Source organism: Ranitomeya imitator, chromosome 9 (genome assembly GCF_032444005.1).
Source record: "Ranitomeya imitator isolate aRanImi1 chromosome 9, aRanImi1.pri, whole genome shotgun sequence".
In the NCBI taxonomy this organism is placed as follows: domain Eukaryota; kingdom Metazoa; phylum Chordata; class Amphibia; order Anura; family Dendrobatidae; genus Ranitomeya; species Ranitomeya imitator.
In genome coordinates, this window is record NC_091290.1 from 99744496 (window position 1) to 99816584 (window position 72089).

Sequence of the window (72089 nt, forward strand, 5' to 3'; positions counted from 1 at the left end):
AGCCTTCTGATCGTGCACTCCCGCCTCCTAGCCACAGGTGTTTTAATTATAGTAGGTCTAATACCCCTCCACAGAGAGTGAGAATTTGAGTCCAAGAAGAGGTTTCACATGTACCCATTCAGATGGAGACGTTTATTCTCAGCGAGGTAGGTCAAGCGTAGGACCTCGTATAAGAGAGATGCCGTAAAGTGGCTACGAGGTACACATAAATATGGCCATTTTTATGCGCTAAAAGCTCTCATTTTTCATATTTCTAGTGCAGTAATGCAGTTCAAATTTCGTGTTTTCAAGTTTGCATGTTTTGGCGCTGCAGTGTGCTGCCCTTTTTACTTAACTATATACGAGTTGGCGACTCTGGGTTCAGCACCTGTTCACACTCAGTCTATGTTTGGATGTGCAGGTCAGGTTTTTGAAATGTATTCTCTAGCCTTCTGATCGTGCACTCCCGCCTCCTAGCCACAGGTGTTTTAATTATAGTAGGTCTAATACCCCTCCACAGAGAGTGAGAATTTGAGTCCAAGAAGAGGTTTCACATGTACCCATTCAGATGGAGACGTTTATTCTCAGCGAGGTAGGTCAAGCGTAGGACCTCGTATAAGAGAGATGCCGTAAAGTGGCTACGAGGTACACATAAATATGGCCATTTTTATGCGCTAAAAGCTCTAATTTTTCATATTTCTAGTGCAGTAATGCAGTTCAAATTTCGTGTTTTCAAGTTTGCATGTTTTGGCGCTGCAGTGTGCTGCCCTTTTTACTTAACTATATACGAGTTGGCGACTCTGTGTTCAGCACCTGTTCACACTCAGTCTATGTTTGGATGTGCAGGTCAGGTTTTTGAAATGTATTCTCTAGCCTTCTGATCGTGCACTCCCGCCTCCTAGCCACAGGTGTTTTAATTATAGTAGGTCTAATACCCCTCCACAGAGAGTGAGAATTTGAGTCCAAGAAGAGGTTTCACATGTACCCATTCAGATGGAGACGTTTATTCTCAGCGAGGTAGGTCAAGCGTAGGACCTCGTATAAGAGAGATGCCGTAAAGTGGCTACGAGGTACACATAAATATGGCCATTTTTATGCGCTAAAAGCTCTCATTTTTCATATTTCTAGTGCAGTAATGCAGTTCAAATTTCGTGTTTTCAAGTTTGCATGTTTTGGCGCTGCAGTGTGCTGCCCTTTTTACTTAACTATATACGAGTTGGCGACTCTGGGTTCAGCACCTGTTCACACTCAGTCTATGTTTGGATGTGCAGGTCAGGTTTTTGAAATGTATTCTCTAGCCTTCTGATCGTGCACTCCCGCCTCCTAGCCACAGGTGTTTTAATTATAGTAGGTCTAATACCCCTCCACAGAGAGTGAGAATTTGAGTCCAAGAAGAGGTTTCACATGTACCCATTCAGATGGAGACGTTTATTCTCAGCGAGGTAGGTCAAGCGTAGGACCTCGTATAAGAGAGATGCCGTAAAGTGGCTACGAGGTACACATAAATATGGCCATTTTTATGCGCTAAAAGCTCTCATTTTTCATATTTCTAGTGCAGTAATGCAGTTCAAATTTCGTGTTTTCAAGTTTGCATGTTTTGGCGCTGCAGTGTGCTGCCCTTTTTACTTAACTATATACGAGTTGGCGACTCTGGGTTCAGCACCTGTTCACACTCAGTCTATGTTTGGATGTGCAGGTCAGGTTTTTGAAATGTATTCTCTAGCCTTCTGATCGTGCACTCCCGCCTCCTAGCCACAGGTGTTTTAATTATAGTAGGTCTAATACCCCTCCACAGAGAGTGAGAATTTGAGTCCAAGAAGAGGTTTCACATGTACCCATTCAGATGGAGACGTTTATTCTCAGCGAGGTAGGTCAAGCGTAGGACCTCGTATAAGAGAGATGCCGTAAAGTGGCTACGAGGTACACATAAATATGGCCATTTTTATGCGCTAAAAGCTCTAATTTTTCATATTTCTAGTGCAGTAATGCAGTTCAAATTTCGTGTTTTCAAGTTTGCATGTTTTGGCGCTGCAGTGTGCTGCCCTTTTTACTTAACTATATACGAGTTGGCGACTCTGTGTTCAGCACCTGTTCACACTCAGTCTATGTTTGGATGTGCAGGTCAGGTTTTTGAAATGTATTCTCTAGCCTTCTGATCGTGCACTCCCGCCTCCTAGCCACAGGTGTTTTAATTATAGTAGGTCTAATACCCCTCCACAGAGAGTGAGAATTTGAGTCCAAGAAGAGGTTTCACATGTACCCATTCAGATGGAGACGTTTATTCTCAGCGAGGTAGGTCAAGCGTAGGACCTCGTATAAGAGAGATGCCGTAAAGTGGCTACGAGGTACACATAAATATGGCCATTTTTATGCGCTAAAAGCTCTCATTTTTCATATTTCTAGTGCAGTAATGCAGTTCAAATTTCGTGTTTTCAAGTTTGCATGTTTTGGCGCTGCAGTGTGCTGCCCTTTTTACTTAACTATATACGAGTTGGCGACTCTGGGTTCAGCACCTGTTCACACTCAGTCTATGTTTGGATGTGCAGGTCAGGTTTTTGAAATGTATTCTCTAGCCTTCTGATCGTGCACTCCCGCCTCCTAGCCACAGGTGTTTTAATTATAGTAGGTCTAATACCCCTCCACAGAGAGTGAGAATTTGAGTCCAAGAAGAGGTTTCACATGTACCCATTCAGATGGAGACGTTTATTCTCAGCGAGGTAGGTCAAGCGTAGGACCTCGTATAAGAGAGATGCCGTAAAGTGGCTACGAGGTACACATAAATATGGCCATTTTTATGCGCTAAAAGCTCTCATTTTTCATATTTCTAGTGCAGTAATGCAGTTCAAATTTCGTGTTTTCAAGTTTGCATGTTTTGGCGCTGCAGTGTGCTGCCCTTTTTACTTAACTATATACGAGTTGGCGACTCTGGGTTCAGCACCTGTTCACACTCAGTCTATGTTTGGATGTGCAGGTCAGGTTTTTGAAATGTATTCTCTAGCCTTCTGATCGTGCACTCCCGCCTCCTAGCCACAGGTGTTTTAATTATAGTAGGTCTAATACCCCTCCACAGAGAGTGAGAATTTGAGTCCAAGAAGAGGTTTCACATGTACCCATTCAGATGGAGACGTTTATTCTCAGCGAGGTAGGTCAAGCGTAGGACCTCGTATAAGAGAGATGCCGTAAAGTGGCTACGAGGTACACATAAATATGGCCATTTTTATGCGCTAAAAGCTCTCATTTTTCATATTTCTAGTGCAGTAATGCAGTTCAAATTTCGTGTTTTCAAGTTTGCATGTTTTGGCGCTGCAGTGTGCTGCCCTTTTTACTTAACTATATACGAGTTGGCGACTCTGGGTTCAGCACCTGTTCACACTCAGTCTATGTTTGGATGTGCAGGTCAGGTTTTTGAAATGTATTCTCTAGCCTTCTGATCGTGCACTCCCGCCTCCTAGCCACAGGTGTTTTAATTATAGTAGGTCTAATACCCCTCCACAGAGAGTGAGAATTTGAGTCCAAGAAGAGGTTTCACATGTACCCATTCAGATGGAGACGTTTATTCTCAGCGAGGTAGGTCAAGCGTAGGACCTCGTATAAGAGAGATGCCGTAAAGTGGCTACGAGGTACACATAAATATGGCCATTTTTATGCGCTAAAAGCTCTCATTTTTCATATTTCTAGTGCAGTAATGCAGTTCAAATTTCGTGTTTTCAAGTTTGCATGTTTTGGCGCTGCAGTGTGCTGCCCTTTTTACTTAACTATATACGAGTTGGCGACTCTGGGTTCAGCACCTGTTCACACTCAGTCTATGTTTGGATGTGCAGGTCAGGTTTTTGAAATGTATTCTCTAGCCTTCTGATCGTGCACTCCCGCCTCCTAGCCACAGGTGTTTTAATTATAGTAGGTCTAATACCCCTCCACAGAGAGTGAGAATTTGAGTCCAAGAAGAGGTTTCACATGTACCCATTCAGATGGAGACGTTTATTCTCAGCGAGGTAGGTCAAGCGTAGGACCTCGTATAAGAGAGATGCCGTAAAGTGGCTACGAGGTACACATAAATATGGCCATTTTTATGCGCTAAAAGCTCTCATTTTTCATATTTCTAGTGCAGTAATGCAGTTCAAATTTCGTGTTTTCAAGTTTGCATGTTTTGGCGCTGCAGTGTGCTGCCCTTTTTACTTAACTTGTGTTTATTGATGACATAAGAGCAGACAAGAGTAGCCGGATGAATTCTGAAGTGTACCAGGATATACTTTCAGCCCAGATTCAGCCAAATGCTGCAAAGTTGATTGGACGGCGCTTCATAGTACAGATGGACAATGACCCCAAGCATACAGCCAAAGCTACCCAGGAGTTCATGAGTGCCAAAAAGTGGAACATTCTGCAATGGCCAAGACAATCTCCAGATCTAAACCCAATTGAGCATGCATTTCACTTGCTCAAATCCAGACTTAAGATGGAAAGACCCACAAACAAGCAAGACCTGAAGGCTGCGGCTGTAAAGGCCTGGCAAAGCATTAAGAAGGAGGAAACCCAGCGTTTGGTGATGTCCATGGGTTCCAGACTTAAGGCAGTGATTGCCTCCAAAGGATTTGCAACAAAATATTGAAAATAAAAATATTTTGTTTGAGTTATGTTTATTTGTCCAATTACTTTTGACCTCCTAAAATGTGGAGTGTTTGTAAAGAAATGTGTACAATTCCTACATTTTCTATCAGATATTTTTGTTCAACCCTTCAAATTAAACGTTACAATCTGCACTTGAATTCTGTTGTAGAGGTTTCATTTCAAATCCAATGTGGTGGCATGCAGAGCCCAACTCGCGAAAATTGTGTCACTGTCCAAATATTTCTGGCCCTAACTGTATACAGCTTTCTACCTCTGCCCTATCTCTGCCCTATGTATTGTATATATACAGCTTTCTGCCTCTGCCCTATGTATTATATATATACAGCTTTCTACCTCTGCCCTATGTATTATATATACAGCTTTCTACCTCTGCCCTATCTCTGCCCTATGTATTGTATATACAGTTAGGTCCATATATATTTGGACAGAGACACCATTTTTCTAATTTTGGTTAGAGACATTACCAGACATTACTCCAGGCCTTTTATCTGCTTAATTGAGAATGAGATAATGAAGGGATTGTCCACACCTGCCCATGAAATAGCCTTGGAGTCAATTGTCCAATTACTTTTGGTCCCTTTAAAAACAGGACGGCACATGTTAAGGAGCTGAAACTCCTAAACCCTTCATCCAATTTTAATGTGGATACCATCAAATGAAAGCTGAAAGTCTGAACTTCAACTGCATCTGAATTGTTTCGTTTAAAATTCATTGTGGTAATGTCTATAACCAAAATTAGAAAAATGGTGTCTCTATCCAAATATATATGGACCTAACTGTATACAGCTTTCTGCCTCTGCCCTATGTATTATATATATACAGCTTTCTACCTCTGCCCTATGTATTATATATACAGCTTTCTACCTCTGCCCTATGTATTGTATATATACAGCTTTCTGCCTCTGCCCTATGTATTATATATATACAGCTTCTACCTCTGCCCTATGTATTATATATACAGCTTTCTACCTCTGCCCTATGTATTATATATATACAGCTTTCTGCCTCTGCCCTATGTATTATATATATACAGCTTTCTACCTCTGCCCTATGTATTATATATACAGCTTTCTACCTCTGCCCTATGTATTATATATACAGCTTTCTACCTCTGCCCTATATATTATATATACAGCTTTCTACCTCTGCCCTATGTATTATATATATACAGCTTTCTACCTCTGCCCTATGTATTATATATACAGCTTTCTACCTCTGCCCTATGTATTATATATACAGCTTTCTACCTCTGCCCTATGTATTATATATACAGCTTTCTACCTCTGCCCTATCTCTGCCCTATGTATTATATATACAGCTTTCTACCTCTGCCCTATGTATTATATATATACAGCTTTCTACCTCTGGCCTATGTATTATATATATACAGCTTTCTACCTCTGCCCTATGTATTGTATATACAGCTTCTACCTCTGCCCTATGTATTATATATATACAGCTTTCTACCTCTGGCCTATGTATTATATATACAGCTTTCTACCTCTGCCCTATGTATTATATATATACAGCTTTCTACCTCTGGCCTATGTATTATATATATACAGCTTTCTACCTCTGCCCTATGTATTGTATATACAGCTTTCTACCTCTGCCCTATGTATTATATATATACAGCTTTCTGCCTCTGCCCTATGTATTATATATACAGCTTTCTATCTCTGCCCTATGTATTGTATATATACAGCTTTCTACCTCTGCCCTATGTATTATATATACAGCTTTCTACCTCTGCCCTATCTCTGCCCTATGTATTGTATATATACAGCTTTCTACCTCTGCCCTATGTATTATATATATACAGCTTTCTGCCTCTGCCCTATGTATTATATATACAGCTTTCTATCTCTGCCCTATGTATTATATATACAGCTTTCTACCTCTGCCCTATGTATTATATATACAGCTTTCTACCTCTGCCCTATCTCTGCCCTATGTATTGTATATATACAGCTTTCTACCTCTGCCCTATGTATTATATATACAGCTTTCTACCTCTGCCCTATGTATTATATATACAGCTTTCTACCTCTGCCCTATGTATTATATATACAGCTTTCTATCTCTGGCCTATGTATTATATATATACAGCTTTCTACCTCTGGCCTATGTATTATATATATACAGCTTTCTACCTCTGCCCTATGTATTATATATATATATACAGCTTTCTATCTCTGGCCTATGTATTATATATATACAGCTTTCTACCTCTGGCCTATGTATTATATATATACAGCTTTCTACCTCTGCCCTATGTATTATATATACAGCTTCTACCTCTGCCCTATGTATTATATATATACAGCTTTCTACCTCTGCCCTATGTATTATATATATATATATATATACAGCTTTCTACCTCTGCCCTATGTATTATGTATATATACAGCTTTCTACCTCTGCCCTATGTATTATATATACAGCTTTCTACCTCTGCCCTATGTATTATATATATACAGCTTTCTACCTCTGCCCTATGTATTATATATATATATATATATACAGCTTTCTACCTCTGCCCTATGTATTATGTATATATACAGCTTTCTACCTCTGCCCTATGTATTATATATACAGCTTTCTACCTCTGCCCTATGTATTATATATATACAGCTTTCTACCTCTGCCCTATGTATTATATATACAGCTTTCTACCTCTGCCCTATGTATTATATATACAGCTTTCTACCTCTGCCCTATGTATTATATATACAGCTTTCTACCTCTGCCCTATCTCTGCCCTATGTATTATATATACAGCTTTCTACCTCTGCCCTATGTATTATATATATACAGCTTTCTACCTCTGGCCTATGTATTATATATATACAGCTTTCTACCTCTGCCCTATGTATTGTATATACAGCTTCTACCTCTGCCCTATGTATTATATATATACAGCTTTCTACCTCTGGCCTATGTATTATATATACAGCTTTCTACCTCTGCCCTATGTATTATATATATACAGCTTTCTACCTCTGGCCTATGTATTATATATATACAGCTTTCTACCTCTGCCCTATGTATTGTATATACAGCTTTCTACCTCTGCCCTATGTATTATATATATACAGCTTTCTGCCTCTGCCCTATGTATTATATATACAGCTTTCTATCTCTGCCCTATGTATTGTATATATACAGCTTTCTACCTCTGCCCTATGTATTATATATACAGCTTTCTACCTCTGCCCTATCTCTGCCCTATGTATTGTATATATACAGCTTTCTACCTCTGCCCTATGTATTATATATATACAGCTTTCTGCCTCTGCCCTATGTATTATATATACAGCTTTCTATCTCTGCCCTATGTATTATATATACAGCTTTCTACCTCTGCCCTATGTATTATATATACAGCTTTCTACCTCTGCCCTATCTCTGCCCTATGTATTGTATATATACAGCTTTCTACCTCTGCCCTATGTATTATATATACAGCTTTCTACCTCTGCCCTATGTATTATATATACAGCTTTCTACCTCTGCCCTATGTATTATATATACAGCTTTCTATCTCTGGCCTATGTATTATATATATACAGCTTTCTACCTCTGGCCTATGTATTATATATATACAGCTTTCTACCTCTGCCCTATGTATTATATATATATATACAGCTTTCTATCTCTGGCCTATGTATTATATATATACAGCTTTCTACCTCTGGCCTATGTATTATATATATACAGCTTTCTACCTCTGCCCTATGTATTATATATACAGCTTTCTATCTCTGGCCTATGTATTATATATATACAGCTTTCTACCTCTGGCCTATGTATTATATATATACAGCTTTCTACCTCTGCCCTATGTATTATATATACAGCTTTCTATCTCTGGCCTATGTATTATATATATACAGCTTTCTACCTCTGCCCTATGTATTATATATATACAGTTTTCTACCTCCGCCCTATGTATTATATATATATATATATATATATACAGCTTTCTACCTCTGCCCTATGTATTATATATATATATATATACAGCTTTCTACCTCTGCCCTATGTATTATGTATATATACAGCTTTCTACCTCTGCCCTATGTATTATATATACAGCTTCTACCTCTGCCCTATGTATTATATATATACAGCTTTCTACCTCTGCCCTATGTATTATATATATATATATATACAGCTTTCTACCTCTGCCCTATGTATTATATATATACAGCTTTCTACCTCTGCCCTATGTATTATATATATATATATATATACAGCTTTCTACCTCTGCCCTATGTATTATGTATATATACAGCTTTCTACCTCTGCCCTATGTATTATATATACAGCTTTCTACCTCTGCCCTATGTATTATATATACAGCTTTCTACCTCTGCCCTATATATTATATATACAGCTTTCTACCTCTGCCCTATGTATTATATATATACAGCTTTCTACCTCTGCCCTATGTATTATATATACAGCTTTCTACCTCTGCCCTATGTATTATATATACAGCTTTCTACCTCTGCCCTATGTATTATATATACAGCTTTCTACCTCTGCCCTATCTCTGCCCTATGTATTATATATACAGCTTTCTACCTCTGCCCTATGTATTATATATATACAGCTTTCTACCTCTGGCCTATGTATTATATATATACAGCTTTCTACCTCTGCCCTATGTATTGTATATACAGCTTCTACCTCTGCCCTATGTATTATATATATACAGCTTTCTACCTCTGGCCTATGTATTATATATACAGCTTTCTACCTCTGCCCTATGTATTATATATATACAGCTTTCTACCTCTGGCCTATGTATTATATATATACAGCTTTCTACCTCTGCCCTATGTATTGTATATACAGCTTTCTACCTCTGCCCTATGTATTATATATATACAGCTTTCTGCCTCTGCCCTATGTATTATATATACAGCTTTCTATCTCTGCCCTATGTATTGTATATATACAGCTTTCTACCTCTGCCCTATGTATTATATATACAGCTTTCTACCTCTGCCCTATCTCTGCCCTATGTATTGTATATATACAGCTTTCTACCTCTGCCCTATGTATTATATATATACAGCTTTCTGCCTCTGCCCTATGTATTATATATACAGCTTTCTATCTCTGCCCTATGTATTATATATACAGCTTTCTACCTCTGCCCTATGTATTATATATACAGCTTTCTACCTCTGCCCTATCTCTGCCCTATGTATTGTATATATACAGCTTTCTACCTCTGCCCTATGTATTATATATACAGCTTTCTACCTCTGCCCTATGTATTATATATACAGCTTTCTACCTCTGCCCTATGTATTATATATACAGCTTTCTATCTCTGGCCTATGTATTATATATATACAGCTTTCTACCTCTGGCCTATGTATTATATATATACAGCTTTCTACCTCTGCCCTATGTATTATATATATATATACAGCTTTCTATCTCTGGCCTATGTATTATATATATACAGCTTTCTACCTCTGCCCTATGTATTATATATACAGCTTTCTATCTCTGGCCTATGTATTATATATATACAGCTTTCTACCTCTGGCCTATGTATTATATATATACAGCTTTCTACCTCTGCCCTATGTATTATATATACAGCTTTCTATCTCTGGCCTATGTATTATATATATACAGCTTTCTACCTCTGCCCTATGTATTATATATATACAGTTTTCTACCTCCGCCCTATGTATTATATATATATATATATATATACAGCTTTCTACCTCTGCCCTATGTATTATATATATATATATATACAGCTTTCTACCTCTGCCCTATGTATTATGTATATATACAGCTTTCTACCTCTGCCCTATGTATTATATATACAGCTTCTACCTCTGCCCTATGTATTATATATATACAGCTTTCTACCTCTGCCCTATGTATTATATATATATATATATATACAGCTTTCTACCTCTGCCCTATGTATTATGTATATATACAGCTTTCTACCTCTGCCTTATGTATTATGTATATATACAGCTTTCTACCTCTGCCCTATGTATTATGTATATATACAGCTTTCTACCTCTGCCCTATGTATTATATATACAGCTTCTACCTCTGCCCTATGTATTATATATATATATATATATATATATATATATATATATATATATATATATATATATACAGCTTTCTACCTCTGCCCTATGTATTATGTATATATACAGCTTTCTACCTCTGCCCTATGTATTATATATACAGCTTTCTATCTCTGCCCTATCTATATATATAATTGTCTAAGGGTTTTTCCGTCTGTCTGTCTGTCTTTCTGTCTGTCCTGGAAATCCCACGTCTCTGATTGGTCGAGGCCGCCAGGCCTCGACTAATCAGCGACGGGCACAGTATCGACGTAGAAATCCCGCGTCTCTGGTGATGACCGGAGGGTGGGCACACAGGAGCGTGTGCGGACGAGAGCGGTATAGAGCGCCGCTACCAAGTGCAGAGCCAGGGAACGTCCCGGCCGGAGGCGTCCCTGGTTGCACTGGAAAACAAAGATGGCCGACGCTGACACGCAGCGTGTGACGTCACAAGCCTACGGAGGCACCCAAGGACCAAAAAGATTAACCGACGCGTTTCGAAGGGTAAGCGCCCTTCTTCATCAGGGTTAGCCATGATGACGTTCCCTGGCTCTGCACTTGGTAGCGGCGCTCTATACCGCTCTCGTCCGCACACGCTCCTGTGTGCCCACCCTCCGGTCATCGCCATTTGTACGACCCGTACCACAGCCGCACTTACATCTATCAGCAGCGGAGGGTGCCCATTTACGTTACCCACGGTAAGGAATCGACTTTCTCTATTCAGGCTTGTAATATTGTTCTTTAGGGGGTACACATTTTAAGTACGTAGCAGTGCAGCGCCTGATTAGTAGCGCGACTTCTAGTACTTTGTTTGTAGTGTGACACACGTGTTTACCAGCCTACTCGGGGAAATTGTGCCCCTGCAGCCAGGGTAGGTCATTTTAATAACCTAAGCGCGGTGCCGATAGTTTATACATAGCTTTCTACCTCTGCCCTATGTATTATATATATACAGCTTTCCACCTCTGCCCTATGTATTATATATATGTACAGCTTTCTACCTCTGCCCTATGTATTATATAGATATACAGCTTCTACCTCTGCCCTATGTATTATATATATATACAGCTTTGTATCTCTGCCCAGTGTAGTATATCTCCCTTTCTACCTCTGCCCTATGTATTATATATATATACAGCTTTCTACCTCTGCCCTATGTATTATATAGATATACAGCTTCTACCTCTGCCCTATGTATTATATATACAGCTTTGTATCTCTGCCCAGTGTAGTATATCTTCCTTTCTACCTCTGCCCTATGTATTATATATATATATATACAGCTTTCTACCTCTGCCCTATGTATTATATATATACAGCTTTCTACCTCTGCCGTATGTATTATATATACAGCTTGGTATCTCTGCCCAGTGTAGTATATCTTCCTTTCTACCTCTGCCCTATGTATTATATATATATATATACAGCTTTCTACCTCTGCCGTATGTATTATATATACAGCTTTGTATCTCTGCCCAGTGTAGTATATCTTCCTTTCTACCTCTGCCCTATGTATTATATATATATATATACAGCTTTCTACCTCTGCCCTATGTATTATATATATACAGCTTTCTACCTCTGCCCTATGTATTGTATATACAGCTTTGTATCTCTGCCCACTGTAGTATATCTTCCTTTCTACCTCTGCCCTATGTATTGTATATACAGCTTTGTATCTCTGCCCAGTGTAGTATATCTTCCTTTCTACCTCTGCCCTATATATTGTATATACAGCTTTGTATCTCTGCCCAGTGTAGTATATCTTCCTTTCTACCTCTGCCCTATGTATTGTATAATATATACAGCTTGGTATCTCTGCCCTGTGTATTGTATATATACAGCTTGGTATCTCTGCCCAGTGTAGTATATCTTCCTTTCTACCTCTGCCCTATATATTGTATATACAGCTTTGTATCTCTGCCCAGTGTAGTAGATCTTCCTTTCTACCTCTGCCCTATATATTGTATATACAGCTTTGTATCTCTGCCCAGTGTAGTATATCTTCCTTTCTACCTCTGCCCTATATATTGTATATATACAGCTTTGTATCTCTGCCCAGTGTAGTATATCTTCTTTTCTAGCTCTGCCTTGTGCACGTTCCCCGGCTGCCCCATTACCCACATCCCCAGCACACAGATCCCTCCGCCACCGCAGCTCAGCAGCGCCCTCTCTGGTCACACACAGCTGACACCGCCCCCTGTAGAAGAGACGCTGCATTCCCGTGACGTCACTGGGCCTTCTTTCGCCCTCCAAAAACTTTATGGTGTTGTTGCCATGACTCCGCTCAGCTCCGTGGGAGAATACCTGACGTCAGGGAACTTCCGCTTTGTGAAAGTTCACGGCGACTTGCAGCAATGTTTGTGATCTGCTCTCTGGGCTGTTACCTGGGACAGCGCCGGTGAGAGAGGGGCGGAGGGGGAAGCTAAGGCCGGTGACACTGTGGCGGCCGGGACCGGTATGTGACGGGACCGTGGACACGTCTGTGAGGGCTGAGGAGGTAGGTGCCTCCGGTGTGAGCCTGTCTCCCTGCTGTCACCTGTCAGCACAGCAGCTCTCTCTGTCTGTCCCGCGCTCTTTTTCCCTGTCTCTCTTTGTGTCTCTTTCTGTCCTTCTACCTGTGTGTCTGTCTCTCTACCTGTACCGGCTTATAATAATAATAATTTTTATTTATATAGCGCCAACATATTCCGCAGCACTTTACAATTATCTGTCTGTCGCCAGGGCCGGACTGGCCATCAGGTAGTTCTGGCAAATGCCAGAAGGGCCGGTGGCAGTAGTGGGCCGCTGTCGGCACACTCATTCCCCCCCCCCCCGCTGTCGGCACACTCATCCCCCCCCCCGCTGTCGGCACACTCCCCCCCCCCCCCCCCCCCGCTGTCGGCACACTCCCCCCCGCTGTCAGCACACTTCCCCCCCCCCCCCCCCGCTGTCGGCACACTCCCCCCCGCTGTCGGCACACTCCCTTCCCCCCCCCCCCTGCTGTCGGCACACTCCAAACCCCCCCCCCCCCGCTGTCGGCACACAACTCCCCCCCCCCCCCCCCCCGCTGTCGGCACACTCCCGGCCCCCCCCCGCTGTCGGCACACTCCCCCGCTGTCGGCACACTACCCCTTTCCCCCCCCCGCTGTCGGCACACTTCCCCCCCTCCCCCCCCGCTGTCGGCACACTTCGCCCCCCCCGCTGTCGGCACACTCCCCGGCGCCCCGTATTCAACTATACCGGCGCCAGTTGAATGCCATCATTCCCCGCTCTGCCTCTGACACTGCGGGTGTGCGATGATGTCATATCATCGCGCACCTGCTGTGTGTCGGGCGGGCGGACTGCAACTGCTGAGACTGGATCTTGGAGCAGCGCGGGCAAGAGGAGAGGTGGGGAGAGTGTTTTTTTTTTCTTATATATACATCAATGAGTGATAACTGAATTGTGGGGCTTTGGGGGGGCTGCATTACATTCTATGGGGGCTGTGCTGCATTACATTCTGTGGGGGCTGTGCTGCATTACATTCCGTGGGGGCTGTGCTGCATTACATTCCGTGGGGGCTGTGCTGCATTACATTCCGTGGGGGCTGTGCTGCATTACATTCCGTGGGGGCTGTGCTGCATTACATTCCGTGGGGGCTGTGCTGCATTACATTCCGTGGGGGCTGTGCTGCATTACATTCCGTGGGGGCTGTGCTGCATTACATTCCGTGGGGGCTGTGCTGCATTACATTCCGTGGGGGCTGTGCTGCATTACATTCCGTGGGGGCTGTGCTGCATTACATTCCGTGGGGGCTGTGCTGCATTACATTCCGTGGGGGCTGTGCTGCATTACATTCCGTGGGGGCTGTGCTGCATTACATTCCGTGGGGGCTGTGCTGCATTACATTCCGTGGGGGCTTTTCTTTTCTTCTCTCTCTTCTCTTCTCTCTCTTCTTCCTCTCTTCTTCCTCACACTCTTCCTCCTCCTTGGAGGTGAAGTCTGGGAGGAGATCAGGCAGTCTCTTGAAGTGAGTGTCTCTCTCTCTCTCTTCTCTTTTCTCTCTCTCTCTCTTCTCTCTCTTCTCTCTCTTCTCTCTCTTCTCTCTCTCTTCTCTCTCTTCTCTCTCTTCTCTCTCTTCTCTCTCTCTCTCTTCTCTCCTCTCTCCTCTCTCTTCTCTCTCTCTCCTCTCTCTCTCTCCTCTCTCTCTCTTCTCTCTCTCTCTCCTCTCTCTTCTTTCCAATCTCTCTCTCTCTCCTCTCTTCTCTCATTTTCTCCTCTCTCTTCTTTCTCTTCTCTCATTTTCTCCTCTCTCTTCTTTCTCTTCTCTCATTTTCTCTCATTTTCTCTCTCTCTTTTCTCTCAAATTCAATTCAAATTCAAATGAGCTTTATTGGCAGGACTAAAGGTACCGTCACACTAGACGATATCGCTAGCGATCCGTGACGTTGCAGCGTCCTCGCTAGCGATATCGTCCAGTGTGACAGGCAGCAGCGATCAGGCCCCTGCTGTGCTGTCGCTGGTCGGGGAAGAAAGTCCAGAACTTTATTTGGTCGCTGGACTCCCCGTAGACATCGCTGAATCGGCGTGTGTGACACCGATTCAGCGATGTCTTCACTGGTAACCAGGGTAAACATCGGGTAACTAAGCGCAGGGCCGCGCTTAGTAACCCGATGTTTACCCTGGTTACCATCCTAAAAGTAAATAAAACAAACACCACATACTTACCTACAGCCGTCTGTCCTCCAGCGCTGTGCTCTGCACTCCTCCTGCACTGGCTGTGAGCATCGGTCAGCCGGAAAGCAGAGCGGTGACGTCACCGCTCTGCTTTCCGGCCGCTGTGCTCACACAGACAGTACAGGAGGAGCGCAGAGCACAGCGCTGGAGGACAGACGGCTGTAGGTAAGTATGTGGTGTTTGTTTTATTTACTTTTAGGATGGTAACCAGGGTAAACATCGGGTTACTAAGCGCGGCCCTGCGCTTAGTTACCCGATGTTTACCCTGGTTACCGGCATCGTTGGTCGTTGGAGAGCGGTCTGTGTGACAGCTCTCCAGCGACCAAACAGCGACGCTGCAGCGATCCGGATCGTTGTCGGTATCGCTGCAGCGTCGCTAAGTGTGACGGTACCTTTAGTACATGTTAGCATTGCCAAAGCATATGGTAAAATAGGGGGATGGGGGTAGGGAGACATATAGAGGTCCAGGATATATCAGGCTCTTTTTAGAGGATAGGGGACCAGTCTAGGGTGGGGTATAGGAGTCCATGGCATATCAGGCTCTTTATTCGAGGGATTCTCTTCTCTGCCTCTTCTCTCTCTCTCTTTCTCTCGGTCTGTCTCTTCTCTCTCCTCTCTTCTCACTCTCTATTGTCTCCTCTCTTTGTCTCTCTCTTCTCTCTTTGTCTCTCTCTTCTCTCTGTCTCTCTCGGTCTGTCTCTTCCCTCTCTTCTCTCGGTCTGTCTCTTCTCTCTCTCCTCTCTCTGTTTCTCTCTCTTCTCTTTCCCCTACAGGGGTCTCAAACTCGGCTAGGTATATGGGCCGCATATAAAAAAATTGCCGCATACAAAAAAAATTGAATTTAGGGGGCTGCATTCTTTGAAGGACTAAGTGACATTTTTACTGCGGCAGCACTTTATTTCAGTATATCATGTGCCCTTGACATTCAGTTGAAATGTATCGCTGCACAGAGACTCTCTGCCCAGTACTACCAATGTAAGCCGCCAGCCACTCAGAGGCAGCAGCTGACATCTGCATGCTGGCACATGACAGCGGAGGTGTATCTAGGCTTTCTGACACCCGGAGCAAGAACTCTGTTGGCCCCCCCGCCCCAAGCACATATGCAATTTGTACACTTAGTCACATGCTGGCGAGCTGCTTTTCCTAATTCAATGTTCCATGAAAAACTGAGAAGGAAGAGAAGCTCGTTGTCATGTGAACTTAAGTATGAAAATTGCATGAGTGACGCGGACATGTGATACTGTGGGAACCTGCCGAGCTGCATCCTGACAGCGAGGATATTACACGCTGGTATTATTGCCTACTGAGCTTCATGTTTTAATTAAAGGGCTCATCTAGGTTGAAGATGAAAGTCTTCACTCACTATAGGCGACTGCAGCTTCTGAATTCTCAGGGCGCATGCACTGCTCACTTCTAGACTTCTCCCTTGCTCAAATATGTGATTTGTATACTTCTGGCCACATTCCAACTAGACATGTCCGTCCTGGCACAATTCATTTTCATTGGGCCACACATTTCTTGTCATCACGTGACCACATGTATACAAATCACCGACACAAAGAATCCTGACAGCGTGCAGTGAGAATTCAGAAGTCTGCAGACACATAGAATGACTGCGGACTCATCACAAACTTGGACAACCCCTTTACCCCCAAGGGTGGTTTGCATGTTAATGATTTGGCCAAATTTTACAATTCTGACCACCGTCCCTTTATGAGGTTATAACTCTGGAACGCTTCCATGGATCCCAGTGTTTCTGACATTGTTTTCTCGTGACATATTGTACTTCATGTTAGTGGTAAAATTTCTTTGATATTACTTGCGTTTATTTGTGAAAAAAGCGGAAATTTGGCAAAAATTTTGAATATTTCGCAATTTTCCAACTTTGAATTTTCATGCCCTTAAATCACAGAGATATGTCACACAAAATACTTAATAAGTAACATTTCCCACATGTTTACTTTACATCAGCACAATTTTGGAGCCAAATTTTTTTTTGTTAGGAAGCTATAAGGGTTAAAATTTGACCAGCGATTTCTCATTTTTACAACACCATTTTTTTTTTAGGGACCACATCACATTTGAAGTCACTTTGAGGGGTCTGTATGATAGAAGATACCCAAAAGTGACACTGCACCCCGCAAGGTGCTAGAAACCACATTCAAGAAGTTTATTTACCGTTCAAGTGTTTCACAGGAATTTTTGTAATGTTTAATAAAAAATGAACATTTAACTTATTTTCACACAAAATTTACTTCAGATCCAATTTGTTTTATTTTACTAAGGGTAACAGGGGAAATTGGACCCCAAAAGTTGTTGTGCAATTTCTCCTGAGGGTGGTGATACCCCATATGTGGGGGTAAATCTCTGTTTGGGCGCATGGTAGAGCTCGAAAGGGAAAGAGTGCCGTTTGACTTTTTCAAAGCAAAATTGGCTGGAATTAAGATTGTACGCCATGTCGCATTCGGGGAGCCCCTGATGTGCCTAAGCAGTGGAAACCCCCCACAAGTTACACTATTTTGGAAACTAGATCCCCCAAGGAACTTATCTAGATGTGTGGTGAGCACTTTGAATCCCCAAGTACTTCTCAGACATTTATAATGTAGAGTCGTAAAAATAAAAAATCATATTTTTTCCACAAAAATAGTCTTTTTGACCCCAGTTTTTTATTTTCCCAAGGGTAACAGAAGAAATTGGACCCCAAAAGTTATTTTGCAGTTTGTCCCGAGTACGCCGATACCCCCATATTGGGGGTAAACCACTGTTTGGGCACATGACAGCGCTCAGAAGGGAAGGAGCACCAGATTTTACTGTTCTGGTTTGCAGGTGCCGTGACCCACTGGGAGAGCCCATGAGGTGCCAAAACAGCAGAACCTTTCCATAAGTGACCCTATTTTACGAATTACACCTCTCCATGAATTCATGCAGTGATCATATTGACACCATGGGTATGTCACAGAATTTTAAACCATTGGGCAGCCATGCGGAGAGACTCGGGAGGAACGGAGTTCTTCTTGCCTATTCAAGTGAATGGGTCTGTGCATATGTCAGTGTGATTCCACGGACTGTGTCCGTGGGAAAAACATGCTGACATGTCCGTTTATTTTAATATCAGCACGGCCTCAAAGCATCCAGCACACGTGCATACACATAACACACATGGATGTCATCCATGTGACACGCATCTGCGCTGGGGAAGAAGCGTTACAGTAAGCGCTGTACCCCGGCGCCGAGTGCTGAACACGACTCTCATCATTCTCTGCTTGTACCGATCGCTGGCAGAGCAAGGGAGAATGATGAGAGCTGTGTTCAGTGCTGGGGAACAGCGCTTACTGTGACGCTTCTTACCTGGCTCCCGTCCTTGTACTGATGCGGCACACACATGCCACACGTGTGCCGAAAGTATTACATACATGGACACTGACATCTCCGGTACCAGAAATATCAGGGCGTGTGAAAGAGGCGTTATAGCGGGTTTTTATGTTTGGCTGCTGTCACACACTAAAAGATGCTTTTTATTGCAAAAAATCGTTTTTTCATCACCATATTTTGAGAGCTATAATTTCTCCATATTTTGGTCCACAGAGTAATGTGAGGTCTTGTTTTTTGCGGGACGAGTTGACATTTTTATTGGTAACATTTTCAGGCACATGACATTTTTTGATTGTTTTTTATTCCGATTTTTGGGAGGCAGAACGAATGAAAACCAGCAATTCATGAATTTCTTTTGGGGGGGTGTTTATACCATTCCACTTTTGTTAACATTGATAAAGCAGTTTTAGGGTATGTGCCCACGCTACGTAGAGCCGCAGCGTCAAACACGCAGCGTCCAGATGTTACAGCATAGTGAAGGGGATTTCATGAAATCCCATCTCCACTATGCGGTAAAACACACAGGCGGCAGACGCGCGGAAACGGACATGCGGCGCGTCTTTTCAGAACGCAGCATGCCTTTTTATAATGTGGCGACGCTCCGTCGCCGCGCCGTAAATTTACTGTAGACAATCATTAGATGCGGTAAAATCGCATCTAATGATTAGTCACATGCGTAGTAACTGCGTTAACACTGCTTACTACGCATGTCTACTAATACGCATGTCTACTAATTCACATGCCGGCTTACCTGTCCCGCTGCCGGAAGTCCCACGTCCACTGAACTTCTCGCGGTAAGCTAAGTTCTCGCGATAACTTAGCTTACAGCGACAACTGCCATGCACGTGACCGGGGGTTATCTCTGGTCACACTAGGCTACTTCTCACTATCAGCTGACCATGAGTTCTAGAATGTACAGTTGTGGCCAAAAGTATGGACACCCCTGCAATTCTGTCAGATAATGCTCAGTTTCTTCCTGAATATGATTGCAATCACAAATTCTTTGTTATTATTATCTTCATTTAATTTGTCTTAAATGAAAAACCACAAAAAGAATTGTCCTAAAGCCAAATTGGATATAATTCCACACCAAACATAAAAAAGGGGGTGGACAAAAGTATTGGCACTGTTCGAAAAATCATGTGATGCTTCTCTAATTTGTATAATTAACAGCATCTGTAACTTACCTGTGGCACCTAACAGGTGTTGGCAATAACTAAACAACACTTGCAGCCAGTTGACATGGATTAAAGTTGACTCAACCTCTGTCCTGTGTCCTTGTGTGTATGAGCATGGAGAAAAGAAAGAAGACCAAAGAACTGTCTGAGGACTTGAGAAACCAAATTGTGAGGAAGCATGAGCAATCTCAAGGCTACAAATCCATCTCGAAAGACCTGAATGTTCCTGTGTCTACCGTGCGCAGTGTCATCAAGTAGTTTAAAGCCCATGGCACTGTGGCTAACCTCCCTAGATGTGGACGGAAAAGAAAAATTGACAAGAGATTTCAATGCAAGATTGTGCGGATGTTGGATAAAGAACCTCGACTAACATCCAAACAAGTTCAAGCTGCCCTGTAGCCGAGGGTACAACAGTGTCAACCCGTACTATCCATCGGCATCTGAATGAAAAGGGACTGTCTGGTAGGAGACACAGGAAGACCCCACTTCTTACCCCGAGACATAAAAAAGCCAGGCTGGAGTTTGCCAAAACGTACCTGAAAAAGCCTAAAACGTTTTGGAAAAATGTTCTCTGGTCAGATGAGACAAAAGTAGAGCTTTTTGGGCAAAGGCATCAACATGGAATTTACAGGAGAAAAAAAGAGGCATTCAAAGAAAAGAACACGGTCCCTACAGTCAAACATGGTGGAGGTTCCCTGATGTTTTGGGGTTGCTTTGCTGCCTCTGGCACTGGACTGCTTGACCGTGTGCATGGCATTATGAAGTCTGAAGACTACCAACAAATTTTGCAGCATAATGTAGGGCCCAGTGTGAGAAAGCTGGGTCTCCCTCAGAGGTCATGGGTCTTCCAGCAAGACAGTGACCCAAAACACACTTCAAAAAGCACTAGAAAATGGTTTGAGAGAAAGCACTGGAGACTTCTAAAGTGGCCAGCAATGAGTCCAGACCTGAATCCCATAGAACACCTGAGGAGAGATCTAAAAATGGCAGTTTGGAGAAGGCACCCTTCAAATATCAGGGACCTGGAGCAGTTTGCCAAAGAAGAATGGTCTAAAATTCCAGCAGAGCATTGTAAGAAACTCATTGATGGTTACCGGAAGCGGTTGGTCGCAGTTATTTTGGCTAAAGGTTGTGCAACCAAGTATTAGGCTGAGGGTGCCAATACTTTTGTCTGGCCCATTTTTGGAGTGAAATGATCAATGTTTTGCTTTTTGCTTCATTCTCTTTTGTGTTTTTTCATTTAAGACAAATGAAATGAAGATCATAATACCAAAGAATTTGTGTTTGCAATCATTTTCAGGAAGAAACTGAGTATTATCTGACAGAATTGCAGGGGTGTCAATACTTTTGGCCACAACTGTAGGTGATCACTGGAGAGTTATCTCCAGCGATCATCTAGAAGCTCTGCTACATCTGGCTGTCAGGCATCCAGATGTAGCAGAGCCGGACTCGTCATGGGACACTCGTTATTAAATGGACTACGTCGGACACAGGGAGTATACTGTTGGTTTATTATTTTTATTTTTTTTCTAGGAGAACAAGGGCGTCGCAGGAATGAGCGTACAATAAAAATAGTCAAAACTGTGTTTTATTTCATTAAAATACTTTATTCTGCATGTGTGTGTTTTATTAACCCTTTCACAGCTATTGGATTAGTAATGGTAGGTATTTTATTGACGCCTCTCCATTACTAAGACGGCTTAATGTACCTTACAAAGGTGCCATTAAGCGCCTAATTACACCATATCCCACTGCTACTCGGGAATGGGAAGAGAGAGGCTAAGTGCCTGAATTGGCATATCTTACAGATGTGCCATTTCGGGGGAGGCTGGGGGATGGTATTTGTAGCTAGAGGAGGGGGCCAATATCCATGTCCATATCACCCCGCAGCTGACTGCGTAGCCTTTCTGGCTAAAAATTATAGGGGGACCCCACATCATTTTTTTGATATTTTTATTTTCAGATTTTTATAGCCAGTAAAGGCTACGCAGACAGCTGCGGGCTAATATTCATAGCCTGGGAAGCTCCATGGGTATTACCCCTTCCCAGGCTACAGGCCTTTTATCTGCTTAATTGAGAATGACATAACGAAGGGATTGCCCACACCTGTTCATGAAATAGCCTTGGAGTCAATTGTCTAATTACTTTTGGTCCCTTTAAAAACAGGGTGGCACATGTTAAGGAGCTGAAACTCCTAAACCCTTCATCCAATTTTAATGTGGACACCCTCAAATGGAAGCTGAAAGTCTGAACCTCAACTGCATCTGAATTGTTTTGTTTAAAATTCATTGTGGTAATGTCTATAACCAAAATCAGACAAATGTCTGTCCAAATATATATGGACGTAACTGTAGATATGATAGATAGATACGATAGATATCTATCTATAGTATACTTCTATCGTACCTATCGATCGATCTATTTATCTGTCAGTGTGTGTAAACATTATTCAATGGAGTATGTAAATGAAGAGGTTGGACAAGAAATGACGTCACAATTCTTTTTTTTGTATATCTTTTTTTAACTTCCAAAAACACACAAATACGCATGAAAAACCATGTAAAAACACATCAAAAACGCAGGTGACCTGCCAGTGACCTCAGGTGCAGATTTTACCTGCGTCAAATCCTGATGCAATCCTGACCGTGGAAACATACCCTTACACTTTGTCCCACTATGGGAGGATCATTTTTTGCAGGCTGATCGCTTCCATAGCATGCAGTTGAAGCAGAATGTGCATGCTACAGAAGCTGTCAGCGCTGCACTCAGTGCACTGGCACGAGAGACTTCCTGGTGGGTTAATGATCTTTATAAACCTTTTGAGAATAGAGGTCCGCTTGGGGGAGTTATGTCCACGTTGTGATGCGACTCTTTGTCCTCTACCAGTTTTTATAAGCATATTTTTTATAGGAATGTATTTATTGCTCTTAAAAGCCCATGTTCCATAGTTACTTTTTTTGGCATCTGTTCACACCTGCATTGTGGCTTCTGATAATGGAAATATTTTTTTCTGTGAAAATGGCAATGTTGTTTGAGGAACGTGTTCAGGTTTGTTTTATTCTTTTATGAATGCTGCAGAGAGAATCCTCACTGTTTATTGGTACGAAGATGCAGCATATCAATTCATGGTGCATATTGCACTGCAGATTCACTCAATGTAAAGGGTGTTTTTCCACATTTCTGCACTCTTCTGGCAACTTGACGTGAGTGTTAGCTTGCCGGAATAGCTACAGTAAATTTTAGGGCTTGTCGCATTTCTAAATGTATAACATAAGCATTATTTGTTACTACTCTTCCTTACAAATGCCTTTTGTTTTCTTCCAAGGTGCAATTGATGCAAATACATCAGTTAATTTATATTTTCATACACAATGCCACATGGAAGACTGAGTTTTTCCCATGATGGGCTGTGGGACAAGCAAAGTTCTTCCCGAACCTCCAAAGAACATTCAGCTGGATTTAGTGAAAAAAGTGGAGCCTTACCTTGCCCCGAAGAATGACCAATACAAGCATTTTATTACGGACCATGGACGAATAGACACTAAAGGGGCTTCTCCGGCTCCTCCCTATTCTAATGGATACCCTCATAGTCATGCCGAAACTGCTGATCCCCGAAGACATAAAGTAGCGAAGTATAGAGCTAAATTTGATCCAAGGGTAACTGCAAAATATGATATTAAAGCGCTTATTGGTCGCGGAAGCTTCAGCCGCGTCATCAGAGTGGAACACAAAGCCTCTAAGCAGCCATATGCTATTAAGATGATTGAAACCAAATACCGAGAAGGTCGAGAGGTTTGTGAGTCTGAACTCAGCGTCCTGAGGAGAGTGCGACATACAAATATCATCCAGCTCATTGAAGTGTTTGAAACACAGGAAAGAGTCTACATGGTAATGGAGTTGGCCACGGGGGGAGAACTTTTTGACCGAATAATTGCCAAAGGCTCTTTCACGGAGCGGGATGCCACTCATGTACTCCAAATGGTTTTGGAAGGGGTGAAATATTTACACACACTTGGGATTACACACAGAGACTTGAAGCCAGAAAATCTTCTGTATTATCACCCTGGAACAGACTCCAAAATAATGATTACGGATTTTGGTTTTGCAAGTGCTAGAAAAAAAGGGGATGATTGCTTAATGAAGACAACATGTGGAACACCCGAATACATTGCTCCTGAAATTCTTGTGAAAAAACCTTACACAAACTCTGTGGACATGTGGGCACTAGGAGTCATATCCTATATTCTTTTGAGTGGCACTATGCCATTTGAGGATGATAATAGATCACGCCTGTACCGCCAAATTTTAAAGGGAAAATACAGCTACTCTGGAGAGGTAGGTATTATCTTATCTTTTTTTGCATTATTCAAGTTAATTAAATTGGCCCATCCAACACATTTCCTGTGTTGTTTCTGAAGACATGCAGAACAGTGGAGCTTGTTTCGTACTTACAAGTACCGTATATACTCGAGTATAATCCGACACGAATATAAGCAGAGGCACCTAATTTTACCACAAAAAGCTGGGAAAACTTATTGACTTGAGTATACGCCTGGTATTAGTTGTCTCCTCATCCTTATCCTGGTATGCATGGCTCCTCATCCCCATCCTTGTATGCATGGCCCCCTATTCCCTATCCCGGTATGCATGGCCCCCTCGTCCCTATCCTGGTATGCATGGCCCCCTCAGCCCTATCCTTGTATGCACGCCCCCCTCAGCCCTATCCTTGTATGCATGCCCCCCTCATGCCCATCCTTGTATGCACGGCCCCCTCATGTCCATCCTTGTATGCACGGCCCCCTCATGTCCATCCTTGTATGCACGGCCCCCTCATGTCCATCCTTGTATGCACGGCCCCCTCATGCCCATCCTTGTATGCACGGCCCCCTCCAGCTCATCCTTGTATGCAAGGCCCCCTCATGCCCATCCTTGCATGCATGGCCTGGGTATGATGTTTTGATCACCTGTTATTGCAGTGTTGCGGCGACCCCCAAAAATGTAATTTTTCTCATTACGCCACACCAATTATTGATTTGATTTAGATTTATTTTTTTCTTCATTCACTTTATAATTTGTTAGTTGATAGAAATGTTCATAGTTTATTTTGTATTTTTGAAAGTATTGCAGTGTAGTTGTACTCACGCCCTGCTGATAGTCCCTGCGCTGCCAATGAGTTAGGACTTGTCCGGTGAGGCGGTACTGACTTGGGCTCTTCTGGGTTCAGTAGTTGTACTCACGCCCTACTGATAGTCCCTGCCCTGCCAATGAGCTAGGACTTGTCCGGTGAGGCGGTACTGACTTGGGCTCTTCTGGGTTCAGTAGTTGTACTCAGGCCCTGCTGATAGTCCCTGCCCTGCCAATGAGCTAGGACTTGTCCGGTGAGGCGGTACTGACTTGGGCTCTTCTGGGTTCAGTAGTTGTACTCACGCCCTACTGATAGTCCCTGCCCTGCCAATGAGTTAGGACTTGTCCGGTGAGGCGGTACTGACTTGGGCTCTTCTGGGTTCAGTAGTTGTACTCACGCCCTACTGATAGTCCCTGCCCTGCCAATGAGTTAGGACTTGTCCGGTGAGGCGGTACTGACTTGGGCTCTTCTGGGTTCAGTAGTTGTACTCACGCCCTGCTGATAGTCCATGTGCTGCCAGCATCTTCACAATTTGCGCTCCTCCTTACATAAAATCCCTTGGGCTGGCTCTGCTATACTGTGGACTATCTGCAGGGCTGTGACACAAAGGAGAAAGAAGCCAGGAGGAGTGCAAACTGTGAAGACACCGGTAGTGATAGTACTGTATCGGGGACGTCCCCTTAAATATGAGAATGAAAAACAACATATGTAGAAAAATGAAAAGCAGCCATTTGACCAGTAACAAACCATTCTTTGTCCAACAGCTGAGAAGGTTCTGGGAGGCTGCATGGATAGCTTGATTCCTGGCATGAAATCAGAACTTTGTTTCATACATATTGATACCTCACTCCTGCTGTTGGATGAAGCCCTGAGGCTATAATCTCAAAAGTCCTCCACAGCTTTGAATTTTTGCTCTGAAAATGCAGAAAAAAAATCCTCCGTGTGCACATGCCCTAATGTGTCTGTACCAAAACGTGGCACCTGCGTAAAACCATCTTGTCTCGCAAAAAAAGCACTTCAGATCAGAACAAGTTAAAAAGAAAAATTGGTCATGTCTTCAGCCCAAATTGTCCCAGTCCTAAAGGGACTCACATCCCGTCTTTTGGTGATAGTTAGTGTTACACGTCAAACACTGTTGCACTGTCTGTGAGATGCTGTATACTAAAACCTTTTATGTTTTTAATCTGCAGCCATGGCCAAGCGTTTCAAACTTGGCCAAAGACTTTATTGATCGTCTGCTAATGGTGGAGCCGTCTGAGAGAATGACTGCGACACAGTCTCTTAAGCACCCCTGGGTAGTGAGTATGGCTGCCTCTTCATCTATGAAAAACCTGCACAGGTCCATCTCTCAGAACCTACTCAAGCGAGCATCATCCCGCTGTCAGAGTACAAAGTCTGCGCAGTCTGTTCGTTCCAGTCGGTCTACAAAGTCCACCAAGTCGCGGCGCGTGAGAGAGCGAGAATTACGTGAACTTAACTTGCGCTACCAGCAGCACTACTACGGATGAGCACATTGCACAATGTTCTAGTGACTGACGTTCCCAGTGCCTTCTGTTACGGACCAATGAACGTGAACCAGCAGATTCATGTTACATCAGAGCTGTACAAGAAAATATGGAAGTCACCAGCACATGACACCTCTAAAAGCTACTGGACCCAGCCAACACCCCGAAAAGTGTGACTGAGGAGTTAGTGGTTATAGTAAGTATGGTGCAGTGTAGATACGGTTTTTCTGGAGCATTTCCTATGTAAAGCATTATGCTATGAATTCATGGAGGAACATTTTAGCAGCCACCTTTGGATATCTTTGAATTAATGTCATTTTCCAGGTGCTGTGCTAGCTCTCAAAATAATCACATTTTTAATTAATCAGTGGCCAAATGCAATCCTCCTCATGAAACATTTTCCAGTGAAGTTGACACTTTAAGGCCTTCATGCACCTAAGATTAAAGTTGGCCAAAATAGTCGTCCATCTGATGTGTATCAGGCTCCTGACTCTCTGAGGGATGATGACACCAGGAAGGATCAGAAACCTTTTGTTCTCAGGGGAGATGTATTTGGTAGCGGCGTCATCTCCTCTCCCTATTGAGAACACGTGACCGCTGTCCAGAGCTGAGCATTCATGTGTATGGGGACCTGGCAGTCAGATTTGTAGGCACTTAGTGCTCATTTCCTCAATAATTCCTATAAATGGGCACCTTTTGAGGGAAAGTTCACAAGCATGTATGGTCGATTTGGTGAAAAAGAAAGAAATGTAATTTCTCTGATGGGAAGTTTGTCTGGGCATTTATTGATGGCCTATTTGCAGTATGGGTCATCAGTATCGGATTGGTGGTAATACAACCCCCCGCACCCTCACCAATCTTGTGTGTAGGAGGTGACATGCAGCTGTGGATACTAGACATGGCAGTGCTGCTGTGCATCCGGCCACCGCTGATCTGTGGGGGGTTACCGAATGTCGTACCTCCACTGATGTAATACTGTTCACTTATCTTAAATATGTCATCACTGTAAGGCCAAATTCACAATCCGCACTGAAAATTCCACAGTCAAATCCACAACGTGTGCATGTAGCCTTATACCCCCAGACAACCTCTCTGCTGCCTGAAAGGCATTTACTTAAAGTATTATTACTTAAAGTATTATTTCTGTGAACTTTGATGTAACTATTTGAGAACGTCGGACCAAAGAAAAATATTCTATATACTATGCAAATAAATAAAAGGCTGCAGACTGCATTATGTGGTAAGCCTTGTCTTCGACTCTTGTAGAGACCTCAAGACCTGAAGTTGACAAAATTCTACTGATTCAAGATTAATTTTTTTTTCTGTTCTCTCCGTTCCAAAGTTTTACGCTTCTCCCAGTAACAATGGTGCGAATATCCTACTAGCAGTGCGAATAGCACAGAACCTCGCTGCGGGTGTTTGCTTTTGGGGGGACATCTCTTTGGAATGACATTGAACAAAAAACAAGAAAAACTGTTCCAGAATCTGTGGAGCAGCAAAGATTGCAGAAGATACTCTGTTTAAATTTAAAAAATCCAGTGAAAAGTGGTCTTTAAAGGAGAAACATTGTTTGTTGTGTACATTTCAATCATTCGATCTATATTTTTTTTTTCAGGGACATGTGCAGATTGGAACATGCTTCCATTGCAACAAAAGCCGGATGGCGCCGGATGAGGTGCTGTCAGGTTTTTCACCGGACACAATAAACATTCATCTGTACATTTTGCCCGGCCGCCGCGTCAGGAATTTTTACCGGATCCGGCGAAAAATGGACAAAACAGAAGGCGATCCGGCGCTAATACAAGTCTATGGGAAAAAACTGATCTGGCAGCATCCTTCGCCGGATACGTTTTTTCTCAATATGCTGGATTGCGCCTGTCTGCGAAAAACAGATGCGTGAAAGTAGCCTAAAAAAAAATAAAAAGTGTCTTTCCCTATGATCTCTTATCAATCAGTCTGTGAGAGTGCAGGGATGATATCAATTAGGGCAGACAGTAAATTACTGTATTTTCTGGCATATAAGACTACTTTTTAACCCCTGAAAATCTTCTCAAAAGTTGGGTATCGTCTTATACGCCAGGTGTCGTCTTATAGGGCAGGTGCGGAGTAATCTGCGGTAGCCGCATATTGTGGGGGGAGCGACCCCAATGACGAGGTGAGGGGGCACCTCACCGGGAAGGTGTAAGTGAAGCAGAGAAGGAGATAATAGGATACAAGGGCGAGCCAGATGAGTGAAAGAGGAGTGTTTTTCTAGGCACAGCACCTCTCTCTCTCTTTTTTGCATAACCCTGGCATCCCAGACGCTGACAGTTTGCTTCACTTACACCTTCCTGGTGAGGCGTTCCCTCACCTCGTCATCGGGACCACTCCCCCCACTATATACGTCGACCGCAAATTGCTCTGCACCCACCCTATAAGACGACACCCGGCATATAAGACAACCCCCGACTTTTGAGAAGATTTTATATTTTAACTGGGAAAGTTGGGGGTCGTCTTATACGCCCAGTCGTCTTATACGCCGGAAAATACGGTATATGAATTTCAGAGGACCTGTCACTGGATTACTTAAATTTATACTGAGTCTTTGCTCCATTTTGCCGCAGATCCTCGAATTCTGGAACAGTTCATCTTATTCTTTGCCCCTCATTCCAAAGTTATAACCCCTGGTAATAAAAGAGAAAAAATCCCCCCTTCTCAACAACTCCTTGGCAGAGTTTTATTGGCCAGTAAACGCCCGCAGAGACATTCTGTGGTATACGCCCAGTTGGTTGAAGGCAAAAATTGCATATTTATTTATTGGTAATGTAATGTTCCAAGTCACAGGAGCAACACCAATTCGGGGGTAGGGTTGGTTTCAATAAGAGAAATCCAGTAAAGCTCCTAATTAATCCTCTGTCCCCCCTCCCGCACTCATGGACAGTCCTGTTTCTTGATTGACCACTACATCAGTATGTGCTCATGCAGGAAGCCCCCATTATACTCAGGAATGGAGACCTTATGCTGAATATTTTCCCACAATGTAATGCCAGGTTGCTCAGCTCCTTCTTTGTAAGTGCGACCTGCAGATAAGAAAGTGTCTGTAGTGTGACAGGTTCACCAATACAATTGTGCTCAAAAGTTTGCATACCCCAGCAGAATTTTTGCTTTCTTGGCCTTATTTCATATATATAATAATATGAATGACCACACCAAAACTTTTTCTCTACTCATGGTTAGTGGTTGGGTGAAGCCATTTATTGTCAAACTACTGTGTTTTCTCCTTTTAAATCATGACAACCCAAAACATCCAAATGACCCTGATCAAAAGTTTACATACCTCATTTCTTAATACCGTGTATTGCTTCCTCTACCATCAATGACAGCTTGAAGTCTTTTGTGGTAGTTGTGGATGAGGTTCTTTGTTTTCTCAGATGATAAAGCTGCCCACTCTTCTCAGCAAAAAGCCTCCAGTTCCTGTAAATTCCTGGGCTGTCTAACATGAACTGCATGCTTGAGATCTCCCCAGAGTGGCTCAACGACATTGAGGTCAGGAGACTGAGATGGCCACTCCAGAAGCTTCACTTTGTTCTGCTGTAGCCAATGACTTGGCCTTATGTTTTGGATTGTTGTCATGTTGGAACATCCAAGTACATCCCATGTGCAGCTTCCGGGCTGATGAGTTGCAAATTTGCCTCCAGTATTTATTACGTAGTTTTTATGGTTGAAGAAAGACTTTAAGTCCATCTAGTTCAACCCGTATCCTAACCTAACATGCGCTAACGTGATAATCCAGAGTAAGGCAAAAAAAAAAACCCATGCAGCAAAGTCTAACACATATTTTCCCCTATTCCCATTGTTATCATTTTATGTATCAACCTTGTGGCACTGTATCAAAAGCTTTTGCTGATAACGTGCTACATTTATCTTTCCTTCAACAGTGGGAATGGTGTTCCTTTCATCATAGGCCTTGTTGACCTCTCTCCAAATGTAATATTTATGGTTGGTGGACAAAAAGTTCAATTTTGGTCATCACTCCAAATTACCTTGTTCCTGAAGTTTTGAGGCTTGTCTCTGTACTGTTTTGCGTATTGTAGGTGAGATACTTTGTGGCATTTGTGCAGTAATGGCTTTCTTCTGGCGACTTGACCGTGCGGCCCATTTTTCTTCTAGTGCCTCCTTATTGTGCATCTTGAAACAACCACACCACTAGTTTTCATAGAGCGCTGTATTTCAGCTGATGTTATTTGTAGGTTTTTCTTTGCATCCCAAGCAATTTTCATGGCAGTTGTGGACGACATTTTTATTGGTCTACCTGACCGTGGTTTTGTTTTTACAGAGCCCCTGATTATCCATTTGTTGTCTGTCCAGCCTCTGTTTGAAAACTTCCATGGAAGGACAACTCACCACCTCTCATGGCAGCCTGTTCCACTCATTGATCACCCTTACTGTCAAAAAGTTTTTTCTAATATCTAATCTGTGTCTCCTCCCATTCAGTTTCATCCCATTGCTTCTAGTCTTTCCTTGTGCAAATGAGAATAAAGATGATCCTTCTACAATGTGACAGCCCTTGAGATATTTGTAGACAGCTATTAGGTCTCCTCTCAGTCTTCTTTTTTGCAAGCTAAACATTCCCACATCCTGTAAACGCTCCTCATAGGACATGGTTTGCAGACCGGTCACCATTCTGGTCGCTCTTCTCTGAACTTGCTCGAGTTTGTTGATGTCTTTTTTTAAAGTGTGGTGCCCAAAACTGGACACAGTATTCGAGATGAGGTCTGACCAAAGGAGTATAGGTTAATAATGACTTAACGTAATCTAGACTGTTTGCTCCTGTTAATACATCCCAGAATTGTATTTGCCCTTTTTTGCTGCTGCATCACACTTTTGCATCACACTGTTGACTCATGTTCAGTCTGTGATCTATTAGTATACCCGTTTTTTTTCACATGTGCTGTTGTTGCTTAGCCCTATTTCTCCCATTCTGTATATGCTTTTTTATTTTTATTGCCCAGATATAGTACTTTGCATTTTTTCTTGTTAAAAACCATTCTGTTACTTGCTGCCCACTGCTCCAGTTTATTTATATCTTTTTGAATCATCTCTCTCTTGTCTAGTATTAGCTATCCCTCCTAGCTTTGTGTCATCAGCAAATATACCGTATATACTCGAGTATAAGCCGGCCCGAGTATAAGCCAACCCCCCTAATTTTGCCACAAAAAACTGGGAAAACTTATTGACTCGAGTATAAGCCTAGGGTGGAAATGCAGCAGCTACCGGTGAATTTCAATAATAAAAATAGATCATTATTTCCCCATAGCTGTGCCATATAGTGCTCTGCGCCGTTCATTATTGCCCTATAGCTCTGCCCCATATAGTGCTCTGCGCCGTTCATTATTGCCCTATAGCTGTGCCCCATATAGTGCTCTGCGCCGTTCATTATTGCCCTATAGCTGTGCCCCATATAGTGCTCTGCACCGTTCATTATTGCCCTATAGCTGTGCCCCATATAGTGCTCTGCACCGTTCATTATTGCCCTATAGCTGTGCCCCATATAGTGCTCTGCACCGTTCATTATTGCCCTATAGCTGTGCCCCATATAGTGCTCTGCACCGTTCATTATTGCCCTATAGCTGTGCCCCATATAGTGCTCTGCACCGTTCATTATTGCCCTATAGCTCTGCCCCATATAGTGCTCTTGCACCGTTCATTATTGCCCTATAGCTGTGCCCCATATAGTGCTCTGCACCGTTCATTATTGCCCTATAGCTGTGCCCCATACTGTGCTCTGCACCGTTCGTTATTGCCCTATAGCTCTGCCCCATATAGTGCTCTGCACCGTTCATTATTTCCCCATAGCTGTGCCATATAGTGCTCTGCACCGTTCATTATTTCCCCATAGCTGTGCCATATAGTGCTCTGCACCGTTCATTATTGCCCTATAGCTGTGCCCCATATAGTGCTCTGCGCCGTTCATTATTGCCCTATAGCTGTGCCCCATATAGTGCTCTGCACCGTTCATTATTGCCCTATAGCTCTGCCCCATATAGTGCTCTTGCACCGTTCATATTGCCCCATAGAAAGCTCTGCCCCATATAGTGCTCTTGCACCGTTCATATTGCCCCATAGAAAGCTCTGCCCCATATAGTGCTCTTGCACCGTTCATATTGCCCCATAGAAAGCTCTGCCATTGTCGCTGCTGCTGCTGCAGTAAAAAAAAAAAACACATACTCGCCTCTCTTGCTTGCAGCTCCCGGCGTCTCGTCCCGGCGTCTCCGCTCTGACTGATCAGGCAGAGGGCGCCGCGCACACTATATGCGTCATCGCGCCCTCTGACCTGAACAGTCAGAGCGCAGAGACGCCGGGAAGATGGAGCAGTGCCCGGCGGCTGGAACGCGGACAGGTGAATATTACATACTTACCTGGTCCTGGCGTCCGGCTCCTTCTCCCGCACAGCTGTCTTCGGTGCCGCAGCCTCTAACTCTATCAGCGGTCACCGTTACCGCTGATTAGAGAAATTAATAGGCGGCTCCACCCCTATGGGAGGTGGAGCCGCTTATTCATTTCTCTAATGAGCGGTGCCACGTGACCGCTGATAGAGGAAGAACTGCAGCACCGAAGACCGTGGGACGGCAGGGGGAGCGCCAGGATCGCTGGGACTAGGTAAGTATGCCTCAGCGCCCTCTCCCCCTCACCCGCCGACCCCACCGCCGACCGTGACTCGAGTATAAGCCAAGAGGGGCACTTTCAGCCCAAAAATTTGGGCTGAAAATCTCGGCTTATACTCGAGTATATACGGTAATCAGTTTACCCTCAATTCCTTCATCTAAATCATTGATAAAAATGTTGAACAATACAGGGCCCAGGACAGAGCCCTGTGGTACCCCACTTGAGACATTCTTCCAACTGGATGTGCAGCCATTTACGACCACTCTTTGGGTCCGATCACTAAGCCAGTTATGAATCCATCTAACAGTTGCCTTGTCTATTCCATACTTAGTTATTTTTTCAATAAGGATGGAGTGAGATACTCTTGTCAAATGCTTTGCTGAAGTCAAGATATACTATATCTACAGCATTTCCTTGATACACCAAGTCAGTGATCAGAAACTGATCGTTATTCCTGCTAGAATACACAATCGATATATCATTATAACCCCTTCCCGACCTGTGACACAGCGTATGCGTCATGAAAGTCGGTGCCAATCCGACCTGTGACGCATATGCTGTGTCACAGAAAGATCGCGTCCCTGCAGATCGGGTGAAAGGGTTAACTCCCATTTCACCCGATCTGCAGGGACAGGGGGAGTGGTAGTTTAGCCCAGGGGGGGTGGCTTCACCCCCTCGTGGCTACGATCGCTCTGATTGGCAGTTTCACTTTCAACAGCCAATCAGAGCGATTTGTAATATTTCACCTAAAAAAATGGTGAAATATTACAATCCAGCCATGGCCGATGCTGCAATATCATCGGCCATGGCTGGAAATACTAATGTGCCCCCACCCCACCGATCGCCCCCCCAGCCCCCCGATCTGTGGCCCGCTCCCCTCCGTCCTGTGCTCCGCTCCCCCGTCCTCCTGTCCGCTCCCCCCGTGCTCCAATCACACCCCCCCGTGCTCCAATCAAACCCCCCCGCACTCCGATCCCCCCCCGTGCTCCGATCCACCCCCCCTGCACACCGATCCACCCCCCCTGCACACCGATCCACCCGCCCGCACACCGATCACTCTCCCCCATGCTCCGATCCCTCCCCCCCCGTGCTCCGACGCCCCCCCGTGCCCTGATCTCCCCCCCCTCTGTGCCCTGATCTCCCCCCCCTTATACTTACCGATCCTGGCGGGGTCCGTCCGTCTTCTTCCCCGGGCGCCGCCATGTTCCAAAATGGCGGGCGCATGCGCAGTGCGCCCGCCGAATCTGCCGGCCGGCAGATTCGTTCCAATGTGAATTTTGATCACTGTGATATAATCTATCACAGTGGTCAAAATAAAAAAACAGTAAATGACCCCCCCCATTTGTCCCCCATAGATAGGGACAATAATAAAATAAAGAATTTTTTTTTTTTTTCACTAAGGTTGGAGTTAGAACTAGGGTTAGGGGTAGGGGTAGGGTTAGGGGTAGGGCTAGGGTTAGGGTTAGGGTTTCGGTATGTGCACACGTATTCTGGTCCTCTGCGGATTTTTCCGCAGCGGATTTGATAAATCCGCAGTGCTAAACCGCTGCGGATTTATGGCAGATTTACCGCGGTTTTTCTGCGCATTTCACTGCGGTTTTACAACTGCGATTTTCTATTGGAGCAGTTGTAAAACCGCTGTGGAATCCGCACAAAGAAGTGACATGCTGCGGAATGTAAACCGCTGCGTTTCCGTGCAGTTTTTCCGCAGCATGTGTACAGCGATTTTTGTTTCCCATAGGTTTACATTGAAATGTAAACTCATGGGAAACTGCTGCGGATCCGCAGCGTTTTCCGAAGCGTGTGCACATACCTTTAGAATTAGGCTATGTGCACACGTTGCGGATTTGGCTGCGGATCCGCAGCGGATTGGCCGCTGCGGATCCGCAGCAGTGTTCCATCAGGTTTACAGTACCATGTAAACCTATGGAAAACCAAATCCGCTGTGCCCATGGTGCGGAAAATACCGCACGGAAACGCTGCGTTGTATTTTCCGCAGCATGTCAATTCTTTGTGCGGATTCCGCAGCGTTTTACACCTATTCCTCAATAGGAATCCGCAGGTGAAATCCGCAGTAAATCCGCAGGTAAAACGCAGTGCCTTTTACCCGCGGATTTTTCAAAAATGGTGCGGAAAAATCTCACACGAATCCGCAACGTGGGTACATAGCCTTAGGGTTAGGGTTGGGTTGGAATTAGGGTTGTGGTTAGGGTTAGGGGTGTGTTGGGGTTAGGGTTGTGGTTAGGGGTGTGTTGCGGTTAGGGTTGTGGTTAGGGTTACGGCTACAGTTGGGATAAGGGTTAGGGGTGTGTTGGCGTTAGAATTGAGGGGTTTCCACTGTTTAGGCACATCAGGGGGTCTCCAAACGCAACATGGCGCCACCATTGATTCCAGCCAATCTTTTATTCAAAAAGTCAAATGGTGCTCCTTCCCTTCCGAGCCCCGACGTGTGCCCAAACAGTGGTTTACCCCCACATATGGGGTATCAGTGTACTCAGGACAAACTGGGCAACAATTACTGGGGTCCAATTTCTCCTGTTACCCTTGAGAAAATAAAAAATTGCTTGCTAAAACATCATTTTTGAGGAAAGAAAAATGATTTTTTATTTTCACGGCTCTGCGTTGTAAACGTCTGTGAAGCACTTGGGGGTTCAAAGTGCTCACCACATATCTAGATAAGTTCCTTGGGGGGTCTAGTTTCCAAAATGGGGTCACTTGTGGGGGGTTTCTACTGTTTAGGCACACCAGGGGCTCTGCAAACGCAACGTGACGCCCGCAGACCATTCCATCAAAGTCTGCATTTCAAAACGTCACTACTTGACTTCCGAGCCCCGACATGTGCCCAAACAGTGGTTTACCCCCACATATGGGGTATCAGCGTACTCAGGACAAACTGGGCAACAATTACTGGGGTCCAATTTCTCCTGTTACCCTTGAGAAAATAAAAAATTGCTTGCTAAAACATCATTTTTGAGGAAAGAAAAATGATTTTTTATTTTCACGGCTCTGCGTTGTAAACGTCTGTGAAGCACTTGGGGGTTCAAAGTGCTCACCACATATCTAGATAAGTTCCTTGGGGGGTCTAGTTTCCAAAATGGGGTCACTTGTGGGGGGTTTCTACTGTTTAGGCACACCAGGGGCTCTGCAAACGCAACGTGACGCCCGCAGACCATTCCATCAAAGTCTGCATTTCAAAAGTCACTACTTCCCTTCTGAGCCCCGACGTGTGCCCAAACAGTGGTTTACCCCCACATATGGGGTATCAGCGTACTCAGGAGAAACTGGACAACAACTTTTGGGGTCCAATTTCTCCTGTAACCCTTGGGAAAATAAAAAATTCTGGGCTAAAAAATTATTTTTGAGGAAAGAAAACGTATTTATTATTTTCACTGCTCTGTGTTATAAACTTCTGTGAAGCACTTGGGGGTTCAAAGTGCTCACCTCACATCTAGATAGGGGGTCTAGTTTCCAAAATGGGGTCACGTGTGGGGGAGCTCCAATTTTTAGGCACACGGGGGCTCTCCAAACGTGACATGGTGTCCGCTAAAGAGTGGAGCCAATTTTTCATTCAAAAAGTCAAATGGCGCTCCTTCCCTTCCAAGCCCTGCCGTGCGCCCAAACAGTGGTTTACCCCCACATATGAGGTATCAGCGTACTCAGGACAAATTGGACAACAACTTTCGTGGTTCAGTTTCTCCTTGTACCATTGGGAAAATAAAAAAAATGTTGCTAAAAGATAATTTTTGTGACTAAAAAGTTAAATGTTCATTTTTTCCTTCCATGTTGCTTCTGCTGCTGTGAAGCACCTGAAGGGTTAAAAAACTTCTTGAATGTGGTTTTGAGCACCTTGAGGGGTGCATTTTTTAGAATGGTGTCACTTTTGGGTATTTTCAGCCATATAGACCCCTCAAACTGACTTCAAATGTGAGGTGGTCCCTAAAAAAAATGGTTTTGTAAGTTTCGTTGTAAAAATGAGAAATCGCTGGTCAAATTTTAACTCTTATAACTTCCTAGCAAAAAAAAATTTTGTTTCCAAAATTGTGCTGGTGTAAAGTAGACATGTGGGAAATGTTATTTATTAACTATTTTGTGTCACATAACTCTCTGGTTTAACAGAATAAAAATTCAAAATGTGAAAATTGCGAAATTTTCAAAATTTTCGCCAAATTTCCGTTTTTATCACAAATAAACGCAGAATTTATTGACCTAAATTTACCACTAACATGAAGCCCAATATGTCACGAAAAAACAATCTCAGAACCGCTAGGATCCGTTGAAGCGTTCCTGAGTTATTACCTCATAAAGGGACACTGGTCAGAATTGCAAAAAACGGCCAGGTCATTAAGGTCAAAATAGGCTGGGTCATGAAGGGGATAAAGAAGGAAACTATCAAAAGTTTTTTGTATCCAAGTTGGAAAAAATGGAAAACTGTTCTACGCAAAATTCATGTAAACATATAAACACGTATTTTGAACAACATTAGAAAAACGTTATTAATATTAATAAAACTCATGTAGCCATTAAAAAGTAGTCAATAGTGCTTGAAATGAGCCAAGAAAATACAAAAGTGGCATCACCAAGGGGTAGGGAAAGCATCAAAACGTAGTGCAGCATATCAATACATTCATAGTAGAACTAGGAACAGGAAGAGGACATTGTTAAATACAAACTCAATAGGATCAATTATGCCGTATTGCCCGAATCCCCTAATCCTGTATACTCAATGTAAACTTAATACATAAACCATATGCACACACAGTAAAGTACAGAATAGGTATAAATATATCTTACCCAGACCGAAATGGTGGTGTCGCAGCCCCTATGCGCATTTCGGCACCGTGCCTTCGTCAGTGATTCAGTCATAGAAGGAAATTAAGTTAGTCTGACATGACTTATTAGTTACAAACCCATGCTGACTCTGGTTAATCGCTTCATTCTTATCCAGGTACTTACATACATGTTGTTTAACCCCTTAGTGACAGAGCCAATTTGGTACTTAATGACCAGGCCAATTTTTGCAATTCTGACCACTGTCACTTTATGAGGTTATAACTCTGGAACGCTTCAACGGATCCCGCTGATTCTGAGATTGTTTTATCGTGACATATTGTACTTCATGTTAGTGGTAACATTTCTTCGATATTACTTGCGATTATTTATGAAAAAAACGGAAATATGGCGAAAATTTTTAAAATTTTGCAATTTTCAAACTTTGTATTTTTATGCCCTTAAATCAGAGAGATATGTCATGAAAAATAGTTAATAAATAACATTTCCCACATGTCTACTTTACATCAGCACAATTTTGGAAACAAAATTTTTTTTTGTTAGGGAGTTATAAGGGTTAAAAGTTGACCAGCAATTTCTCATTTTTACAACACCATTTTTTTTTAGGGACCACATCACATTTGAAGTCATTTTGAGGGGTCTATATGATAGAAAATAATGAAGTGTGACACCATTCTAAAAACTACACCCCTCAAGGTTCTCAAAACCACATTCAAGAAGTTTATTAACCCTTTACGTGCTTCACAGGAACTGAAACAATGTGGAAGGAAAAAATGAACATTTAACTTTTTTTTGCAAACATCTTAATTCAGAACCATTTTTTTTATTTTCACAAGTGTAAAAACAGAAATGTAACCATAAATTTTGTTATGCAATTTCTCCTGAGTACGCTGATACCCAATATGTGGGGGTAAACAACTGTTAGGGCGCACCGCAGAGCTTGGAAGAGAAGGAGTGCCGTTTTACTTTTTCAATGTAGAATTGGCTGGAATTGAGATCGGACGCCATGTCACGTTTGGAGAGCCCCTGATGTGCCTAAACAGTGGAAACCCCCCACAAGTGACACCATTTTGGAAACTAGACCCCTTAAGGAACTTATCTAGATGTGTGGTGAGAACCTTGAATGCCCAAGTGCTTCACAGAAGTTTATAATGCAGAGCCGTGAAAATAAAAAATATTTTTTTTTTCCACAAAAAAGATTTTTTAGCCACCAAATTTTTATTTTCACAAGGGTAACAAGAGAAATTGGACCCCAAAAGTTGTTGTCCAATTTATCCCGAGTACGCTGATGCGCCATATGTGGGGGTAAACCACTGTTTGGGCGCACGGCAGAGCTCGGAAGGGAAGGAGCGCCTTTTTGGAATGCAGACTTTGATAGAATGGTCTGTGGGCATTATGTAGCGATTGCAGAGCCCCTGATGTACCTAAACTGTAGTAACCCCCCACAAGTGACCCCATTTTGGAAACTAGACCCCCCAAGGAACTTATCTAGATGTGTGGTGAGAACTTTGAATGCCCAAGTGCTTCACAGAAGTTTAGAATGCAGAGTCGTGAAAATAAAAAATATTTTTTTTTTTCACAAAAAAGATTTTGTAGCCCCCAAGTTTTTATTTTCACAAGGGTAACAAGAGATATTGGACCCCAGAAGTTGTTGTCCAATTTATCCCGAGTACGCTGATGCCCCATATGTGGGGGTAACCCACTGTTTGGGCGCACGGCAGAGCTCAGAAGGGAGGGAGCACCATTTGACTTTTTGAGCGCAAAATTGGCTGTCGTGTTTGGAGAGCCCCTGATGTACCTAAACAGTGGAAACCCCCCAATTCTAGCTCCAACCCTAACCCCAACACACCCCTAACCCTAATCCCAACCTCATCCATAATCCTAATCACTAACCCTAACCATAATCACAACCCTTACCCCAAAACAACCCTAATGTCAACCCTAACCATAACCCTAATCAAAACCCTAAATCCAACACACCCCTAATCCTAATCTCAACCCTAACCTCAAACCTAACCCTAATCCCAATACACCCCTAATCACAACCCTAACCTTAACCCTAATCCCAAACCTAACCCTAATCCCAAGCGTAACCCTAATGCCAACCCTAACCCTAATACCAACCCTAATCCAAACCCTAACCCTAATCCCAGCTCTAACCCTAACTTTAGCCCCAACCCTAGCCCTAACTTTAGCCCCAACCCTAACCCTAGCCCTAGGGCTACTTTCACACTTGCGTCGTTTGGCATTCCGTCGCAATCCGTCGTTTTGGACAAGAAACGGATCCTGCAAATGTGCCCGCAGGATGCGTTTTTTGCCCATAGACTTGTATTGCCGACGGATCGTGACGGATGGCCACATGTCGCGTCCGTCGTGCACTGGATCAGTTGTGTTTTGGCGGAGCGTCGGCACAAAAAAACGTTCAATGAAACGTTTTTTTGTACGTCGCATCCGCCATTTCTGACCGCGCATGCGTGGCCGTAACTCCGCCCCCTCCTCCCCAGGACATAGATTGGGCAGCGGATGTGTTGAAAAACTACAGCTGCTGCCCACGTTGTGCACAATTTTCACAACGTGCGTCGGTATGTCGGGCCGACGCATTGCGACGGCCCCGTACCGACGTAAGTGTGAAAGAAGCCTAACCCTAAGTTTAGCCCCAACCCTAACCCTAAATTTAGCCCCAACCCTAACCCTAAATTTAGCCCCAACCCTAGCCCTAACCCTAGCCCTAACCCTAGCCCTAGCCCTAACCTTAGCCCTAACCCTAGCCCTAACCCTAGCCCTAACCCTAGCCCTAACCCTACCCCTAACCCTAATTTTAGCCCCAACTGCTGTTCTCCTGCCGGCCGGCAGATGGAGACAGATGGCGGGCGCACTGGGCATGCGTCCGCCATGTTCTGCTGCCGGCGGCCAGGAGGAGCAGCAAGAGGATCCAGGGACCTAGGTGAGTATGCTAGGGTCCCCGAATCCCCCTATTTCTCTGTCCTCTGGTGTGTGATCACATCAGAGGACAGAGAATTACACTTTACTTTTTTTTTTTTTTTTTTGCGGTCGCCGGTAAACAGTTAATTACCGGCGATCGCAAAACAGGGGTCGACCCCGATCATGCTCTTTGGGGTCTCGGCTACCCCCGGCAGCCGAGACCCCAAAGAGATTCCCGGTGCCGGCGGGCGCACTGCGCATGCGCCCGCCATTTTGAAGATGGCGGCGCCCACCGGGAGCCACGAGGAGCATCGGGGGAGCTAGGTGAGTATTGGGGGGCCACCTGGCACCCCTTTTCTCTGTCCTCCGATGTGCGATCACATCGGAGGACAGAGAAATTAAAAAGAGATCGCTTTTTTTTTTTTTTTTTGCGATCGCCGGTAAACGGTTAATTACCGGCGATCGCAAATGCAGGGTGGGTTAAAACCCCCCCGAATCATGTTCTCTGGGGTCTCGGCTACCCTCGGCAGCCGAGACCCCGGAGAAAATCGGCCTCTGGGGGGGCGCTATGGACTTTTTCCACAGCGCCGTTAATTAACGGCGCTGTGGTTTAAGTACCCTTAGCGGCCGCCGTTAAAAGGCGTATAGGCGGTCGCTAAGGGGTTAATAATTTGTTCAAAGATCTTTCTTGGTATAGAAGTCAGACTCACCAGCCTATAGTTCCCTGCATCCACCTTCTTCCCCTTTTTGATGATAGGAACAACATTTGCTCTTATCCAGTCTTCTGGGACTTCTGTTCTCCAAGAATTTTCAAAGATTATGGAGAGTGGTTCAAAAATTTCTTCTGCTTTCTCCTTCAGTACTCCGGGGTATCTGGACCTGGACACTTGAATTCATTTATGTTAGCTAAGTGTTTCCTCACTATCTTTCTGTTTATAGATATCCTGGATTCTTCTATTCCTTTAATAGAACAGTGCAAATCAGTTGATGTTACGTTTCCTTTCTGAGAGAAAACAGATGCAAAATAGGAATTTAAAAGTTCGGCCTTCTCAACATCCTTTCTTGCCATTTCATCATTTTCATCCTGTAAAAATCCTATAGCATCATTGACTTTTCTTTTACTTTTGACATATCCCCCAAATCCTTTTTTATTGCTTTTGACGTATCTTGCAAGCCTGATCTTTTTGTATCCCTTTCCTGTTTTATACAGTTCAACTACCTTTTCCCTTAGATCCGTTGACAATTCTTTTGCTTTCCCTATGTCTCACAATCCAGAAACGTCAATGGCTGGATGAAAGATGCAAGAGTCTGTCTGGATCTCAGAAACTCACTCAGCTTTTATGCACACCCACTGATTACAGTCAAACAGGTGAGGATGATACCTTTAGTAGCCATTTAAACCCATTTATGTCAACTTCTGTGCATGTTATCAGGCCAAAATCACCAGTGTATGTGAACTTTTGATCAGGGTCATTTGGATGTTTTAGGTTGTAATTATGATTTAAAAAGAGAAAACAATAGTTTGACAATAAATGGCTTCACCCAACCACTAACCATGAGTGGAGAAAAAGTTTTGGTGTTATCATTCATATTCTCTGGAAAAAGGACAAGAAAGCAAAAATTCTGCCTGGGTATGTAAAGTTTTGACCACAACTGTATGTGTGCATATACATCACCGCAGCACTGAGTATTATTTCCTGGATACCTCTTCAATAAAAATACACATAAAAATGAAGTGACTTGGCAAATAGTCTTGATTTATTGTATTTGCATCATATGTGATTTTTTTTTTTTTTTAAATAAAAACTACAGAGCGTTTAGGAAGTGACAAACCGGAGAATAAACCATTAACTGACAAGAAATGAATCGTGGAGGGAAGTTTTTTGTCAGTTTTCTGAAATGTGAAGCTATTTATAAATCATACCACTTCTTTTTCTTTTTATAATCTTCTATTTTTGATTTTGTTTAACTTGGATATGTTGCAAAATGATCTTGGTATCATAGCAAATTTAGCATGAATTGAAGCAAACACTTTTTGTATGTTTTGTCTATTGCATAACATTTAATGAATGCCAAAAATTATTCTTGATTTTTTTTTTAACATTGTTATAGCCTTTAATCTGTATTTGGCCCAATATTTGGTAAATTGTAATAGAAACAAACCTAAACTGTAATTGAACATCCATTTCTGTTTTATACACAATAAAGGTCATTTACACAGAAGTAAGCGTGTACTTTGTCTCCTTATTTGTTCAGATTTGGCAATGTCCTCTAAATTGTCAACATATGCATTTTATAAGCATTAAAGGGAACCTGTCATGTCCCCAAACACGATTGACCTGCAGACATAGGGTTAATCTGTAGATTAACCGCCATGGTCAGCTGTCTGACTGCTTTACTGAAAGTGCAGCTACTGGGAGAAAAATCATTTTAATCCTCCTGGAAGCCGCTGGCTTTCAGTTATAATGGCGTGCACGGAGCAGCTATAGTCAGAGCTCACAGCATTGTGAGCAGTGGGTGTAAGCGCGCCTCTCCATTTAAGACTCTGTAGAACATCTGTGCAGAGCAAGCTGTCCATTATGTCGATCGGTATGTACAGTCGCTGCTTACAATGTTGTGAGCTCTGACTGACGTCGCTCCATGCACCCATCAATGACTGAAAGCCAGCGGCTTTCGGCAAGAATAAAGTCCTGCTTTTCCTAGTAGCTGCACTTTGTAATTCTGTCAGCCAGCAGATTATCCCTGTATTTGCAGGTTTGTAGCATTTGAAGACATGGCAAGTTCCCTTTAAAAGAAACCATTCGGCACATTTTTACTTATGGATGACCACATATGACTGTAAAAGGGGCTTATCCCTAAATAAAATGTTGCCTATTTTGTAAAGATCTAAGGAGCCAGCAGCGAGAAATCTAGTGTAAAAGCCATATGCAAATCAGTCTGTGGGTTTCGGTGCTCTTAGAAGAAACCACTAATTGCACGGACACATGTCGGTGCATTTCCAGCCAGATTTGCATGTGGCATCTGTCTCACCACTGTCATATCGGAGCTTTATACTGAGGGGAAGCACATATACAGCCATATAACAAAGTGCATATTGCTTTAATGAGAGGGCCTGTCACCAGGTCAAAAGTGGACAGTTTTCCTCTTATTTTATTCCTACTGTTCCTCTGAGCATTTCACCTTTGATATTTTATCCACCATTAGGTTCCAGAGATATGGAGCTTTTTGTTTATTGCTATTTTTCATCTTTACAAGTGCTCACAGAGTAATAATGGAGAGCAGCCCAAAGACACCCCCCAGAGGATTCTTTCCGATAGGTCCTCTTTGTAATGACCATAAAAGGTAGAACTACTGTAGGTAAGAATTCCCATATCTCTAGGACTGTGTGGTGGATAAGAAAAACAAAGTACCCTGAACTATATTTGGGGGAGTATGGAGCTTTTCTCCAAAACTAAAGGTATGACTCGAAGTACTGCAAGGACCTGGGCCTAATTTGTAATGGATTTCTAATCTGATAAAGTCCTAATAATAAATTTGTACTTGGGTTGGAACATTGAGTGAAGCTGTGTTAATGATAACATTGTTAAAATATAATTGTTATCTTAACAATCATCAAAGTGTCTTGATTTTTATAAATATACATTCAACATTGAAATTGCAACACCAGAAAGAAAGTCACCAAACTATGGAAATCACAGGATCGATAGACATTTTACCAATATGCAAATGATGGAAAAATTGAAACTCCTAGCAAAATTGTTATCCTTTTAATATATGGCAATCATCATATTATATACACTGTGTACTTACAATTGCTCATTTTGCCCTTCTACCCATCTAATTCTTCTCTTTTCCATTAGGTCTGATATCACGTGATTAAAAACTGACTAGCTGAATCCTTCTAAGCTCTATGTAGAAACCAGAGGTCTCTTTTCCCTTCATAAGTCATCACTGTAAAAGGCCCTAGCAGGGTGAGGAGAGAGCAGCTGGGTCAGGAGAGTGCGAAAGGGGGGTGATTTAAACTTTTATGTATTTTTTTTATTTTTTTTTTCATATTTTTTAAAACATTTTTTTTTTTACTTCTGCCATGCTTCAATAGCCTCCATGGGAGGCTAGAAGCTGGCACAACTCGATCGGCTCTGCTACAAAGGAGCGATGCATAGATCGCTCCTATGTAGCTGAATTACTGCATTGCTATGAGCGCCGACCACAGGGTGGCACTCACAGCAATCCGGTATCAACAACCATAGAGGTCTTCAATAGACCTCTGGTTGTAATGCCGACGCATGACTGGGGGTCAGCGATTCGCTCATTTCCGGCCCGAAGGCCGGAAGTGGTAGTTAAATGCCGCTGTCAGCGTTTGGCAGCGGCATTTAAATAGTTAATAGCGATGGGTGAATTGCGATTCAACCCGCCGCTATTGTGGGCACATGTTGGCTGGTCAAAACAGCTGACATGTCCCGGCTTTGATGCGGACTCCGGCGGTGAGCCCGCATCAAAGCGGGGTTTCTGACCTCAGACGTACTATCCCGTCCGAGGTCCGAAAGAGGTTAAAGGGGTTGTTCGATCTAAAACAAGTCTGCAGTCACTCATTGACTGCAGATTTGTGAATCCTCACAGTGAATGCGTTGTGCGCTGTGAGGATTCTCTGGTGTCACTTTGTGCCTTATATAATCTTATATTTATATTCTAAACATATACAGTACAGACCAATAGTTTGGACACACCTCATTTAACCCCTTCCCGACCTGTGACACAGCGTATGCGTCATGAAAGTCGGTGCCAATCCGACCTGTGACGCATATGCTGTGTCACAGAAAGATCGCGTCCCTGCAGATCGGGTGAAAGGGTTAACTCCCATTTCACCCGATCTGCAGGAACAGGGGGAGTGGTAGTTTAGCACAGGGGGGGTGGCTTCACCCCCCCGTGGCTACGATCGCTCTGATTGGCTGTTGAAAGTGAAACTGCCAATCAGAGCGATTTGTAATATTTCACCTAAAAAACTGGTGAAATATTACAACTCCAGCCATGGCCGATGCTGCAATATCATCGGCCATGGCTGGAAACACTTATGTGCACCCACCCCACCCCACCGATCGCCCCCCCCCAGCCCCCCGATCTGTGATCCGCTCCCCTCCGTCCTGTGCTCCGCTCCTCCGTCCTCCTGTCCGCTCCCCCTGTGCTCCAATCACACCCCCGTGCTCCAATCAAACCCCCCCGCACAGCGATCCCCCACCCCGTGCTCCGATCCACCCCCCCCGCACAGCGATCCCCCACCCCGTGCTCCAATCCCCCACCCCGTGTTCCGATCCACCCCACCGTGCTCCAATCCACCCCCCCGTGTTCCGATCCACCCCCGCGTGCTCCGACGCCCGTGCCCTGATCTCCCCCCCCCCCCCCCCCCTTATACTTACCTGGCCTCCCGGTGTCCGTCCGTCCGTCTTCTTTGCTGGGCGCCGCCATCTTCCAAAATGGCGGGCGCATGTGCAGTGCGCCCGCCGAATCTGTCAGCCGGCAGATTGGTTCCAAAGTGAGTTTTGATCACTGAGATAGGTTATATCTCAGTGATCAAAATAAAAAAAATAGTAAATGACCCCCCCCCCCCCCCCTTTGTCACCCCCATAGGTAGGGACAATAAAAAAAAATAAAGAATTTTTTTTTTTTTGTTCCACTAATGTTGGGGTAGGGGTAGGGTTAGGGGTAGGAATGTGCACATGTATTCTGGTCCTCTGCGGATAAATCCGCAGTGCTAAACCGCTGTGGATTTATCGCAGATTTACCGCGGTTTTTCTGCGCTTTTCACTGCGGTTTTACAACTGCGATTTTCTATTGGAGCAGTTGTAAAACCGCTGTGGAATCCGCAGAAAGAAGCGACATGCTGCGGAATGTAAACCGCTGCGTCTCCGTGCAGTTTTTCTGCAGCATGTGTACAGCGATTTTTGTTTCCCATAGGTTTACATTGAACTGTAAACTCATGGGAAACTGCTGCGGATCCGCAGCGTTTTCCGCAGCGTGTGCACATACCTTTAGAATTAGGCTATGTGCACACGGTGCGGATTTGGCTGGGAAAATAAAAAATTCTGGGCTAAAAAATTATTTTTGAGGAAAGAAAACGTATTTATTATTTTCACGGCTATGCGTTATAAACTTCTGTAAAGCACTTGGGGGTTGAAAGTGCTCACCACATATCTAGATAAGTTCCTTTGGGGGTCTAGTTTCCAAAATGGGGTCACTTGTGGGGGGTTTCTACTGTTTAGCCACATCAGGGGCTCTGCAAACGCAACGTGACGCCCGCAGAGCATCCCATCAAAGTCTGCATTTCAAAACGTCACTACTTCACTTCCGAGCCCCAGCATGTGCCTAAACAGTGGTTTACCCCCACATATGGGGTATCAGCGTACTCAGGAGAAACTGGACAACAACTTTTGGGGTCAAATTTGTCCCGTTACCCTTGGGAAAATAAAAAATTGCGGGCTAAAAAATCATTTTTGAGAAAACAATTTTTTTTATTTTCATGGCTCTGCGTTATAAACTTCTGTGAAGCACTTGAGGGTTCAAAGTCCTCACCACACATCTAGATTAGTTCCTTTGGGGGACTAGTTTCCAAAATGGGGTCATTTGTGGGGGATCTCCAATGTTTAGGCACACAGGGGCTCTCCAAACGCGACATGGTGTCCGCTAATGATTGGAGCTAATTTTCCATTTAAAAAGCCAAATGGCGTGCCTTCCCTTCTGAGCCCTGCCGTGCGCCCAAACAGTGGTTTACCCCCACATATGGGGTATCTGCGTACTCAGGACAAACTGGACAACAACATTTGTGGTCCAATTTCTCCTATTACCATTGGCAAAATAGGAAATTCCAGGCTAAAAAATCATTTTTGAGAAAAGAAAAATTATTTTTGATTTTCATGGCTCTGCATTATAAACTTCTGTGAAGCACCTGGGGGTTTAAAGTGCTCAGTATGCATCTAGATAAGTTCCTTGGGGGGTCTAGTTTCCAAAATGGGGTCACTTGTGGGGGAGCTCCAATGTTTAGGCACACAGGGGCTCTCCAAACGCGACATGGTGTCTGCTAACAATTGGAGCTAATTTTCCATTCAAAAAGTCAAAAGGCGCGCCTTCCCTTCCGAGCCCTGCCGTGTGCCCAAACAGTGGTTTACCCCCACATATGAGGTATCGGCGTACTCGGGAGAAATTGCTCAACAAATTTTAGGATCCATTTTATCCTATTGCCCATGTGAAAATGAAAAAATTGAGGCTAAAAGAATTTTTTTGTGAAAAAAAAGTACTTTTTCATTTTTACGGATCAATTTGTGAAGCACCTGGGGGTTTAAAGTGCTCACTATGCATCTAGATAAGTTCTCTCCAAACGCGACATGGTGTCCGCTAACGATGGAGATAATTTTTCATTCAAAAAGTCAAATGGCGCTCATTCCCTTCCGAGCCTTACCATGTGCCCAAACAGTGGTTTACCCCCACATGTGAGGTATCGGTGTACTCAGGAGAAATTGCCCAACAAATTTTAGGATCCATTTTATCCTGTTGTCCATGTGAAAATGAAAAAATTGAGGCTAAAATAATTTTTTTGTGAAAAAAAGTACTTTTTCATTTTTACGGATCAATTTGTGAAGCACCTGGGGGTTTAAAGGGCTCACTATGCATCTAGATAAGTTCCTTGGGGCGTCTAGTTTCCAAAATGGGGTCACTTGTGGGGGAGCTCCAATGTTTAGGCACACAGGGTCTCTCCAAACGTGACATGGTGTCCGCTAAAGAGTGCAGCCAATTTTTCATTCAAAAAGTCAAATGGCGCTCCTTCCCTTCCAAGCCCTGCCGTGCGCCCAAACAGTGGTTTACCCCCACATATGCGTTATCAGCGTACTCAGGACAAATTGGACAAGAACTTTCGTTGTTCAGTTTCTCCTTTTACCATTGGGAAAATAAAAAAATTGTTGCTGAAAAATCATTTTTGTGACTAAAAAGTTAAATGTTCATTTTTTTCCTTCCATGTTGCTTCTGCTGCTGTGAAGCACCTGAAGGGTTAAAAAACTTCTTGAATGTGGTTTTGAGCACCTTGAGGGGTGCAGTTTTTAGAATGGTGTCACTTTTGGGTATTTTCAGCCATATAGACCCCTCAAACTGACTTCAAATGTGAGGTGGTCCCTCAAAAAAATGGTTTTGTAAATTTCGTTGTAAAAATGAGAAATCGCTGGTCAAATTTTAACCCTTATAACTTCCTAGCAAAAAAAAAATTTGTTTCCAAAATTGTGCTGATGTAAAGTATACATGTAGGAAATGTTATTTATTAACTATTTTGTGTCACAAAACTCTCTGGTTTAACAGAATAAAAATTCAAAATGTGAAAATTGCGAAATTTTTCAAAATTTTCGCCAAATTTCCGTTTTTATCACAAATAAACACAGAATTTATTGACCTAATTTTACCACTAACACGAAGCCCAATATGTCACAAAAAAACAATCTCAGAACCGCTAGGATCCATTGAAGCGTTCCTGAGTTATTACCTCATAAAGGGTCATGAAGGGGTTAAAGATTTTTCTGTGTTTTCATGACTATGAAAATTGTACATTCTCACTGAAGGCATCAAAGCTATGAATTAACACATGTGGAATTATATACTTAGCAAAAAAATGTGAAACAACTGAAATTATGTCTTATATTCTAGGTTCTTCAAAGTAGCCACCTTTTGCTTTGGTGACTGCTTTGCACACTCTTGGCGTTCTCTTGATGAGCTTCAAGAGGTAGTCACCACGAATGGTCTTCCAACAATCTTGCAGGAGTTCCCAGAGATGCTTAGCACATGTTGGCCCTTTTACCTTCACTCTGCGTTCCAGCTCACCCCAAACCATCTCTATTGGGTTCAGGTCTGGTGACTGTGGAGGCCAGGTCATCTGGCATAGCACCCCATCACTCGCCTTCTTGGTCAAATAGCCCTTACACAGCTTGGAGGTGTGTTTGGGGTCATTGTCCTGTTGAAAAAGGATTTTGTGTCCGAAACGTTGCCACGCCGTTCAGGCAATAAAGTCCACTTTATTCTATTTGATTTGTGCTGCTTGCTTTTCTTTTTTTGATAATATATATATATATATATATATATATATATATATATATATATATATATATATATATATATATATATATATATATATATATATATATAGAGACACACACAGTTAGGGCCAGAAATATTTGGACAGTGACACAATTTTCGCGAGTTGGGCTCTGCATGCCACCACATTGGATTTGAAATGAAACCTCTACAACAGAATTCAAGTGCAGATTGTAACGTTTAATTTGAAGGGTTGAACAAAAATATCTGATAGAAAATGTAGGAATTGTACACATTTCTTTACAAACACTCCACATTTTAGGAGGTCAAAAGTAATTGGACAAATAAACATAACCCAAACAAAATATTTTTATTTTCAATATTTTGTTGCAAATCCTTTGGAGGCAATCACTGCCTTAAGTCTGGAACCCATGGACATCACCAAACGCTGGGTTTCCTCCTTCTTAATGCTTTGCCAGGCCTTTACAGCCGCAGCCTTCAGGTCTTGCTTGTTTGTGGGTCTTTCCGTCTTAAGTCTGGATTTGAGCAAGTGAAATGCATTCTCAATTGGGTTTAGATCTGGAGATTGACTTGGCCATTGCAGAATGTTCCACTTTTTGGCACTCATGAACTCCTGGGTAGCTTTGGCTGTATGCTTGGGGTCATTGTCCATCTGTACTATGAAGCGCCGTCCAATCAACTTTGCAGCATTTGGCTGAATCTGGGCTGAAAGTATATCCTGGTACACTTCAGAATTCATCCGGCTACTCTTGTCTGCTCTTATGTCATCAATAAACACAAGTGACCCAGTGCCATTGAAAGCCATGCATGCCCATGCCATCACGTTGCCTCCACCATGTTTTACAGAGGATGTGGTGTGCCTTGGATCATGTGCCGTTCCCTTTCTTCTCCAAACTTTTTTCTTCCCATCATTCTGGTACAGGTTGATCTTTGTCTCATCTGTCCATAGAATACTTTTCCAGAACTGAGCTGGCTTCTTGAGGTGTTTTTCTGCAAATTTAACTCTGGCCTGTCTATTTTTGGTATTGATGAATGGTTTGCATCTAGATGTGAACCCTTTGTATTTACTGTCATGGAGTCTTCTCTTTACTGTTGACTTAGAGACAGATACACCTACTTCACTGAGAGTGTTCTGGACTTCAGTTGATGTTGTGAACGGGTTCTTCTTCACCAAATTAAGTATGCGGCGATCATCCACCACTGTTGTCATCCGTGGACGCCCAGGCCTTTTTGAGTTCCCAAGCTCACCAGTCAATTCCTTTTTTCTCAGAATGTACCCAACTGTTGATTTTGCTACTCCAAGCATGTCTGCTATCTCTCTGATGGATTTTTTCTTTTTGTTCAACCTCAGGATGTTCTGCTTCACCTCAATTGAGAGTTCCTTTGACCGCATGTTGTCTGCTCACAGCAACAGCTTCCAAATGCAAAACCACACACCTGGAATCCACCCCTGACCTTTTAACTACTTCTTTGATTACAGGTTAACGAGGGAGACGCCTTCAGAGTTAATTGCAGCCCTTAGAGTCCATTGTCCAATTACTTTTGGTCCCTTGAAAAAGAGGACGCTATGCATTAAAGAGCTATGATTCCTAAACCCTTTCTCCGATTTGGATGTGGAAACTATCATATTGCAGCTGGGAGTGTGCACTTTCAGCCCATATTATATATATAATTGTATTTCTGAACATGTTTTTGTAAACAGCTAAAATAACAAAACTTGTGTCACTGTCCAAATAATTCTGGCCCTAACTGTATATATATATATTATAGAATATATTATACATTTAGTTAGATATTTTTTAATGAAAATATCTGAAATGTGATTAAATTTACATTCACATAGGAGGATACGGAGTAAATGGGTTAAAAAATTTTATTGTATAAATATTCATAAAAAGCAAAAAAAAAAAAAAAAGTGAATAGTGTTCATCAAAGACACACATGCCGCCTACAGAAAATAAACACATAGGTATTCATAACAAGTGTAAAAGTTGTGAACAAGGTAGGGATGACCTGAAAATAGCCCACAGGTTTGGTAGTAGATCTAACAAAGTTGCAATCCATGCAAGGTTGGGGAGGGCATCACTTACCAAATGTAAAGCAACTGAGGCTGGCAAAGAGCCGTATGGCAGGACCCCGATGCACGTTTCGCATTTTAAGTACCGCTTTTTCAAGTGGATGCCTTCCCCTTGCATGGATTGCTACTTAGCTAGATCCATAAAATTTTGGAGGAAAGTCTGTGGGAAGAACGTCTTAACCCTTTAGTGGCCTGGCCAAATTTTTCAAATCTGACCATTGTCACTTTGTGGTAATAACTCTAGAACACTTCAACAGAACTCATTTATTTTGAGATTAATAGTAAATTTATGTTGATGTTTTCTGGATTTATTTCTAAAAATATCCAATTTGTCAAAAAATTAGCAATTTTCAAACTCTGAATAAATATCACTTTAACCCCTTTCCAACATCGGGCGTAATAATACGCCAATGTCTGACACCCTCCCTTTGATGTAGGTTCCGGCAGTGAGCCCACATCTTTTCCAGTACATGTCAGCTGTGAACAACTGACATGTGCTGCTAACAGCTGCGGGAGGAATCGCGATCGACCCGCGGCAGTTAACATGTTAAATGTCGCTGTCAAACTCTGACAGTGGCATTTAACATGCGCTACCGGCAAGTGAGCCGGAAATCCTGCCCACTGGTGCCTGTGTCACATGACCGCGGGCCACCGATGGGTTGGCGAGACAGCCAGCGGTCCTCAGCAGACCTCTATGCTTGTCACTGCCAGATTCCTATGACTGCCGCCTGTTGGTCGGCGCTCATAGCAAGTCAGTAATTCCGCTACATACAGGCAATCTGATCATCGCCTGTATGTAGCAGAGCGATCAGGATATGGCAGCTTCTAGTCTCCCATGAAGACATGCCTAAAGTAATAAAAAAAAATGTTTTAATAAATATTTAAGAAAATAAAAAAAATATAAACGTTCAAATCACCCCCCTTTTTTGCCCCATTCAAAATAAAACAAAAAAATCAAACCTATACATATTTGGTATCGCTGCATTCAGAATCGTACGATCTGTCAATATAAAATAAAATTAACCCAATCGCTAAACGCCATAAAGAGAAAAAAGTCAAAACACCATAATTATGGTTTTTGGTTGCTGCAACAGTGCATTAAAATGTAATAACGGGCGATCAAAACAACGCATCTGCGCAAAAATGGTATAATTAAAAATGTCAGCTCGGCACACAAAAAATAAGCCTGCACCCAACTCAAGATCACGAAAAATGGAGACGCTACAATTTTTTTTTTTAAAGAAACTTTGGAAACATTTTCACCGCTTAGATAAAAAAATAACCTATACGTGTTTCATGTCTATGAACTCATAATTACCTGGAGAGTCATAATGGCAGGTCAGTTTTAACATTTAGAGAACATGGTAAAAAAGCAAAACAAAAAACAATTGTGGAATTACACTTTTTTGCAATTTCACCGCACTTTGAATTTTTTTCCTGTTTTCGAGTACACGATATGTTAAAGCCAATGGTGTCTTTCAAAAAAATACAACTTGTACTATTAAAAACAAGCCATCACATGGCCATATTGACGAAAAAAAAAAGTTACCATATATACTTGAGTATAAGCCGACCCGAGTATAAGCCGATCCCCCTAATTTTGCAACAAAAAACTGGGAAAACTTATTGACTCAAGTATAAGCCTAGGGTGGAAAATGCAGCAGCTACCGCTAAATGTCAAAAATAAAAATAGATACCAATAAAAGTAAAATTAATTGAGGCATCAGTAGGTTAAGTATTTTTGAATATCCATATTGAATCAGGAGCCCAATATAATGCTCCATACAGTTCAGTATGGCCCCATAAGATGCTCCATATTAAAATATGCCCCATATAATGCTCCATACAGTTCTTTATGGCCCCATAAGATGCTCCATATACAAATATGCCGCATATAATGCTCCATGCAGTTCTTTATGGCCTCATAGATGCCTCATATAATGCTCCATGCAGTTCATTATGGCTCCATAGATGCCCCATAGATGCCCCATATAATGCTCCATGCAGTTCATTTTATGGTCCCATAGATGCCCCATATAACATTGTGCCACATGTAATGCTGCTGCTGCACTAAAAATAAAAACAAAAATGACATCCTCTCCTCTCGTCGCTGCCCGCTGCTCCTCAGCGTCCCGTCTCTCCGCACTGATTGTTCAGGCAGAGGGCGGCGTGCACACTAGTATGTCATCGCGCCCTCTGACCTGAACAGTCAGTGCCGAGGAAGCGGAAGACAGAGCGCCGGTGGACTGAGGGAAGGTGAATATGAAATACCTGCTCCCAGCGCTCCTGACGCGGTCCCTGCATGTCCCATGGTCTCTGGGCGCAGCAGCTTCTTTCTGTAGTGAGCGGTCACATGGTACTGCTCATTACAGTAATGAATATGGCTCCACCCCTATGGGAGTGGAGTCCATATTCATTACTTTAATGAGCGGTACCAGTGACCGGTGAACAGGGGAAGAAGCTGCCGCGCCCGAAGACCGTGGGACATGCAGGGACCGCGTCAGGAGCAGGTGAGTATGTGACAGTCGTCTCTCCCCCTCTTAACCGCCGACAATTACTTGAGTATAAGCCAAGAGGGGCACTTTCAGCCCTTTTTTTGGGCTGAAAATCTCGGCTTATACTTGAGTACATACGGTATTTCTCTGGGAAGAAGGGGAACAAAAAACGAAAACCCAAAAACAAAAATACCTCCGGTCATGAAGGGGATAATGCATGCAGACAGTCATACCAGATAAAATAGTCATTAAATAACATTTCCTTCATGTCTGCTTTACATCAGCACCATTTTTAAAATATCCTTTTATTTTGTTAGGATGCTAGAGGGTTTAAAACTGTAGCAGCAATTTTAATTTTTTTCCAGAAAATTTACAAAACTTACCTTTTTGGGAACCTATTCAGTTTTGAAGTGACTTTGGCGAACCTTATATGTCATAAAATCCCCAAAAGTGACACCATTTTGTGAACTGCACCCCTCAAGGTATTCAAAATTGCTGTCGGGTAGTTTATTAGCCATTCAGGTGCTTAATTAATACAAAGTGACATGACAGGAAGGAAAAATGTTATTTTTACCATCTATAAGTCGGTAACTTCTGAACAGGTGACTATAGCCGGCAGACTTTAAGGCCACTATTTGGCCATGAACTGCCATGGCAAACACCAGGACATGGAGAGCAGTGAATATTGATTCTCTTTAATAGCGGGCATACTGTTGTCCACAACTGCCAGCTCCTGCAGTTGCTCGGCTATCACGTTTGCCCGTTATTACAGAGAATGAATATTCACTACTCCCTCCACCCATGGGAGTGTACAGTAGTGAATATTCATTCGGTTTAATAGCAGACACAAGTGATCACCCAGCTGCTGCAGGAAGCCGATGGGCGCTATTAAACAGAATGAATATTCACTGCTCCCCATGCCCATAGTCCCGGTCAGGGGAGCAGTGAATATTCTGGCAGCTGACCTCCGTGTGTGAGGGCTCATGGCATTGTCATAATGCGCTGCTTACACTCTGAAATCAGCTTCTGGCATCAGTACAGGACGCCGCTGCGAGGGAGAGGAAGAAAGGTGAGTAGAATAATTTTTTTTCTATATGTGTAAAATGATGGGGATATGGTGGCTATGGATACCAAGATGAGGATGAGGGGGGCATGTATACCGAGATTTTTTTATTCAAGACAATTACAAATCCCATTTTCTTACGGACCTATTCAATATTGAAATGACTTTTGCAGTGCCCATAACTTGGATCTTTTTCCACTCCCCCTTCTCTTCCTGCTCAAAAAAATAAAAAACAACAAAAAACTGCATCCCTCAAAATATTCAAAAGTGTTATCAGGAGGTTTGTTAACCATTTAGGTGCTAAGGCAAAGTGCTTAAGACAAAGTTGAATGAAAGTGAATTTTTTTTAAATATTTATTTATAACTGTCTGCAAACAAGATAAGAATCAGTAACATACAGTTAGGTCCATATATATTTGGACAGAGACAACATTTTTCTAATTTTGGTTATAGATATTACCACAATGAATTTTAACCCCTTTACCCCCAAGGGTGGTTTGCACGTTATGGACCGGGTCAATTTTTACAATTCTGACCACTGTCCATTTATGAGGTTATAACTCTGGAACGCTTCAACGGATCCCGGTGATTCTGACATTGTTTTCTCGTGACATATTGTACTTCATGATAGTGGTAAAATTTCTTTGATATTACCTGCGTTTATTTGTGAAAAAAACGGAAATTTGGCGAAAATTTTGAAAATTTCGCAATTTTCCAACTTTGAATTTTTATGCAATTAAATCACAGAGATATGTCACACAAAATACTTAATAAGTAACATTTCCCACATGTCTACTTTACATCAGCACAATTTTGGAACCAAAAATTTTTTTTTGTTAGGGAGTTATAAGGGTTAAAAGTTGACCAGCAATTTCTCATTTTTACAACACCATTTTATTTTAGGGACCACATCTCATTTGAAGTCATTTTGAGGGGTCTATATGATAGAAAATACCCAAGTGTGACACCATTCTAAAAACTGCACCCCTCAAGGTTCTCAAAACCACATTCAAGAAGTTTATTAACCCTTCAGGTGCTTCACAGGAATTTTTGGAATGTTTAAATAAAAATTAACATTTAACTTTTTTTCACAAAAAATTTACTTCAGCTCCAATTTGTTTTATTTTGCCAAGGGTAACAGGAGAAAATGGACCCCAAAAGTTGTTGTACAATTTGTCCTGAGTACGCTGATACCCCATATGTGGGGGTTAACCACAGTTTGTGCGCATGGCAGAGCTCGGAAGGGAAGGAGCGCCATTTGACTTTTCAATGCAAAGTTGACTGGAATTGAGATGGGACGCCATGTTGCGTTTGGAGAGCCACTGATGTGCCTAAACATTGAAACCCCCCACAAGTGACACCATTTTGGAAAGTAGACCCCCTAAGGAACTTATCTAGAGGTGTGGTGAGCACTTTGACCCACCAAGTGCTTCACAGAAGTTAATAATGCAGAACCGTAAAAATAAAAAATCATTTTTTTTCACAAACATTATCTTTTCGCCCCAAATTTTTTATTTTCCCAATGGTAAGAGAAGAAATTGGACCACAAAAGTTGTGGCACAATTTGTCCTGAGTACTCTGATACCCCATATGTGGGGGTAAACCATTGTTTGGGCGCATGGGAGAGCTCGGAAGGGAAGGAGCGCCGTTTGACCTTTCAATGCAAAATTGACAGGAATTGAGATTGGACGCCATGTTGCGTTTGGAGAGCCACTGATGTACCTAAACATTGAAACCCCCCACAAGTGACACCATTTTGAAAAGTAGACCCCCTAAGGAACTTATCTAGATGTGTGGTGAGCACTTTGACCCAATAAGAGCTTCACAGAAGTTTATAATGCAGAGCCGTAAAAATAAAACAAAATTTTTTTCCCACAAAAATAATTTTTTAGCCCCCAGTTTTGTATTTTCCTGAGGGTAACAGGAGAAATTGGACCCCAAAAGTTGTTGTGCAATTTGTCCTGAGCGCGCTGATACCCTATATGTGGGGGAGAACCAGCGTTTGGGCGCATGGGAGGGCTCGGAAGGGAAGGAGAGCCATTTGGAATACAGACTTAGATGGAATGGTCTGCAGGCGTCACATTGTGTTTGCAGAGCCCCTAATGTACCTAAACAGTAGAAACCCCCCACAAGTGACCCCATATTGGAAACTAGACCCCCCAAGGAACTTATTTAGATGTGTTGTGAGAACTTTGAGCCCCCAAGTATTTCACTACAGTTTATAACGCAGAGCCGTGAAAATAAAATAAAAAATTTCCCCTCAAAATTATTTTTTAGCCCCCAGTTTTGTATTTTCTCGAGGGTAAAAGGAGAAATTGGACCCCAAAAGTTGTTGTCCAATTTGTCCTGAGTGCGTTGATACCCCATATGTGGGGTGAACCAGCGTTTGGGCGCATGGGAGGGCTCGGAAGGGAAGGAGCGCCATTTGGAATGCAGACTTAAATGGAATGGTCTGCAGGCGTCACATTGCGTTTGCAGAGCCCCTAATATACCTAAACAGTAGAAACCCCCCACAAGTGACCCCATGTTGGAAACTAGACCCCCCCACGAACTTATCTAGATGTGTTGTGAGAACTTTGAGCCCCCAAGTGTTTCACTACAGTTTATAACGCAGAGCCGTGAAAATAAAAAATCTCTTTTTTTCCCACAAAAATTATTTTTTAGCCCCCAGTTTTGTATTTTCCCAAGGGTAACAGGAGAAATTGGACCCCAAAAGTTGTTATCCAATTTGTCCTGAGTACGCTGATACCCCATATGTTGGGGTAAACTCCTGTTTGGGCACACGGGAGAGCTCGGAAGGGAAGGAGCACTGTTTTCCTTTTTCAATGCAGAATTGGATGGAATTGAGATCGGTCGCCATGTCGCGTTTGGAGATCCCCCTGATGTGCCTAAATAGTGGAAACCCCCCAATTATAACTGAAACCCTAATCCAAACACACCCCTAACCCTAATTCCAACGGTAACCCTAACCACACCTCTAACCCAGACACACCCCTAATCCTAATCCCAATCGCAAATGTAATCCAAACCCTAACCCTAACTTTAGCCCCAACCCTAACTGTAGCCTTAACCCTAACCCTAGCCCTTACCCTAGCCCTAACCCTAGCCCCAACCCTAGCCCCAACCCTAACCCTAGCCCTAACCCTAACCCTAACCCTAGTCCCAACCCTAACCCTAGCCCTAACCCTAGCCCTAACCCTAGCCCTAGCCCTAACCCTAGCCCTAACCCTAGCCCTAATCCTAGCCCTAACCCTAGCCCTAACCCTAGCCCTAGCCCTAACCCTAGCCCTAACCCTAGCCCTAACCCTAGCCCTAGCCCTAACCCTAACCCTAGCCCTAACCCTAGCCCTAACCCTAATGGGAAAATGGAAATAAATACATTTTTTTCATTTACTTTTATAGCGGGTTTTTTAGCGGATTTTTATGATTGGCAGCCGTCACACACTGAAAGACGCTTTTTATTGCAAAAAATATTTTTTGCGTTACCACATTTTGAGAGCTATAATTTTTCCATATTTGAGTCCACAGAGTCATGTGAGGTCTTGTTTTTTGCGGGACGAGTTGACGTTTTTATTGGTAACATTTTCGGGCACGTGACATTTTTTGATCGCTTTTTATTCCGATTTTTGTGAGGCAGAATGACCAAAAACCAGCTATTCATGAATTTCTTTTGGGGGAGGCGTTTATACCGTTCCGCGTTTGGTAAAATTGATAAAGCAGTTTTAATCTTCGGTTCAGTACGATTACAGCGACACCTCATTTATATCATTTTTTTATGTTTTGGCGCTTTTATACGATAAAAACTATTTTATAGAAAAAAATAATTATTTTTGCATCGCTTTATTCTGAGGACTATAACTTTTTTATTTTTTTGCTGTTGTCGCTGTATGGTGGCTCGTTTTTTGCGGGACAAGATGACGCTTTCAGCGGTACCATGGTTATTTATATCCGTCTTTTTGATCGCGTGTTATTCCACTTTATGTTTGGCGGTATGATAATAAAGCGTTGTTTTTTGCCTCGTTTTTTTTTTTTTTTTTCTTACGGTGTTTACTGAAGGGGTTAACTAGTGGGCCAGTTTTATAGGTCGGGTCGTTACGGACGCGGCGATACTAAATATGTGTACTTTTATTGTTTTGTTTTTTTTATTTAGATAAAGAAATGTATTTATGGGAATAATATATTTTTTTTTTTTTCATTATTTAGGATTTTTTTTTTTTTTTTTTTTACACACTTGGAAATTTTTTTTTTTACTTTTTTACTTTGCCCCAGGGGGGGACAATACAGATCGGTGATCTGCCAGTTTGCACAGCACTCTGACAGATCACCGATCTGTCTGAGAGCAGTGCAGCGTTACCAAGTGCCTGCTCTGAGCAGGCACTTGGTAAGCCGCCTCCCTCCCTGCAGGACCCGGATCCGCGGCCATTTTGGATCCGGGACTTACTGCAGGGAGGGAGGTAGGAGACCCCCGGAGCAACGCAATCACATCGCGTTGCTGCGGGGGTCTCAGGGAAGCCCGCAGGGAGCCCCCTCCCTGCGCGATGCTTCCCTGCACCGCCGGCACATCGCGATCATCTTTGATCGCGGTGTGCCGGGGGTTAATGTGCCGGGGGCGGTCCGTGACCGCTCCTGGCACATAGTGCCGGATGTCAGCTGCGATAAGCAGCTGACACCCGGCCGCGATCGGCGGCGCTCCCCCCGTGAGCGCGGCCGATCGCGCTGGACGTAATATTCCGTCCTTGGGAATTAAGGCCCACCCCACATGGACGGAATATTACGTCCAATGGCAGAAAGGGGTTAAACAAAACAATTCAGATGCAGTTGAAGTTCAGACTTTCAGCTTTTATTTGAGGGTATCCACATTAAAATTGGATGAAGGGTTTAGGAGTTTCAGCTCCTTAACATGCGCCACCCTGTTTTTAAAGGGACCAAAAGTAATTGGACAATTGACTCCAAGGCTATTTCTTGGACAGGTGTGTGCAATCCCTTCGTTATGTCATTCTCAATTAAGCAGATAAAAGGCCTGGAGTTGATTTGAGGTGTGGTGTTTGCATTTGGAAAGTTTTGCTGTGAAGTATACATGCGGTCAAAGGAGCTCTCCATGCAGGTGAAACAAGCCATCCTTAAGCTGCAAAAACAGAAAAAACCCATCCCAGAAATTGCTACAATATTAGGAGTGGCAAAATCTACAGTTTGGTACATCCTGAGAAAGAAGGAAAGCACTGGTGAACTCATCAATGCAAAAGACCTGGGCGCCCACGGAAGACAACAGTGGTGGATGATCGCAGAATAATCTCCATGGTGAAGAGAAACCCCTTCACAACATCCAACCAAGTGAACAACACTCTCCAGGAGGTCGGCGTATCAATATCCAAATCTACCATAAAGAGAAGACTGCATGAAAGTAAATACAGAGGGTTCACTGCATGGTGCGAGCCACTCATAAGCATCAAGAATAATTAGTCTAGACTGGACTTTGCTAAAAAAAATCTAAAAAAGCCAGCACAATTCTGGAAGAACATTCTTTGGAGAGATGAAACCAAGATCAACCTCTACCAGAATGATGGAAAGAGAAAAGTATGGCAAAGGTGTGGTACAGCTCATGATCCAAAGCATACCACATCATCTGTAACACACGGCGGAGGCAGTGTGATGGCTTGGGCATGCATGGCTGCCAGTGGCACTGGGTCACTAGTATTTATTGATGATGTGACATAGGACAGAAGCAGCCGAATTAATTCTGAGGTATTCAGAGCCATACGGTGTGCTCAGATCCAGCCAAATGCAGCCAAACTGATTGGTCGCCGTTTCATACTACAGATGGACAATGACCCAAAACATAAAGCCAAAGCAACCCAGGAGTTTATTAAAGCAAAGAAGTGGAATATTCTTGAATGGCCAAGTCAGTCACCTGATCTCAACCCAATTGAGCAGCATTTCACTTGGTAAAGACTAAACTTCAGACAGAAAGGCCCACAAACCAACAGCAACTGAAAACCACCGCAGTGAAGGCCTGGCAGAGCATCAAAAAGGAGGAAACACAGCGTCTGGTGATGTCCATGAGTTCAAGACTTGAGGCAGTCATTGCCAACAAAGGGTTTTCAACCAAGTACTAAAAATGAATATTTAATTTAAAATTATTGAATCTGTCCAATTACTTTTGGTCCCTTTAAAAACAGGTTTGCACATGTTAAGGAGCTGAAAGTCCTAAACCCTTCATCCAATTTTAATGTGGATACCCTCAAATGAAAGCTGAAAGTCTGAACTTCAACTGCATCTGAATTGTTTTGTTTAAAACTCATTGTGGTAATGTCTATAACCAAAATTAGAAAAATGTTGTCTCTGTCCAAATATATATGGACCTAACTGTACATAGCATATCAAGACAAAGAAGGACATAACAATATCCAGAAAGTGTAGCTTGAAAGATTCAAAAGAATACGGGGTTATTCAGTATAACAGTCAGTCCTGACCCCAACTAAACCCCCACCCCCTCCTCCCCCCAGGCACATCTGAAACCCTGCAGGTTTAATTAGGTAAGCCTAAAGGTACCTTCACACTGAACGATATCGCTAGCGATCCGTGACGTTGCAGCGTCCTGGCTAGCGATATCGTTGTTTGACAGGCAGCAGCGATCAGGATCCTGCTGTGCCATCGTTGGTCGGAGCAGAGAGGCCAGAACTTTATTTCGTCGCTGGACTCCCGCAGACATCGCTGAATCGGCGTGTGTGACGCCGATTCAGCGATGTCTTCACTGGTAACCAGGGTAAACATCGGGTTACTAAGCGCAGGGCCGCGCTTAGTAACCCGATGTTTACCCTGGTTACCAGCGTAAATGTAAAAAAAAAACAAACACTACATACTTACATTCCGGTGTCTGTCCCCCGGCGCTGTGCTTTCCTGCACTGACTGAGCGCCGGCCGGAAAGCAGAGCACAGCGGTGACGTCACCGCTGTGCTTTCCGGCTGGCACTCACAGTCAGTGCAGAGAAGCACAGCGCCGGGGGACAGACACCAGAATGTAAGTATGTAGTGTTTGGTTTTTTTTACGTTTACGCTGGTAACCAGGGTAAACATCGGGTTACTAAGCGCGGCCCTGCGCTTAGTAACCCGATGTTTACCCTGGTTATCAGGGGACTTCGCATAGTTGGTCGCTGGAGAGCTGTCTGTGTAGACAGCTCTCCAGCGACCACACAGCGACGCTGCAGCGATCGGGATCGTTGTCTAGATTGCTGCAGCGTCGCTAAATGTGACGGTACCTTAATAGGTGTGTTACCAGATATAAGCTCTCTCATATACCAATCGGTGAATTGAAAGCAACCATGTAATGCTTGACGAACCGATAGTGGCTGCAGATCAATAAAGGAGGACCATGTGAGGAAAAAACGTTCCTTATGACTTTCTTTATGAAGTATGGACTCAATCCAATCCATTTTAAACAAATATGTTACCTTTGAAGAAATTAGATTTAGTGAAGGGTTTGCGTCCTGTGCCCACAAATGCAGAATACTCTTGCGGGTAGCCGCCGCCCAAATAGTTAAAACACGTTGCTGAGCAGAGAGTCCGAGTAGTTGATCACGTGAGAAAATATTAAGTAACGCCCATTCTGGAGATAATGTAAAGCGAATGCTGAAGGTGTTGGTGAGGTGGTGAAGAAGCATATCCCAAACCTCCTGTATCTTCGGATAATCCCATAGACAATGAAAGATGTCAGCTGGAGAGTGTAAACATTTGGGACAAGAGGGATTAGCCGATAGAGACATCCTAGATTTGACCTCTGGGGAAATGTAAACCGTATGGAAAATCATGAGGGCCATAGTTGAGTAGCTGTCATATGGCAATAAAGAGTTTAAACGTAGAGTGGCTTTCAAAAGATCAGTCAGTCTATAATTAGATAGTTGTGATACCCATCTGCCCGGGCCTGGTGAAGAATCTGACCATGAAATAGAAGGTTTGATTGATTTATAGATAAGACTTGGCGAATAAACTCCTGCATGAGCGCCAAGGGAGAGCAGATGGAGAGGACAGGTTCTGACACCGTCTGGTATGCCTCGGAAGACCGAGTCAACGTAATGCTTAATCTGAGTAGCAATGAAAATATTACCCACTAAGATTGGATATTTGGAGAAAATACCCTCCAGAGAACGAGGACATTGAGTAGTTGTCAGAAGATCACAGACCAGTCTGCACCCTGTCTCCCCCAGCACTCGGTAAATTGGGGGTGGTCTGCCCAGTAAAAAGAAAGGGTTACCTTGAAAGGGAAGGAAAACTGAAGTATAAGGGTCTAGTCTGCTGATCCTTCTAGCATGACACCATGCCAGTACCTCGAACTATAGCAGAGGATTATCCCTGATTGCAACGGGAACTCTATTTTGTTGTAAATGGAGTAATGCAGGAAGACTGATCGGTCCAGACATTGCTTCATCTAATGGGGTGTTGGTAAATTTAGTATGGGCCCAAATCCAATCAAGAGAATGTCTGAAAATGAATGCAACGCTATACAATCTTAAATTTGGAAGGAATCATCTCCAGATATCTAAGTAGAGGGTCTAGGGCAATATTGAACAATAAGGGGGATAAAGGACATCCCTGCCTCGTAGAAAGTGAAAATTTAATTTCTTTCCATTAAACTATTGATTTAACCCCAAATGTTTAATTTTCACAGGAGGTAATAAGAGAAAATGGACCACGCAATTCTCAATGTGGCAATATCAAACTTGTGGTCAAAAACTGCTGTTTAGTTCCCAATAAAAGCTTCAACTCAATCCACAAAAAAGCAAGTCATCACTGAGATCCATTATCTGTTAACGGAAATATAGGGGGCTTCCATGTTACTGGTAGCACAAAGGCTCTGGAAAAGTTAAATGGCTCCTCACCCGCCAAAAGAAATTCAGCAATTTCTCCGCTCCCAAATCCAAATGCCCCCTTCCCTTCTGAGCCCCACAGTGTACCTAAACCACATATAGCGGCCATGTTTGGCATTTCTGAATCAATGAGAGCCTGCCTAACTTACATGTACATGCCTCTAGAAGCACGGGCTGGGCATAAGAACTGGTCACTACAACATACTGGTCACTACAGCGTACTGGTCACTACAGCGGCAGTTTGCAATCTTCACTTGGCAACATTCATTGCTGCTTGTTTCTGGAAAATACCCAGAGTCAAAATCAGCACTACACCTGTAGATAGATTCCCAAAGAGGTGTAGTTTCCACAATGGGGTCACTTGAGAGGGGAGTCTGCTCTTCTAACAATTAGGGGCTCTGTATATGGATTCTGCAAACTCTTCTAGGAACATTTGCACTCCAAGAGGCAAACAGCCCTCGGTTTCTCCCGAGTCTCTCCATATGGCTAAGTAGCACCGTACAGCCACATATGGGGAATTGCCACGTTCAGTAGAAATTGTGGGACAAATTTTGGTGTCATTTTTACCCACTTCTTGTGTGAAAATGTAAAATCTGGGGCTAAAACTAAATTTTGATGGTAAAAATTGTTATTTTTTCTTCACTGCTCAATGGTATAAAATTCTGTGACACACCCGTGGTGTCAATATGATCCCTACATCCCTAAATGAATACATTGAGAGGTTTAGTTTGTAAAATGGGGTCACTTATGGGGGTTCTGCTGTTCTGGCAACTCATGGGCTCTCCCAGTGAGTGGGTCATGGTACCTGCAAACCATAACAGTAAAATCTGGCGCTGCTTCCCTTCTGAGCTTTGCACTGTGCGAAAATTATATCCCAATTACATAAATAACCCAAATTTAGTCCAATAGTAGAACACTGGCACTTCCTAATCAATAAATTACCCAATTATGGACTAACACATAACCAGAAGCCGCAAAGAAGAGATCCAATTTAAATATAAAATCCACAATATTATTAATAAATATTTAAAAAAAACAAGTAATTGTCACATATTACAAAAACAAGCAAGAGTACCCTAACTATTATGCACATCTGGTCCAAATCAGAGCCACACAGTGATGAAAAATATGGGACTATTATTAAAGCAAATATATCTCAATATCCCAAATACACAGATAAATATAATGCAGCATAGTAATACCTAGGCACAAGTTATCTCTCAGACAAGAATATATCACGCCATGTCCCATCTAGTGAGAATATATGGACAATAGCATTGCTGATCTATATAAAGAGAGCCATATTTCTCCCAAATGCGTGCATATTGCTAATAAAGCCGCATACTGTATATTACCCGATAGATGTAGTACACTGCAGGCCCGGTGACAGGATCAGCGTCCCTCCTCACCCCGACGCACGTTTCCGCATCTGCAAAGTATGCGGCTTTCTCTTTATTAGCAATATGCACGCATTTGGGAGAAATATGGCTCTCTTTATGTAGATTAGCAATGCTATTGTCCATATATTGTCACTAGACGGGACATAGCGTGATATATTCTTGTCTGATATATAACTTGTGCCTAGGTATTACTATGCTGCGTTATATTTACCGTATTTTCTGGTGTATAAGACGACCCCCAACTTTTCCATATAAAATATGGAATTTGGGATATACCCACCGTATAAGACGGGGGTCATCTTATACGGCGTGTGCGGTGCGTATGGTTCCCAGGGATCCATATTCATGTAAAAAAATAAAGAATAAAAATAAAAAATATGGATATACTCACCCTCTGACGGCCCCTGGCTCTCAGCGTTGCAAGCAGCAGCCTCCGTTCCTAAGAATGCGTTGAGCGTAGGACCTGCGATGATGTTGCGGTCACGCGACCGGTCACGCGACGTAATCGCAGGTCCTACGCTCAATGCATTCTTAGGAACGGAGGCTGCCGCTTGCAACGCTGAGAGCCAGGGGCCGTCAGAGGGTGAGTATATCCATATTTTTTATTTATTTTTTACATGAATGTGGATCCCAGAGCCTGAAGGAGAGTCTCCTCTCCTCCAGACCCTGGGAACCATCCAGGATCTCTCCCTGCACACGCCGTACCCGGCGTATAAGACAACCCCCGACTTTTGAGACGATTTTCAGGGGTTAAAAAGTCGTCTTATACGCCGGAAAATACAGTATCTGTGTATTTGGGATATTGAGATATACTTGCTTTAATAAAAGTCCCATATTTTTCATCACTGTGTGGCTCTGATTTGGACCAGATGTCCCTCCTAGTTAGGGCACTCTTGTTTGTTTTTGTAATATGTGACAATTACTTGTTTTTTTTAGATATTTATTAATAAAATTGTGGATTTTATATTTAAATTGGATCTCTTCTTTGCAGCTTCTGGTTATGTGTTAGTCCGTAATTGGGTAATTTAATTTCCCAATTACATGTAGGGTATTGGATCACTCAGGAAAAAATGGACTTCAGTTTGTTGTAAAACAAAAATTCCTATTAGCCCTTAGAAAAATTAAAAACTTGGGGTTAAAACAACATTTTTGTGAAGAAAATTAGATTTTATTATTTTCACGACTCAACTTTATAAACTTCTGTGAAACGTCCTGGGGGTTCAAGGTGCTTACCATGCATCTAAATACATTCCTTGAAACCAACCACCGCCTGGTGAACGAGATCGCAGGTAGTAACTCTAACCTAGTTCTCAATATTTCATCTAAGTCACTAGACCGCAAACAACTACGTTTATTACAGAAAGGCCTATCATTTAGTCCTACTTATAAATGTAATACATTCCAGTTAGATCTTGATCTACAAAGACTCCATAGAAACCAGAGATTGAAGGCCTTATTCATAGTCAAGTTCCTCCACATAGACCTATACAAACCGTTATTAATACACCAATTAACTTGTCTAACCTTGGCCTTAAATTGTGCAGCACTTTCAACCCTCTCAAAAATAATCCAGGGGTTGAGACATTCATTGCACTCATTGGGAAGGAAGTAACCAAATTCACTAAACAAATTTCCAAAGGTGAATTATTCTTTCAGTCTAATCTTGACCCAAGTGAACGTACAGCACTTCAAACACTTGTAGCTGACAGAGACATAATTATCAAACCAGCAGATAAGGGAGAGTGCAGCGCCCCAGAGACCTGGTCGTTGCAGTAATGTCGCTCTGCCGCCAAGGAGGGTGATGTTATGTCTGATTGCACTAAAGGAGTTCACCTGACCAGGTATCATAAGCACACATTACACTTCACACTCCGGCCACTAGGGGGAGCAAAAGGCACTATGTATTAGGCCACTCCTCACACTGGTAAAACTAGGGGTCAGATAGGAAGTTAGGACAGAACGCAGCCTGGGGAGAGTCCAGGGAGGACCTGTCAGTGGTGGGTTCCTGACAGGGGCCTAGCAGAACGAATAGAAAGCAACGGAACCGCGCCTGCACTACCTTGCGGCGGTATCCTAAGAAAGGACAAGAAGAGAAGGATATTGTGGAAAGTGAGAAACGAGATCAAGCACAAAGGAGAGCCAGTAGGAGTCGTGCCCCGAGAACGGCAACTTCCTACTGAGGCGCGTAGCCGGTGACCGGAACACCGAGGAAGTAACTGACTTCATGCCTTCAAATACCGCAGGACAGTTAATTATAGGTTGGCTGTCTATCATACATCACCTAAGCAGACATAGGGGGCAAGCGTGGAGAGGGGCGTCTCTAGGGTCCCAGAATAGCTCCGAGCCTTCCCGTCAAACGGGTGCGTCCTATCCAGATAAACTTGGGGGACGGAGAAAGAGAAAGAACGAGAACAGAAGTTGTGAAGACTATCCCGAATGCTCAGCAGGGAAGAACTACAACACACAGGCGCCTGTGGTAGGCACTGATTTCCACCTGCAAAGGGAACTCTGGATGTGCCTTCGGACCGGCCGGTCTCAGACAGCCCTGTTGACAGTGCTCTGGATTGAGGATCCTGAAGTCTTCAGTAAAAGATAAAGAGACTACAACCCTGTGTCCTCGTTATTGACTGCACCTCACACCATCGCCACCTACACTACTGGGAAGCCCTGGGGATATACTTCACCTGTGGGAAGGTATACCATCTAGCTGCCATCACATCACCCCAGTGGACTCCAAGCAGCGTTGGTCGACCTGACCGAATACCACAGGTGGCATCACGAAACTTTAGCCGACTTTCACCATCCCTTTTATTGGACGCCCCTTAGCAGGGTCACGGACCGGGTCCAGCCACCGTGACAACCTAAGAACTGAGACAGAGAGGACCGGTACCGAGTAACCCACGGCCCTGTGTCTGGGGGCGCTCCAACTTGGCGTCATGAACAGGATCGTACTTAAGCCTGAAGAATTGGGTCATGTGTGCCTTGGAACTGTGTTGGAATTGTGCTTGAACTCTGATTTATTGCAAAGACTGTGTATTGTTACTTGCTGCAAAGATTCCCGCCAAAACTGCCACCATTATAGCGCCACGAGGAGCGCAGGAGAAGAAGAAGGGCGTGGAAGTTGTGGGCGTGAACGAACTGAGAAGCGCGAAAAACTATGGCTGCCCAGTCTAAATATTTCTGTGTCCTGAGGACGTGTCCATCAGCAGCCGAGGTCCACCTCCTAATTCTGTATGGCGGGCGGAGACCGAAGAAACAAAACTATCACTCAGATGGAGTGGAACTGGAGAGCAGGGAAGGCTTACGGAAAAAGATGGCCCAGTCTAAATCCTCATCACTGGTGGATTATACCGACATGCCGCCGTTGGAACCGATCGAGCCCTGGGAGCTGTCCGCGGAGCCTCCGCCGCCTGCACCAGATCAGATGGCAGCCCCCGAGGAGCGGCGTGGAGCCGACAGAGCCCCCACCTGTGAGAGGGCTCGGTGTCCTGGCCGACCGGGGATCAGTGTTCCGCCAACTTTTGACCCGACCGTCGACGCGGCTGGCAGAACTCCGGAGTCTGCATCATTCGACCCGGAAACGTGTGAGTGGGATATGGGTCCCTTCCCCTGGGGGGATTATCGGAAGCATCTGATAGCTGAATATGCCAGGGACGTGGAACGGGAAGCCCGCGGTGAGCTACTGGATGGGTCCCTACTGAAATGGGGAGTGGTAATCGTTTACCAGCCCCAGGGAGGAAAAGGCTTTGTCCAAGAAATAGGATCGACGATAAAGGTCCATATCACCCGGGAGGTGGTGGAGTCTGGCCTGCGGGGCGACAGTAAGGGTCCCGTCCTGCTGCCGGGGGATGCTGTAAGCTACCGCCGATACCAGAAGGGCAACGGCAGGTGGGCTCGGGACATCCAGTGCGGTACCTCCGTCCTGGTCGCTGCCAAGTCCTTGGAGGAGGAACTTGCTGAAGCAGCGGCAGCCGCGGCCGCTGTTCCTCAGATCGTCCACTGGACCCTCATGATGCCAGACATAGACTTTTATTTTAGCCTTCCCAGACCCCCAAAGCCTGCCTGCCCGGTCAGGCCCTGGCAGAGACCACCGGAGCAGAAATAAACCTCGAAAACATGACATATGTATATAGTTAACTAACTGTTTCCTGCTCCTTTTGCTACTTGAACCCATCTAGGGTTAATCCTTAAAGGGGTCCCTTCGTTTACCTGGGATCCCTATTGTTTTATATTTTCTCTTTTGCACAAGTTATCATTGTTCTCAAAGACTGCCAAATCATGGACGGTGAATGATTCACAAACTGTGTTGTATATAGTTCGCACCCTCTTAAGGGCGCTCTCTACTGGTTTTACAAGGAAAGAAGACTTTGCGAAGACGCGATTCCAGATGACGACGTGGAAGTTTCTTGAGTCTTGCAGTTCCTTAGTGACTTGATAATTGTTTGAACTACCTCAGAAAAGACTGATTTCCCCTCTTAAAGGGAATGTTATTTGTTGCCTTTTGATAATGATGCCATAAATAGTAAGTTAGTGATAATGTTTGCATAGTAGATGCCATGTAGCTAGAAGAGCTAGAAAGTGGGCCCGTAGGGGTTAGTGAGTCTGAGAACCATAGAGAGATGGTTGCTGTGGACCTAGAAGAAGAGAGGCAGTAGGCCCGGACGAATAGCCAGGCGGTCCTGCATCTGTGTGAAGTCAAAGGAAGTAAAGAAAACGTTAGATTTGTACTGTAATGTTTTGTAGTAGGCCTTTAGTGGGTTCAGCTTATACGCCCTTAAAGGAGAAGTTAAATTATTGTTCATCTTCACCCGCCTCTGTTCCTTATCTAACCTCTGTAACTCACATCTCCCGCTTTTTGACCACAACCTACTTACAATCTCTTCCCTCTCCGCTTCACGATTCAAAGTCCCCACTCCACAAACTTGCACACCCATGCAGAAATCTCAAACACCTTGCTTTACACACACTCTCTGAATCCCTTCTCCCTCTTGCAGACATAAGTTCCTTACTCAATGCAGATGCTGCTGCCACTTTATATTACACAACAGCCGCAGGTCTCAAATCGGTCACCCACCCCCCCTCATACATACCAAAGCTTGCACAATCAACAGGCAACCCTGGCACACCAGCCTGACTAAACAACTAAGGCGAGCTGTAAAGGGAAGTACCATTGGTTGTACTGGTATATACAGTTATATGAAAAAGTTTGGGCACCCCTATTAATCTTAAGCTTAATGTTTTATAAAAAATTGTTTTTTTGCAACAGCTATTTCAGTTTCATATATCTAATAACTGTTGGACACAGTAATGTTTCTGCCTTGAAATGAGGTTTATTGTACTAACAGAAAATGTGCAATCTGCATTCAAACAAAATTTGACAGGTGCATAAGTATGGGCACCCTTATCATTTTCTTGTTTTAAATACTCCTACATACTTTTTACTGACTTACTAAAGCACTTTTTTTGGTTTTCTAACCTCATTGAGCTTTGAACTTCATAGCCAGGTGTATGCAATCATGAGAAAAGCTACTTAAAGTGGCCACTTGCAAGTTGTTCTCCTGTTTGAATCTCCTCTGAAGAGTGGCATAATGGGCTCCTCAAAACAACTGTCTAATGATCTGAAAACAAAGATTATTCAACATAGTTGTTCAGGGAAAGGATACAAAAAGCTGTCTCAGAGATTTAACCTGTCAACTTCCACTGTGGGGAACATAGGGAATTTCCACTGTGGGGAAATGGAAGAACACAGGTACAGTTCTTGTTAAGGCCAGACGTGGCAGGCCAAGAAAAACATGAGAAAGGCAGAGGAGAAGAATGGTGAGATCAGTCAAGGACAATCCTCAGACCACCTCCAGAGAGCTGCAGCATCAACTTGCTGCAGATGGTGTCACTGTGCATCGGTCAACTATACAAGGCACTTTGCACAAGGAGAAGCCGTATGGGAGAGTGATGTGAAAGAAGCCGTTTCTGCAAGCACGCCACAAACAGAGTCAGCTGAGGTATGCAAAACCACATTTGGAGAAACCAATTTCTTTTTGGAAGAAGGTCCTGTGGACTGATGAAACCAAGATTGAATTGTTTGGTCATACAAAAAGGCGTTATGCATGGCGGACAAAAAACACAGCATTCCAAGAAAAACGCTTGCTACCC

At 43.4% G+C, this 72089-nt stretch overlaps 1 protein-coding gene and 1 long non-coding RNA gene across 2 annotated transcripts; both read left to right on the forward strand.

The window, feature by feature from the left end:
* The first annotated feature begins 13029 nt into the window (after positions 1 to 13029).
* Positions 13030 to 26798, forward strand: PSKH1 (protein serine kinase H1). Its single transcript, XM_069740271.1, has 3 exons — positions 13030 to 13224; positions 23298 to 24307; positions 26288 to 26798. The coding sequence occupies exons 2-3, from the start codon at positions 23372 to 23374 to the stop codon at positions 26603 to 26605; spliced, it is 1254 nt and encodes a 417-aa protein (XP_069596372.1). The 5' UTR covers positions 13030 to 13224; positions 23298 to 23371; the 3' UTR covers positions 26606 to 26798.
* A 14601-nt stretch (positions 26799 to 41399) lies between these two features.
* LOC138649674 (uncharacterized) lies at positions 41400 to 43180 on the forward strand. Its single transcript, XR_011315340.1, has 2 exons — positions 41400 to 42326; positions 42770 to 43180. It is a non-coding gene; the product is annotated as an uncharacterized lncRNA (long non-coding RNA).
* Positions 43181 to 72089: the final 28909 nt, after the last annotated feature.

What these genes read in the sequence shown, in the direction of transcription:
- PSKH1 (XM_069740271.1), top strand. Translation starts at nt 23,372, where the DNA reads ATGATGGGCTGTGGGACAAGCAAAGTTCTTCCCGAACCTCCAAAGAAC. An exon ending in AATACAGCTACTCTGGAGAG is followed by an intron (nt 24,308 to 26,287) that starts GTAGGTATTATC and finishes TTTAATCTGCAG; the next exon opens with CCATGGCCAAGCGTTTCAAA.